The 72,089-nt window shown below is 46.5% G+C and overlaps 1 long non-coding RNA gene across 1 annotated transcript; it reads right to left on the bottom strand.

Annotated features, from left to right (window-relative positions):
* Window positions 1-22,365: 22,365 nt before the first annotated feature.
* Window positions 22,366-32,444, bottom strand: LOC148161670 (uncharacterized). The gene is made up of 3 exons (XR_015767413.1): window positions 32,315-32,444; window positions 30,588-30,668; window positions 22,366-23,471 (listed from the first exon to the last, which is right to left on the bottom strand). It is a non-coding gene; the product is annotated as an uncharacterized LOC148161670 (long non-coding RNA).
* Window positions 32,445-72,089: the final 39,645 nt, after the last annotated feature.

The following is a 72,089-nucleotide window of genomic DNA, read 5'->3' on the forward strand; positions in this document are numbered from 1 at the left end:
ATTTATGTAATTGTACAAGATAATTACTTTACCAGTAAGGATGAGTAAAGGGATGTAAAGAGGTACTGATTCTTCACTTTACTAACACTGATAAAATATCAACACCAGAATACTGTGATGAATCACATATGTATAATGTCATATCTAGAACTACCACTAAATAACATCTATACAAAGACATACAGTGGAGAAACACCATAGGTAAATCAAAATGGAATTCCAAAAATTGTTCAAGTAACCCACAGAAAAACAGGAAAAAGAAAACAAAGAAACAACGCAGCAATCAAAAAGGAAAATGGCAGATATAAGCCCTAACTTGTCAATCATTACACTGAACATAAATGCTCTAAATATATCAATCATAAGACAGAGATTGGCACAGGCTCAGGTCTTGATCCTGGAGTCCCGGGATCGGGTCCCGCATCGGGCTCCCTGTTTGGCGGGGAGTCTGCTTCTCCCTCTGACCCTCTCTCCTCTCATGCTGTCTCTCTATCTCATTCTCTCTCTCAAATAAATAATTCTTTAAAAAAAAACAAAAACAAAACATAAGCCAACCATATGCTGACTACAACAAACTTACCTTAAATATAAGCAGGTGGAAAGTAAAAGGATGGAAAATTATATGCCAGGTAAACATTAGTCAAAATAAAGCATGAGTGGCTATATAAATGTCAGAAAAAGGAAAGCCCAGAGCAAAAATATTACTAGAGACAGATGGAAATTATAAAATAATAAAAGCATCAGTCCATCAAAACAGAGCAATCCCAAACATGTCTGCACCAAATGACAGACTGGCAAAACAGTAAAGTAAAAATTGATAAAACCAAAAGGAAAAATAGACAAATGCACAATTACAGTTAGAGACTTCAACGACCCACCCTCAACCAAGAAAACAACTAGAACATAAACTAGCAAAGATAACAGGATCTTATCAACATTTCAGAACATTTCACCCAACGACAGCACAATACACCTTCTTTTGGGCCCTGAAATTCTTACCAATACAGACCATATTCTTGGTCACAAGACAAACCACCAAAATTAAATGAAGTAACACGAAGCATGTTCTTTAACCACAAAGAAATCATGCTAGAAATTAGTAACAGAAAAATAACAGCAAATTTTCCATACACATTCCTAAGTAATCCATGAGACAGAGGGGAAGTCTCAAAGTAAAACAAAATGCCAAAATTTGTGGGACACCGATAAATCAGTGCTGAGAGGGAAATTGACAGCACAAAATCCTTATGTTAAAAAAAGAGGAAAAGTCTCCAATCAATAATCTAAACTCCCACCATAAGAAACAAGAATGAGAAGATAAAAAATAAAACCTAAAGAAGCAATCAAAAAGAAGGAAAAGTAAAGCACAGAAATTAATAAAAGTGAAAACAGACAACTACAAAAAAAATAAGAAAAATAAAGGATAGCTCTTTGAAAAAACTCAAACCTCTAGTAAGACTAACCAACAAAGGAGTGAAGGCACAAACCACCAATATCTGAATGAAACAACATCAAAAAGATAGTAAGAGAATAGATGATGAACAACACTACACACATAAATATGGCAACTTTCCTGAAAAGGACCGATTCCTCAAAGGGCACAATCACAACTCACCCCAAACAAAATAGCTCATTTGAATAGCCTAGTTAACTATTAAAGAAACTGAGTTCGTAAAGTGAAACACCCAAAAAAGAAATCTCTTAGGTCCAGACGGTTTCACTGGGAATTCTACCAAACATTTAAAGAAGAGAGCAACTCTATTCGAAGTCTTCCAGAAAGCAGGAGAGAAGGGAACACTTTCCAAGTCATCTCATGAGGCCAGGCATCAGGGCTAAAATCTGACAGTCACTGCCGTTCCATTCATGGAAAAGAGACATCTACAGTCAAGTGCAATCTGTGCTCTGAGGGGGAACAGGGGCCTGTAGGAGCCAGCAGGGGCATCTAACTCTATCCTGGCTGGGGTTGAGATAATGGAAGGCTTCAAAAGAAAAGTAATTTTCGATGCTGACAGAGTCAGAAATATAGCCACTGAAATATGGAGATTTTAAATGCCAGAAGAAACAGCTAGAAGAATCCAAAATAAGTGCCTTGGGGGTGAGAGGCTGGGGTAAGGAGGAAGCAATAAGCGGAGTACAGAGCCACAGTATATTCTCATTAGCCTTTTACCATATGTTATTATGATAAAATACAACCAACCTTCACAAAATAACGTAAAAGCACAACTTCCAGTTTAAGATCCATCTCTCCCTGCTCCTCTTCCCTAAGCCCAACTATAAGCTTGGAAATAAAGCAAGAGCCAAACAAAGGAGAGCTCTGGAAGGGGGCGAGAAGGCAGCAGTGAAGAGGAAGAGGGTTAGGGGGGCTTGGGACCAAGGACTGAGAAACGACACAGCGGCAGGACGTCCTACAGGCCCTCACCCAACAGCAGGAAGGAGACAGGCCTGGCATTCCCTAACTCCCAACCCAGCAAGGAAAGGCAGCCCAGAAAGATCATTCCTCCCCTGGAGGGAGCAAGAGTACACCACCACCAGCAAGAGAGATCAAAAAGTGCCGTGGGAAACGGCATCCTTCCCCATGGAACTAAGACTCCCCTGTCCCATCGAGGGACAGGGGTGCATCTGGGCGGCAGCAGTTAGAGGAACCCTGCCACAAAAACAGGTTAGAAGCCTCAGAAAGCCCCTGTGTCCCCGTGGGCCGAGACGCCCCTCTCTTCTAACCAGGAGGGAAACCAGGCAGCATCACCAAGCACAGCCCCACTTCAGAAGCAGCCAGTCCAGGAAACCGCTTCTATTCAGGGCCTGAACTCCCCTCCTCTGCCACCAGAGACCAGAGCAGCAGGAAGCACCAGCAAGAGGGATTCCAAGGGCCACAGCGGTGCTGAGGCTCCTCCCCTAACCAGACACACCAGAACAGCCAGCAGGCTCGTGCAGAGCGGGTACAATCACAACCACTGCCCATCCAACAAGGCCTTTTCATCACATGGACTGACCATTCCTTCTCTTACCAAGAGACACTGGGCCTGGGGAGATCGCCTCTTCCTTTCAGCACGATAAGCAGGGACAAGAAGGAGTCCCAGTACACCACATAAACCAAGCACACCAAAAACTGTAACACAAAATTAAACTGTCACTGGGATCACAACCCACAAATGTAGGCCAGGACCTACAAGGTAAACCTAAACAGGGCGATCACCTGCTAAAGTAAAAGATATAAACAGAACCCACATTCTCCAGACGTAAGAAACAGAATGTCCAGGATAAAATAAAAAATCATCCATCACATCAAGAACCAGAAGATTCACAGTGTGAGTTAGAAAGGATAATCAACAGACACCAAAACTCAAATTAACTCAGATACTGGAATTATGTGACAATCATTTTAAGCAGCAAACATAAACATGCTTCAACAAGCAATAACAATTCTCTTGAAACAAACAGAAATTATAAAACTGACAAACACACTAGTTCAAATGAAACACTGCTGCATGGAATCAACAGAAGAGTGAAGATGACAAAGGACAGAATTAGGGAATTTGCGAACAAAAATCAATACAATGCACACAATCTTAACACAGAAAAAAGAAACTGGGGGGGGCGGGGAACCTAAGGGAATTATGTAACACTAACAAAAGATCCAACATTTGTATCACCCCAGTACCAGCAGGAGAGAGAAGACAGTGGAAACCAGAGTCCTTGAAGAAACTCCCCAACTTTGGTGAAACAAAACCCAACAGATTAAAATCTCTTACTAAATACCAACCAAGATAAACCAAAAGAAATCCACACCAAGATACATCACAGTTAAACTTGTAAAAATGAAAAACAAATAAGACCTTGAAAGCAGTCAGAGAGAAATGACACGTTACCCGCAGGGAAACGCCAACTCGCGCAGCAGTGAACTTCTCATCAGGAATCATGAAGGCAAGGTGGGCAGTAGCCAGTTTTCAAGGCTAACGAAAGAACTGTCAACCAGGAATTCTATACCCAATACATCCATCCTTCCGGAATGAAGGGGAAATAAGAACATTCTAAGGTGGAAGAAATTTCAAAAATTGGCTATAGGAAGCACTTCAAATAGAAGGGAATGGGGAAAAAAGAATCCTGGAATACAAGGAAGGAGTAACAGAAAGAGTAGAAACATGGGTACGTACATTAGACTATCCTTATAATCATGAGTTTTATAAATATTTGATGATTTAAACAAAAAGTGTAACACCATCTGATACTCAAGATAGGATATTTGAAGTGTAGGGGGAGAAGATGGGTAAAGGGACCAAAATGCAAGTAAGGTTTACACACTCTACTCCACAGACTAAAATACGAATCCCAACGCCCCATGGTGATAAGTCACATACGTATACTGCAATACCCAACAGAGCACACACTACAAAAACTACAAGAAGACCTACACTCAAAAACCCCGCAGAGATCTCCAAAAAAAGTTCAAATGACCTAAAGGAAGTCAAAAAGAGAAACAGAAGAGGAATGAGAATCAGAAGAAACAAAATAAACAAATAATAAAATAGCACCTACACTCTAATGTAGCAATAATTAACTTAAATGTAAAGGGTCTAAATACACCCATCCAGAGAATGACAGAGTGCATAACGGAAAACAAGGATCCAACAAAGAGACTCCAAATTCAACTTAGGCTGAAAGCAAACACCATGCAAACATTAATCCACAATAAAGCAGGAGGAGATTTCAGAGCAAAGAAAATTGCCAGAGACAAAGAAGAACATTACGCAAAAAAAGAAACACTCTACCAGAAGACGTAAGAATCCTAAATATGTACACACCAAATGACAGAGCCTCAAAATACCTGCAGCAAAAACTGAGATGCAAGCCGCGACGGAAACCTATTGTGAAATAAATAGCATATTTCCAAATAATGATCTCCCCAAATCAAGCACTCAGAGAATTTCTGACACAATCACTGTTACAGGTACTGTCAAGGAGGAAAAGAGAAATGGTACTTCTGGCCAAACGCTAAACACAGGCACCTCAGTAGGTTCTCCTGTAACCCTTCACCATCCTGTAGGAAAACAACAGTATTCCCCCCCATTTTACATCCCAGGAAATGGGCGTTCAGGTTAATGAGATCAAACAGCTAGTCAGTAAATGAGCCGCGATTCAATTCAGCTCTACAACATTACAACACATACTTTCTGACTCCATGTTACAGCTTCTCAAAGAGCCCAGAACCAAAGTTACTCTAAAACTCGAATCCTGAAGCAACTGGATATTGAAATTTTTTTTTCCTCTTCTGTACTAAAAGTTAGCAGCTTCTGCGGCACCTGTCCAACTCTCGATTTCAGCTCAGGTCCTGATCTCAGGTGCTGGGATCAAGGCCCGCCTAGGGCTCCACGCTCAGGGGGAGTCCGCTTGAGGTTCTCTCTCTCTCTCTGACCCTCCCCCCCCACGCACGGGCACTCTCTCAAATAAATTTTTTAAAAAGTTAATTGCTTCTACAATTCCTTAGGAATAAAATTTCGATTAACTGCAGAAGACAGTACTTCCTCTTTTTATAAGTTCCTTTTTTATAAAATATAGTATTCCTCTCTTCGGGCGAGAAACAAGTTAAGTGCGAGCTGAAACCAACTAGGCGAGGAGGCTTCCATTTTCAACGAAAGGTCTCTATGTTTTAAATGGACGACTGAAGTGGGGTCCCATTAAATAATCTAACCTTGTGAAGTTCCGTTTCTCATTGCTAAAAGCAAAACTTCTGGCCAACGAACATGATTAAGTGCACCTGGGTTTGGCACATGACCTGAACCCTTTGCGTTTGTGACAGGCCGTGCTTCTCCACTCAGGTTTGGGCTTCGTGTCTGCACGTTCACGGTCCCTACGGGAACCACGCCGAGGCTCGGACAGCAGCAGTGTCTGCGGGATGAGGGCCCCGCCCGCCCGGCTCCCGTGAGAGCGCCGCAGCCGCACGCCGGCCCCCACCTACGAGGGCGTCGATGGCCAAGGCAGCCCAGGACTGGGGCGGAGCTGGGGGTGACCCCGCCCGGCCCCGACGCTGAGTCCCGGGGCCTCTCCCAAGGGTGGACGCCCCCCCAGAGTGCAGGCGCGCGGGAGTCGGAGCACTGTGCGCGGCCTGCGAGCTGGGACAGACCCGCCGCCGGGGGCCGGGGGGCGGGGGGCCCGGACGGGGCGCGGGGGGAGGGCCGCCGCGGGGGGGAGGGAGGTCGGCGCCGTCGTTACCTGCTGGGCCGTTCGGCCCCCGGCCCAGGCCCGGCCGCGCTGTAGTAGGTCGCGCGTTTGCGGTTGGCCACGGCGGCCGCGCTGCGCACCGGGTACAGAGGGATCCGCTCCGCCATGTTCCGGCCGCCACTTTCCCGCCCCTTCTCGATTCGCTGCCTTTCCCCGCCCTCTCCGCTCAGCTCCAACCCGGCTGAGGCGCCGCCCGCGCGTCCGTGCCCGCCCCGCGAGCGCCGGAGCCCGAGAGCTTCACAGAGCGTCGGAGCCTGATGACGACAGCTTGCGGCGAAAGGAGGGCACAAAAGGCGGCGGCGTTAAGAGGCTCCGTCCCGCGTCCGGGCCCGATGACGTCAACGCCGCGGCGCGGGCGCAAGCGGAGGCGGCGACCCGCTGAGGCTCCGCCTCCCGCGCGCCGGGGCCGGATGGCGTCCCCGCGGCGCGCGGAGGGGGTGTGTCCCGGCGGCCTCGCCCCGGGCTCTGGGCGCTGGGGGCTGGGCGCGTGCGCGTGCGCGAGGGCGCGCGCCGGAGGCCGGCCCGGGGCTGTGCCCCAGGTGCGCGTGTCCGGGGACGGGGACGGCGGCGGCCGCGGCCCCCGGAGTCCTGCCTTTCCCGGTCGCCGGGGACTTCCCGGTCCCTTAACTCGCCGCCTTGTCGGGCTTCCCCTGCGCGCAGGTGTGTGCGGCGTTGTCCCGCACCTACGAATACAATTCCCGTAAGTGGCCTCCAAAGAGTGGGCCAACAGTCGAGTCCAGAGAGTGCTCAACTTCGCGCTCGTGTTATTAAAGTTTGTTACTGATTCATAGCTTGGAAGTGTGGTCTGAACTCTTTCCATGCTTTAAAATTGAGGTTTTCTTCTGATCAAAAATAAAGCCAGCTGTCCGCGATGTAATTGACCCAGGACCCACAGAGTTAGCTGTGCCTGCTCCCTTCAGTCATAATTTTTGACTGAAAAAACTTGACTTCCAATGCCTGCTGTTGGCCGGAAGCCTTACCGGGAAAGTAAACGGTGATGAACGCGTTTTGTATGTTGTATGTATAACATACTGTGTTCTTACGATAAAAAGCTAAAGAAAAGAAAATGTTATAGAGGAGCTCATGAGTTAGAGAAAATGCATTTACAGCACTGTTATGTATATTTATTGGGAAAAACCCCCGTAGAAACCCATATTATTCAGGGGCGCCTGGGTGGCTCAGTTGGTTAAGCCACTGCCTTAGGCTCAGGTCATGATCCCGGAGTCCCGGGATCGAGCCCCGCATCGAGCCCCGCATCGAGCCCCGCATCGAGCCCCGCATCGAGCCCCGCATCGAGCCCCGCATCGAGCCCCGCATCAGGCTCCCTGCTCGGCAGGGGGTCGACCTCTCTCTTTGACCCTCCCCCCTCTCATGCTCTCTCTCATTCTCTCTCTCCCTCTCTCAAAAAAAAAAAATTATTCAAGGGTCATGTGTCTTGGCAAATAGATTTTCTGTTCCAAGATGGAAATGCTAACGGAGTAGTGGTGTTCTTGGAGACCTCCTTCTAATCCACCCCAGTAGGTGGTCATTTCCTTAATGCTCCTTGAGAGTCGGTTTGGAGGCACCTTTATCATGGGGTCACTTCTCAAGAGGATACTCACTCTAAAGAGTCCCAGCGGCCCCACTTGTTCCAAGGTGCGGCCCCCTGCAGAACACCTGTCTCTCCTAGCATCCCACAGTACGTCTTCTTGGAAGTTGCCCAAACTGCTTCCTGGCCCCCTTCAGACAACCAAGGACGGTCAGAAGTACCTGCAGACAAACTGAAGTCTCTTCTACTCCAAAATCCCACCTTAATAGGATGCTTCCCAGTCCAAGGCTTTTCCCCTTCTATGTGATAAAACTTAATTTCCTTTCTAAAACCCTTGAAAGTGACATCAGAAGGGCTCCCTTGCTGCAAGTTGATGGGTAAACAGCCTTTATTAATTTTGTCTTGAGGTCGTTTTGTTTGTGATAGTTTGAGGTATTTATTTCAATGACTTTTATTTTTTACTTTGAAGATTTTAATTGGTCCTTTTTCCTATGCATCTATTCTTATTTCATTTCTGTCTTTTGTTTCTTACTTTCAATTATCTAAGGAGAAGAAAATGTTTTGACTGTTGATTTGTTAACTTTCTTAGCATTGGGTTTCTTCACATGTCCTGGAATTTAGGTTTGCGGGCAGCGGGCAGGAGATAGCGGCTCTTCCCCCTTCCCCTCCTGCTCCTCACCCTTCCCTAGTCAGTGGCCTTGCCATCGCTTCCACCTGCAGCCCAGAACGGGGTCCCACGTGGCATGTCAAGGCTTTCAATAACAGGGAGAGCATGTCAGATGCAGGGTCTGCAGGCAGTGGTATTCATTCTTGGTCTTCAGTTTGGGTCTCTGTCTTTGTACTCCTAAGCCCCCACTGTGTTCAAAAGCCCTAGGCAGCTGTCAGCAACAGGGTTTTGTTGGTTGTTTGGTTTAGTTTCCTACACCACGTAGGACAGCCTCACCCACGCCTGTGGGGTGAGCCCCTTGCCCACTCCGGTGGCCAACTTCCAGCCCCAGAAACCAGCCGACAGGAGCCACTCTCACCTCTGTTTCTGGTCCAAGAACTTTGGTGTTTTCGAGCCCTGCTGTGTCTTTTTGTTTTCTGTTTCCATAATTTATAAATCCATTATGACTATGTGTTTGAAGCAATGTGTTCAACATAAACTTCTAAATTCTAGTCTCATCTTGACTATTTTCATGTATTACCTTCTCCATTTGAAAACTTATTTTTAAAAAAGTTAATATTCTTGAGTAGTTGCTCCAACTTTCTGGTTCCAGTTTGCTATTTCGCTGCTTTTTATGTGGCTTGAATACAGGCCACTTTGTAGACACCCCTCTCAAATGACGCCGTGGCCTCCTATGTGCAAAATGAACTTGTGCTCATTCTTTTCCTTACTCCGACTCACTGCGGCAGCTGACATTCACCTCTTTCAACAGCTGACATTTGTTACACCAAGTGCTCGACCACACTCCACAGAGGACACTGTTAACACAACAGCTCAACCACACTGAAGACTTAACATTGTAACACCAGGTCCTTACATGTTTCCCTTCTGTGATAACTTTGAGACAAATCCTCTGGCTCTCCTCGATTAACTCACTCTCTCCTGGATAGTTCTCTTTCACAACCTACCCACTTTAAATAAGAACCCCTCCAGTCTTTTTTCTACATGCTGACCTCTCCTGGCTCCATTTCTGCATTGCTAATTTAGGTCAGTTTAGCCAAGATTCTTCATTCCCATTCTGTGCCCAGGTGAGGGATGGGTGTGGTGGGGATGCAAATATAACTAAGACATGGCGTCTGCCCTGCAGGAGGCTCTTCCTGGGCAGGGAGGCCAATCTGCAAACTGCTGGCTGCAACTTGGGCCACAGTGGAATGAATACGTGCGTGCTGTAAGCCTAAAGTTCCGTTAGGGTCTTTGCAGGAGCTGGATGGCCTGCTGCAGCATTCAGTTGAAGAGTTTAGTGGAGGAACTGTTTACAGATGTGTGGGTGGGAATAAAAACCAAAGCAGTTGGAGGGACTCCCGGGGACAGGTAGATGGGAAACCGTTCTCACCTCCAGGCTCAAAGAGACCGGAAGAGGAAGAGTAGTACTGGAGCCAAGGGGAGCCCAGGAGCCAGATGCCCCCCCAACCCCTACCCAGAGATGCTGAGGCTATAAAGCCGGGGTCACAGCACACTGCTCACAGGTAAAGTCTACCTGTCATCTGTTTGGTAAAGATAGTTTGTTTAGACATAACCATGCTATTTTATCAACATATCATCTATGGCCGCTTTCAAGCTATAATGGTGGAGTTGAGGAGGCCCTACAAAGCCTATGTGGCCCTTTACAGGCAAAGCTTGCAACCCCTGTTACAGAGGCCCAGGGCCTTGCTAATATCTGGGAACGGGAGGGGGGCATGCCCTGACAGCGCAGGGATGGACTGTTTCTATGGGGACAGCACTTCCCTTGAGCAGTCCCTGAAGGAATAATGAGAGAAGGCATAATAACACGTTAATGGAGGGGACTGGAGTGACAGAGAATACTTGCATAATCTTTAGGAAGGCATGGAACGAGTTTTCAAAAAAAGAACAGATGGAGGAAAGAGCAAACCAATAAGATGGTAGAGTTACACCTGAATGTCACTTCATGTACATTAAATGTAAGCCTACTAAGTACACCAATAAAAAGTCAAATTTTCAGATTGGACTACAAACCAAATCCAGATATATGCCTGAGGTCTAAGAGGCCTCATATGGAGAAGCAGAAAGTGAAAGGATAGAAGACCATGTGATCACTGGCCATAATGACGCGTCGTGAGTGTCCCTCACCTCCGCAGATGAGGACCCCGAGGAACACCATGGGTACGCAGCTGACCTGGCTCACAGCCAGAACTCGAACCCACGCTCCAAAGGCCATGTTTAGCCTCTGAACCAGAGTTGCCAGCTGAGCGAGAATAAAGAGAATACTGACCGCCCGAGCTTGGACATAAGGCGAAAGGAGGCTGGCATGTCATTTCTTCTCACGTAAGGGTACAGGCCACCCGAAGACTGGGAAAATGGACTTCGTTCAACTGACTGCTATTTAGTAGAGGTCCCCAACTTAGTGAAATTAGACATTTGCGTGAAGGTTTTTGCCGGTAGAGAAGCAAATAATTTCGGTCCGGGAAGAAAATAGAACATCAAAGGATATAGGTTATTGTCCTTTACGATATTAACCACTTTCGTGTCTAACTAAGTGACCTGATCCTAACAGCTGTGAATTCTAGGTCCTGAAAAACTCTCCGAGGCTGTCTTAAGGTCCTACTCACCCACAGTCAGCTAGCGGGCGATACAGAGCTAGAGCATCTCTAACACGAGACATTGCAGGAGGCATGGGGCAGAGTCAGCCCTGGCGGCAGCTAAGATCTAGAACCATCTGATGCACTAGAACGTACCCCCGCGTTGACTCGAGCCAGCCATGGAAGCAGCTCGAGAGCCTGAGCCAGTGCCCCCACAGACTAGAGCCCCTCTGCTCCGACCCGTGGACCCCGTCCACAGGCAAAACCCGCTCCGGCATGAGGTCCGGAGCAAAGCCAACTGCACACCAGTTCTCTCATCCGATCCAGCATCATTGCCAGAGTGAGAGCCAGCCCGAGATCGAGAGCCCCTTCTCAAGGCAGCTCAGTGCTGCTGTGGGAGGCTGTGCGGGGTTTCCTGTGAAAGTCACAGGGACAGGCGGTGGGGATCAGCACAGGGTGATCACCCTGGCAGGGTGGTGATCTTCTCTCCTCCTGCTGCTTCGGCACCATCTGCAGATGGAGGACTGGCCACTGCAGCGGGGCTGGTCACCACTGCAGGGTTGACGGGGCTCAGAAGCAGCTACAGACCCAAAGCCCGCTCCAGAGCTCGAGGCATTTCCATCTTCTGCTGCGGTGCCTTTGTCGGGAGCTCGGGAGCTGGAGCCAAGTGCGCCCCAGTGTGGGTAAGCCCCCTGCCCCTGCAGCCAGCTCCTGCCCCCGCTGCACAAACACAGGGGCGCTTGCCAACTAGCGAGCTAGAGCAGACGCTCAGACGTGCGCCACGCGAGCATTACCTCCACCCACAAAGCCAGAGCCACCGCACACAGCAGCCCCCGCAGCGACTGCGGACGACGGCCCCCCCCCGGCGGCAGCTCCCGGGCTAGAGGCCCCTCTACCTGCTCGCCTGGACCAGCTCCAGTGCAGCAGTCCTCTCTGCTGCCGGTTCCTCCACCAAATTTGGCAACAATGCCAGCCTGAGAGTTCACTGAGCCCTGGAGTGCATTCCAGAACCAGCTTGAGCCCCACCACCGGGACGGAGCCAGCTCCAGCTGCAGCTCCAGCTCAGGTCCCGGGCTGGTTCCACGGAGGAGCCGGGGGCATCCCTGGCATCGGCCGTAGCTCCGGCCCATGGCTCGAGCCACTCTGCCGAGGTCCACCTGTCACCGAACCTTTTTATTTTTTTCAAGAGAAACTTTTTTTTAGCATTTTATTTCTTAGAGAGAGGGAGGGAGCGCAGAAGCAGGGGGTGCAGCAGAGGGAGAAAGAGAGAGAGACCCCCCCGCTGAGCAGGGAGCCCGCACCAGGACTCGATCCCAGGACCCTGAGGTCCTGACCTGAGCCGAAGGCAGATGCTTTAACTGACTGAGACACCCAGGAGTCCCCACCCTTCACCCTTTTCTGTTACAGGTTTTATGATTTTTACATTTAACAGTTAACATTTAGATTCAGTAAAAGTTAAGCTTCCGTCACTTTCAGCTGTACCATTCAAGGCTACTTCCTCAGGCTCCTGCATGAGCTCAGGCTTGGGTCAGGTTGACCTGGGTTCAAAGCCACAGCGGAGCCATGTCACAGCCCTGGGACAGGCAAGCTCCTATGCGAACTCTTGGAATCCTGCCCGCGGCCATGGCGTGGGGAGGGGTAACTTGCCAGTCTGAATGCCAGGGGTCCCCGTGATGCACAAAGTGCTGCCATGGGAACCTACATTCCAGAAACAGCCCCCTGCCCAGCTCATTTCGTTGGAGATCCTCGAACCAAAAACATGTTTGCATGTTGCATCCCAAAGACCGGAGGCTACAGGCTGAGGAAAGCAAACTGTGCAAACACTCCCTCGCTGGGGATGTCGTGTCAGGGCTCCCCGACGTCTCTGTCCATTTGGCTGGAAAGACCGAAAGGAGACACCAGGAGGCCCAGGGCCAGCCACCCAGCCCCACAGGGTCTAATCGATGTATGCAGCCCCAGGTCCCCTCCCCGTGTGTGCGTGTGTGTGTGTGAACAGGGGTCATGTGGGGCGGGCCAAGCCGTTCAAGAGCAGGCTGATGAGGGGTCAGATACCCGGGGGACAGGTCATGTTCAAGGTCAAGGTTGGGTGGGTGGGACGGGGTGTGGGGGGCTGCGCGCTTCTGCCTCAGGGTTTATCCCGATGGCCCTGCGGGGATGGCTCAGTGTCCCGCGTGCAGGGCTGTGCACGCACAGGTGTGGGTCTGATCTGGGAGCAACAAGGGAATGGGGCAGGGGGACAGGGAGGTTGGCGGGGCAGGGCTGTGATGCCTCTGGGCCGGCTACCCGTCCCTGTCTTTGCAGGCCACAGATGAAATGGGGACGAGGCTGGCAGACACTTCCTCCTACTCCATGAGCTGGGGCGTGACCCCACAGGGGTCCCCAGGAGCAGGGGCTGGGGATTGTGGGGGAAGGCCTCTGAAACCACCCAGACCACTGTCCCTGGTGGTCATTGACTGGATTGTGCTCCAGGAGCCGGAGCCCATGGAGGTCAAGCCCGAGGCTGAGAAGCTTGGGGCTGGGTGCCTGTGGGTGTGTGGGGATGGGTCGGGGCTGGCCCCACAGGGAGGAGCCCCAGAGGCTGGTGAGGGTCCAGGAGAAAAGACTGGGCTCAGAGGGCCCAGCGGGTGGATGGCAGGCGGGGAGACGCCCCAGAGAGGGCTCCTTCCTGGCTGCGGCTTCTCTGGGAGGCCCTGGGCTGGGCTCTGTCTTGCAAAGGCCCATGGAGAGGAGCCATGGGCTGAGCTTTTCTTCTCCTCTCTCAGCTGCTCCACCATCTCAGGAGCTAGAGCCAGGCTCCACCTGTGTCCCTAACTCGTGTGAGGAGCCAGGTGCAGGGGCAGAATCCAAGCCAGTTTCCATGGGGCTCTGGAAACACAGGAACTGTCACTCAGCTCGGAGGCATCACAGCCCTACCCGATGTCCTCACTATCCCCCTGCCCAGCCCCCTGCTGCTCCCAGATCAGACACACACCTGTGTGTGCACAGCCCAGAGTCTCCCAGAGATGCCCCAGGTAGGAAGGAGACCTCCCTGGGACGTCTCCCGGACTGCAGTCCACCCACTGGACGCTCGGAGCCCAGTCTTTCCTCCAGGCCCCACACCAGCCTCCGGGGCTCCTCTCTGTCGGACCAGCCCTGACCCTTCCCCCCACACACTCAGGCACGCAGCCCCGGTGTTCTCACCCTCGGGCTCGGCCACTGTGGGCTCTGTGTGCTCCAGCCGGGTCAGCAGAAGGTGGGCTTGGTGCTCCAGGTCGGAACAGGGCATGTTGAGCTGCACATGGGCCACCAGCTGCTTGAGGCAGGGAACGTCTTTGGCTGACAGAAGTCCTCCGAGACTAGTCCAGCCATGTGCCCAGAACAGAGGAGATGGTCCTGGAGGTAGGTGGGCAAGAAGCAAAGTCAGTGGCCGGGCCTGCCCTTCCACACACCCCCTGGGCAGCCTTGGGGATGCTCCATGCAGAGGTCAGGCCCCCCCCAGCCCACCCACACTGGACATCCAGGCAGGGGCAGGTGTGGCCAGCAGGTGCGGGGGGCCGGCAATCTGCATGAGAGGGAGCCCTCCATCACGGGTGTGAGCACCCCTGCCTTCCTCAGGGGAGTGTGCCCCACGCCTCTATCTGTCTGTGGTCCCTCCTGTTGAACTGGAAACCCAAGGAGGGGGTGGTGTGGGTGCAGTGTCTGCTCTGTCCCAGCGCTGGGGAATCACAGAGGAACTGCAGAAGTCTGTGAGGGAAGAGGGAACCCAGCGGGTCCTGGGTTGGGGCTTGCTGCGCGGAGCCCACTGGCTCTAGCTCTGCAGGGGGAGCGAGCGCCTGCTCCGTGTCCGGGGAACACCCGCAGCTGACTGTGGAGCTGGGCCAGCTCGGATTTTGCATTGGCTCTAGCTCTGGAGTTGGTGATGGAGCCGTAGTTCCAGCGGGCTTACTCACACTGGGGCGCACTTGGCTCCAGCTCCCGGGCTCCCAAGCTCCCAGCAGTGGCACCGCAACAGAAGATCAAATGCCTCGAGCTGCGGAGCGGGCTTTGGGCCTGTAGCTGCTCCTGCATCCACGTCGACGGTATAGTGGTGACCAACCCCGCTGCAGTGGCCAGTCCGCCATCTGGAGATGGTGCCCAAGCAGTGAGGACGCACGGTCCCTGCTCGCGTGGGGCTGGCCGAAATAGAGGTCAAATGAGGACTTCACGACCCAGGGGAGTGTCTCTGATCAGGTGGGATCAGGTGCCGGGAGCAGCGGTTCAGGCCCTTGCCCCTGTCGGGCACCTCAGGACCGACCTGTATGGGGCACGAGGTGAAGGGCATGCAGGATCCTTGGGCTGAATCCCCCCGTAGCCATTACCCCCATGTAGCCGGTCCCGTCACCGCCCCGAGTTTTGTCATCCATGAAATGGGCAGGGGAGGAAAGCCCTTTGTGGGTTCAAGAGCCTTATCCAAGTGCGGAACCGGATCTAGATCATCTCTGGAGGGGGATTCAGCTCTAGCACCTGCCCCAGAGCTCGAGGCAGGTCCAACAGCGAGGCGAGCCGCAGCTCCCGAGACTGGGGCAGCTGCAGCTTCAGCTCTCGCGCCAGCTCTGGGATCAGAGCCCGGTGTGCAGCCTGAGCAGCTCCGACACCAGCTACGGAACTCGCCAGCCAAGGGCCAGCACCTTCATCATCACACCCTCGCCATCGTGCACGAGGTCAGGAGAGGGGCTGGGGACCGAGAGGGTCCCTCCTGGGCAGGTCACCCCGTGTGCTTTGGTCACTCCATTCAGAGCTCGCCCTCCCCACCCCTCCCACAGGTCACAGCCCCGGGCGTCCCCACCCCTGCTTCCCAAACAAGGCTCAAGGTGGACAAGCAGACCATGGATGTTGGAATTCGAGACTTGTACCCTAAACACTGTATACGTGTTGACCCACAAACTCCCCTTTATGGATTCTGTTGCAAATAGGGGATTATGGACACGGGTCTTCCCTTCAACAAGCTGGGATTGAGCTGCCCACAGTAGGTGATGGGTGCACCTGCAGGCTGGGATGGGTGCTGCGCACCGTCCTCCCAGACAGGGGTGCTGTCACCCTTTCCTCCAGGGGACCTCCGCTTCCTCACGTTCTCCCCAGGGCTGCTGGTCCCCAGACCAGACACCTGCCGGTCTGAGGGTGACCAGCGCTGCCTCCATAGGGTTTTTTGTTTTCCCAGAGTCCTTACCTGGTAGCTCCGCTTCTCTGATTCCCCCCGTGCCTGTCCCCACTTGGACTTGCATGCGTGTGGTCTCTCCCTGTGGAACCCAGTGACTTGGAGCATGGTTTGGACCAGAGTCCGCTGAAACCTTTCTCTGGCCTTGGGTTGTGAGCAATGCATTGCCTTTTGGGGTGTGTCTTCCAGCTTTCTGCATTTCCCTGGGTTCTGTGTGGGCCACAGGAGGAACCAGCCCTGTCCTGTCTGGGGTCAGGCTGAGGTGTCCCAGCAGGAACAGGGGTCTCAGCCCCAAGATTGTGCCCATAATTCTTAAAGTGGCCTCTCTGATTACGTCTGATCTGTAAGCCGCCCCAGGCATTTCAATATCGAATAAGGGAAATTCTGTGTCCAATAAACACAGAAGGAAACGAGTTCCCTTTGAAAATAGGGGGGCAGACACAAAGGCCCCTATTGCGTGATTCCACGTACAGGAAACACCCAGGAAAGGAACAGAGAGAGAAAGCAGCTTATGGGTCGCCAGGGGCTGGGCTCGGGGAGGAATGGGCAGGGAGGCCTTCTGGCTCAGGGTGTCCTTTGCGGAAGCAGATATTGTGCAGCAATGTTCTGTGGTGCGGTGGCACAGCATTGGGAATATAATTAATGCTGCAGACTTGTCCAACAGAAAACAATTAATTTTATTTAAAATAAATAATAAACAGCGTAGAGGATAAGGAAAGATAATATAACAGTTAATATGTACCAGAGAGAAAGAACACAGGGGGAGGGGATGAAACAATCTGGCGGGGCATCAGGGTCGGGTGATGGAAATAAGGGGAATTGTACAAGGGGCTCTCCCCACGAGGATGTGGGCTCTGGCTGTGGTTCTGGGAGCCCTGCAGGAACAGGAGGAGGGGCAGGGTCAGATGCAAGAGCAGGGCCAGATGCAAGAGCAGGGACAGGGGCCGGATCCACGGTAGGAGCTGGGTCATGGGCTAGTACAGGAGCACAGGCAGGGCCAAGGGAAGGGCCCGCGGTGCTGGAAAGCAGGGGAAAGGGCATCGGCTCTGGCAGGGGCAGGGGCAGGAACAGGGACCCAGGCAGGGGAAGGGGCATAGGCTCTTGCAGGGGCAGGGACAGGGACAGGGACCCAGGTAGGGGAAAGGGCATTGGCTCTGGCAGGGGCACGGACAGAGACACAGGTAGAGGAACGGACAGGTGCAGGGGCAGGAGGTGGGTCATGGGCAGGAATGGGTGCACATGCAGGGGCAGGGAAACGGGTAGGGAAAGGGGAAGGAGCTGGGTCAGAGGCAAGCACCGGAGCAGAGGGAGGGGCAGGGGAATGGACAGTTGCAGGGGCAGAAGCCGGGACAGGGGCAAGAACAGGAATACAGGCAGGGGCAGGGGAAGGGGCAGGATCCAGGGCAGGAGCTGGGTCAGGGGCAAGAACAGTTGCACACGTCGGGGAAGGGGCAGGTGCAGGGGCAGAAGCCGGGACAGGGGCAAGAACAGGAATAGAGCCAAGGGCAGGGGAAGGGGCAGGATCCAGCGCAGGAGCTGGGTCAGGGGCAAGAACAGGTGCACACGTCGGGGAAGGGGCAGGGGCAGGGACAGAACCCGGGTCAGGGGCAAGAATCGGAGCACAGACCGGGGCAAGGGAAGGGGCAGGCTCCAGGCCAGGGGCTGGGTCAGGATCCGGAGCAGGGGCAAGAACAGGTGCACAGGCAGGTGCTGGGGAAGTGGCAGCTGCAGGGGCACGAGTAGGGGCAAGGGAAGGGCCATCGGCTCTAGCAGGGGCACGGGCAGGGGCAGGGACATGAGTGGGGGCAAGATTTGGGTCAGAGGCGAAAACAGGGACACAGGCATGGGCAGGGGAAGGGGCAGGATTTGGGTCAGGGGCCAGAACAGGAGCACAGGCATGGGCAGGGGAAGGGGCAGGTGCAAGGGGAGGGACAGGGTCTGCAGCAATGGCACATAGAGGAACCAAGGCAGTATCTGGGTCAGGGGCAGGGACAGGGGCACTGGCAGGGGTAGGGATGGGTCAGGATCCAGGGCAGGAGCGGGGTCTGGGGAAGGAGCAGGGCCACAGTTCGGGGCAGGCACAGGGGCCCTGGCTCCGGCAGGAACAGTGGCAGGAACAGGGGCAGGCTCTCCGGGCACAGGTTGTCGAGCAGGCCCTTCCGGGTCGGTGTCAGGCTCTCCGTGGGCAGGTGCCGGGTCAACTGCCGGCTCCTGGGCTCCTGCTGAAGTCTCTGCAGGCACCACCCCTCCCTGGAGAGCTGCTGATGGAGTTGGAGGCGGCTCTAGCTCCTTAGGTCGTGAAACGTCTGTGAGAGGAGAAAAGCTCACCCCCGTGCCTGCTCTCTGTGGGTATTTGCAAGACAGAGCCCAGCCCAGAGCCTCCCAGAGAAGCCGCAGCCAGGAAGGAGCCCTCCCCGGGACGTCTCCCCGACTGCAGTCCACCCGCTGGGTGCTCTGCACACAGTCTTTCCTCCTGGCCCCACACCAGCCTCTCGGGGCTCCTCCCTGTGGGGCCGGCCCCGACCCGTCCCCACACACCCACAGGCACCCCGCCCCAGGCTTCTCAGCCTCGAGCTCGGTCTCCGTGGGCTCCATTCCTGGAGCACAATCCACTCAATGACCACCAGGGACAGTGGTCTGGGTGGTGTCGGAGGCCTTCCCCCGCAATCCCCAGCACCTGCTCCTGGGGACCCCTGTGGGGTCACGCCCCAGGTCGCGGAAACGTCACGGCTGTCCGCCAGCCTCCTCCCGATTTCATCCGTGGTCTGCAAAGACAGGGACGGGTAGCCGGCCCAGAGGCATCACAGCCCTGCCCAGCCAGCCTCCCTGTCCCCCTGCCCTGTCCCCCTCCTGCTCCCAGATCAGACACACCTGTGCGTGCCCAGCCCTGCACACGGTACAGTGACCCCCGCTCCAGGGCAATTGGGATAAACCCAGGGCAGAAGCTCGCATCCGCACACACCCCGTCCCACCCAGCCACCCTTGACTTTGAACAAGACCTGCCCACTGGGTATCTGACCCCTCATCAGCCTGCTCTTGAATGGGGTTGGCCCACCCTACATGACCCATCTTCACACACACACACACACACACACACACACACACACACACACACACACACACGGGTGGGGACCTGGGGCTGCACAGGTGGATTAGACCCTGTGGGGCTGGGTGGCCGGCTCTGGGGCTCCTGGTGTCACCTTGTGGTCTTTCCGACCAAACGGCCAGAGGCGGTGGGGAGCCCTGAAAGGACATCTTGAGACAGCATTTGCTGGGCGCGCTTTCTTCCGTCGGCAACCTCCGGATCTGGGAACACAGCACGCGAACATGTTGGTTTGACTATCTCTAAAGTAATGAGCTGGGCCGGGGGCTGTCTCTGGAATGTGGGTTCCTGGTTACCTGGGTTCCAAATTCTGATGGGCTCTGTTGTCAGGGAAGTGAGGTCACCATGGCCGGGGTCCCCTCACCCAACTTCCTCCTCAGACAAGAGCCCCACCCGCGAGGGCCCCTCCCCCAGCTGTTCAATGCTGACCCCCCCCATGCCCCATCTATACAGTGACACCCTCCCACCCCACCCCACCCACAGCCCACGCAAGGCCTGGGTGCAGCCCTTGTGTGAGGACACAGAGCTGGGTTCACCCTGGGCTCCTGCGCGTGCCCAGGGCTGTGACCCTCGACAGACCCTGTGCAGGCCCTTCTGCACTTGGGGTTTGGCCCCTCGACATGCTTCACTTAGCCGCTGAGGCAGAAATGCAGTCCTGTGCTGAGCCCTTCCTCCCAGCCTGCTGTGGCCTCGCCTGCTGTGGCCTCGGCGTGGCCGTGAGACGAGCAGGACGTGGCCGCCCTCGGTGGGAGGGGGGACAATGGCAGCAGAGCCGGCGCGAACCAGTCACGGACAGCCACCCCCCAAGGCGGGCGCAAGCTGCGGAGACCCCCGCCGCCCAGTAGGGCCAGCCTGCACCACCTGACCCCATGCTGCCCAGACGGGAAAGCTAAGTACATTCGTGTCGGTTCATAGCACAGAGATCCTGTGGGTGGTCCTTACGTGGCAGTAGCTGACTGATGCCGTTCTACTGTGTTCTCCTTGGGTGGCCCTAACCGCACCAGCGAATTGCATCGCCAGCTACATACTGGTGACTCCACGTGTCCGGCTCCCACATCTCTCTGTCCTCTGAACTCCAGCCCCTCACGTGGCATCTCCGTTTGGGGGTCCTGGGCTCCAAGCTCAGCCCCCGAGCCTGCCCGGGGCTCCCTGTCCTCAGACTGAACCTCCCTCCACAGCCTGTGCTCTCCCCCCCCTCACCCTTCCCTCCGCTTCCACCACTCTGGGGTTTTTCACAAGTGGTCTCCTCTTCCGCGGAAGCCCACCCAACTTCCCTAACTACCTCTGTGCCTCAGCTCTCTTCCGAATGTCCCTTCCTCCGAGAAGCCCTCCCTGACCCCTTCTGCTCCACCCGGCGTGAGTCAGACCTGCCGTCGTTTTGCACTCTCTGCAGACACTCTTCCACGATCTTGTGTGTTGTGTTCTGGGATCTCTCACCTGCTCAGGAAGGGCCAGACGGGCACACAGGGAGGATGGCCTGCAGAGATGGGGGCAGTTTTGGGGGACGCACCAGCCCTCGAGGAGCACCCATGGCCACCAGCAAACCCCCAGGTGCTGGGGCAGAGGAAGCGGCAGTCTCCATCCCAGCCTCAGAAGAACCAGCCCTGGCTCGTGAGCCTTCGGGTGGACGGGAGCGGCACTCCTGTGGCCTCCTCCGGCAGCCACTGTGCACCGCTGTTCAGCTCAGCACAATTCTGATGAAAACTCCTTTGTTTATTCCTCGTGCAATGAGACTTTGGGGTCTTTGTTTCCAGGTCTGGGATCACTCTTGGGTGTCGTCCAGATATTTTAGCGTCTCGTCTAAGAGCCCTCATTGTAGTGGACTCTTCTTAAATCCTCGTCGGAGACACGGGTGCGGAATGTCCTTTAATTCCCTCTGAGGTGTCCACGCTGAGCGAGCTCTTCAGCAGTCTTCTCGAGCCTGGGCTGGTGTGTGCAAGGCGGCCATCCGTCTTGGAGCACAGTGTCCTCAGCTTCTGCTTGCCACCACACCCTCCAGATGACCAGCGACCCTGTCCCACTGTGTCTGAGTCATGTTGGTGTCCCAGCTTCCCCCGTGAGCCAGCGCTGGAGGGCTGCATTTGTATTTCCCCTTCTCACCTCGGAGCCTGGGAAGGTGGGGTGGGGCTGAGGACACAGCGCAGATCAGCTGAGGCTGTGTGCAGGTGTCTCTACAGAATCTGAGCGCTTTAGAGATGTGCCACCCTGAGGTCAGCGGGGCCAAAGCCAGGGGAAATGTCATCATCTGCCTGGAGACGGGAAGGGGTGAGGGGCTGATGGAGGACCCTAAGAGTGAGCAAGAGGAGCATCGAGCCGAGGATACTGGGCTTCTGGGGGACACTGCTCCCTGATGGAGCGGAGGGGAGGTGACATTCTAAGCGGAAAGAACCTGGGTGAACTGAGTGGGGGGGGGGAGTAAGGAATAGGAATTCCAGGACTGAGCGAGGCAGGAGGGCAGGTGAGTCCACCCTCAGGGGTGCTTCCCTCCCTGAGTCTCAGCTTCCTCACCCGTGGAAGGAGGAGCACCCTAGCACCTACCGCAGGTGCCCTGCTGACTAGAAAGAAACCTCTGCCACGTGGCCGGCCATGTACTAGCTGGAGAGGAGGGGGCGATCGCGGGCATCTTGCCGGCCCTCAGAATGTCCCTTCCAGCCCCCCTGGCGGGGACACAGTGTGGCGGCCCAGCCATCCTAGGGCACAGCCCTGGTGGCACCAAGGAGCGCTCAGCCAGCTTCCAGCAGGGGGCGAAGGGGCCCCGGGGCCAAGGCGGTGAATGAGGTGCTCCACCTTGGGCGGGATGGCCAGGCTGCCAGGGCCTCCTGCTGCTCAGGGCGGGGCGCGCGGATCTATCCGGGCCCGGGTTCCGTCCGGACGTTGGGCTGGCCGAGCAGGGGACCCGGCGTGGGGCGCGGGACTGGGGACCCAGGCTGGTGCTCACGGGCAGGTCCCGGAAACCCCGTCTCTCCACCCGGCGGGGTCCTCAGGCCCCCAGAGATTTCCTCTCTGGACCCTGGTTCTCGCTCCCCTCGCTCCATCGGGCGTTGGGGAGTCGGGTCCCCCGGAGCCGTCCCAGTCCGACCCTGGGAAGCCGCGGCGCAAGGTCGCAAGGTCGCGGAGGGGCTGGGGTGCAGGCAGCGCCAAGAGTACGCGAGGAGGTCTCCGCGGGACCCGGGGCCATGGCTGAACTGCCCCAGAGTCAGGCCGCTGAGGGGCGGTCCCCGGGTCCCCTGGCAGGAGGGGCCGCGGCAGGGACGACGAACAGCGCGCCCGAGGGCCTGCAGGGGGCGCCCCCATCCGCAGGGTGCAACGGGAGGTCCGGAGCTTCCTGGGACCGGTGTGCTGGGAGCCGGGAGACCGGGAAGCCGCGGGCGCCCCTGGGGTCAGCGGTCCTGGTCCCGCAGAGTTCCCCGGTCCTGCCAACGCCCCCTGTGCACCCGCTTCGGGCTCTCTCTGCACTGGGGTGCTCGGGGCTGGGCGAAGGGCTGTGCGGCCTGGCCTGGGGTGGGGAGCCGGCGAGCGGGCGCAGTGGGGGCCGCCCCCAGGACTCAACCCTGGGCGCAGAACACGGGAGAACGCGGGCTCAGGTGGGGACAGCCCTCCTGTGGCCCAGGCGCAGGGGCCCCGGGGCTCGCGGTGCGCTAACTTCCAGACTGTGTGCACCTGCGTCCTAGGGCAGGCAAGTGTTTGGGGGGTTAAGGTAGAACAGAGGCGTCACCGAGGTTGGGGGAGGAGGCCGCGGCCTGGAGTCTCTGGAAAGAGCTGTTGTGGGATGTGTGCTCAGGCTCGCTGTCCCCCAAATCACTCCCGAGTCGTCCCTGCTTACTGTCAGCCCGGGCTCTGCTCCTGTCACTGACCTTCAGGAAAGCCGGGTGGTGAGTGTGCTTCTCATTTCACTGGTGCAAAACTGGCTTAGGGAGATCAGGGTCGCCCTCCCGGGTCATAAGGCAGGAAGGGCCAGACCGGAGCCTGGGATCCAGGTCTCTTCAGCAGCAGCCCGTCCTTCCTGGTTCTGCTCTCAGCCTCCTTTATCATAGTTTGTTCCTTTTTTCCTTGAAAGATTCTTTCACAGCATTGATACAATAAACCACACACGAAGCGTGCAGCTTAGTAAGTTGTGACCCATGTAGACACCTGCGGATCCGGCGCTCCTGTCAAGGCAACGACGCACGTGTCCCCCCACGGGCTGTCCCTCAGGCCTCTGGTACTTGCTGTGGAACACAAAGGCAAAAGAAATAGAGAAAAGAAAAATCAAACTTCCTTACAGTTCACAGCCCATCGACACGTCCTTGAGACAGGCATCGTGACCTTCCCCTGGGAGTTTAACTGCCCCAATGTTCACACTTGCTGGAGGCAGAAGACAGCCTTAGTTTGACATTAGCCTGACCTCCAGGATCCTGTAAAAATCCCCTTGGAAACTTCCTTTATCTCTGCGCCCCCACAATATGTGTTAGCCATCATCCCCCAAGCATATGACCGTTGATATACCTCTGGAGAGTCTCACGACTGAGGTTTTACTGGGCGGGAGTAAGTGACGTTTTCCTAACCGCAGCTAGCCCCTCGGGGTCCTGGAAACCTTGCTTCCAAATTCCTTGGAGACTTAGCAGTATCCATTACACCCCCTAACTTGAAAGTATAGGATCAGTGTCTCCTCATGACCCCAGTGCAGCTCTTTCTACCCTCGGGTCCTACCCCCGTGCTTTAATAAAACTACCCTTTTTGAGCTAAACACATCTCAAGAATTCTTTCTTGATCGTTTTCCCCCGGACCCCATTTCCCAGCGTACTCTGCTGTCTAGGTTGACCTCAGGCTACGGGGACCAGTGCTCTACCTGCTCTGGGACTCTTGAGGAGCAGGGGCTCTGTCCTTGGTCTCCATACACTGTGGTTCCAGCAACATCTAGCCCATGACTGACCCCATGCAGACCTGAACATAGAGTTCAGGGCTTTTGAGAAACCTGGCAAACAGTCCCCATTCTCAGATTCCCTACATCCCTTCATCTGTTTATTTATTCATTCCACCGATATTTTTAAAGATTTGATAAGTACCAGGAGGCCTGGTGCTGGGTGGACACCAGGTGAGGAGGTGACCTGAGAGATATGAATGGGGAGCTACATTAGTTTTTCTTTTATTGTTTGTGCTTTTGGTATCCTACGTAAGAAATCAGGTTCACTCAACAGGTTCTCACTCTGGATGAGGGCTGTTTATGGCTGAAGCCGGGAACAGCCATGGCCGAGTGGATCTGCACTGAAAGCTCCTCGGCACCTCGGCTGCTCCTGGAGAACACACACCATGGATCACAAAGAGGGTACGGGGTTGCGGCTCCTTGGCGATCTGAGAAGAGTCTCAGAATCTCAGAGATCGTCGTCTATCAAGCCTTGGTGCTCAAAAATATGACAGAACACCCAGGCCAGATGTGAGGAGACAAGGGGCAGTATGATTTCCGAGAGGCTGTGCATTTTGACTGGGGGATGGACCCACCGTGAGCTAGTTCAATACTGGAGTCCATCAGGCTACATTCTACATGAAAAAAGACGCAGGCAAAAGTGCTCCAGGCAAACAAAACATAAATGCATAAGTAACTGATTTACTTTGACAAGAGTAATTCCACACTAATAATTAACATAAAAGAGTTTTCATTTCTGGTCTGATTATTTTCAGACCTCTTATGACCTTAGCCATTTCCCACCCAACGGCCTTCCCCAAGTGCTGCTGCGTGATTCCCGTTGGTGGATCTTCCTAACTCCATCAGAGGTCAGCACTTGTGGCTGACCTCCCGGGAGCTTCGGTCTCCTCCTCCAGTCTGGCCTCCTGGGCCAGACACAGCCCAGCTGTGGATGCTCCCTGGGACTACTCATCCCCATAATCAGATCTCTGGTAGCACTTCCCTTTAACTACACATACTTCCACAAGGTCTATAAAATAAAGACTGGTCAAATTTTGCTTATCAAAATGTTTTTCTCCACTGTTTTTATCTAAATGTGGTAAAACTTGCTGACATGGCACCAACTACTTTGGGGAAAGCAGAACAGACTAAATCAAACGACTGACCAAAACCAACGACCAAGAAAGTAAACAGTCAACAAAGGCAAGTCTTTTATCCAGCAAAGTCATCAAAGGACAAATAACCCCACGGTACCTGCCTGTTCTACCTCAAGCCTTCCTTCCCACACTCTAAGTGGGTTCTACTGAGTTCCAAGCAGGGACGGGGCGGTGTGTGTGGAGCCCTGAGGTTCTGGGTCGGGCAGGAAGGTGTCCTCAAAGAGCCAGGGTGGGGGCACGTGGAAATGCAGTCCTGAAGGACTCCCAGAGATGCACTCTACACTCCTCTGTGTCCTTCAGCATCTCTCAGAGCCTTGATACTTGACTGATGATTAACTGTCCTTACAAAACAATGCTCTCAAGAAAACAGCAAGGTGAGACACATATTCCTCCCAAAGGATAATCATATAACTTACATGAAGAGCATTTTAAACTATAGAAGAAGCTGCTGTGAATTGCCTGAAGTGAGTGTTGGTCATCAGATTTCCCTTAAACAATGATCCACCGCAGGTAAGCTAATTTTTCTTCAATTTCCTTTCAAAATAAGTATGACATGATGGTAGGAAATGGCACCATAATGACTAGAATTTAAATGAATTAATTCTTCCCAGACTATTGTTAAGTACCTATAATCCACGGCGGCACAGCCTATCTTCCCACCTGCCTGTCACGACGACAACAGGCCTCAGGCAGGCTTTAGCTCACGTGTCTTCCCAGAGCTCAGGGGCTCACGCTTCATCCTGGGGCCCCACTCCACGAGAATGGTCCACGTGCACAGGGCTGCGTGCACAACGTCTGCGTGAAGTGCCACGATGTCATCTGGCCTGTGTGCAAATTCACCATCTTTGTTTCCTCTCTAGATGCACAACTAGTGACGGACTGTGGGCAGGACACACGGAGTACTGGCGGGCACGCGGGCAGAGCCTCGCCTCTCAGCCAGGCCAACTCAGCACCGCCAGGCAGCTGGCCCCACGCACCGCCCAGTGTGGCCCTTGGAAGCTCTTTCAAGGCGAGATGCATCTGGGCCCGCTGGGGTCTCTGGCTGAAAGGCACCCTCTCCACGGTGAGCCCTCTGCATGAACGACTCAGGCTGCCGGCCTGGGGTGCGGCCCTGGAACCTCTGCAGTCTGGCCCACAGCTGGAACAGGAGAACCGCTCACGGCAGCCAACCACCATCATTCTTGTTCTCATGTCATGATGAAGCATCTACTTCTCATTTGGTCTCATTTCTTTCAAATCCAAGCAAAAACACTGTTACAGAATAGCTGACTTGGAGGCTGCAGATCTTTCCCCCTTTTGAAATCCAATCATTGGAACAGCTTTCTCCAACAGGAGGTCATGTCGGCTCCTGGCCCCTCAGCCACTGGTCACACACATCACCATCTCAACAGCGGAGGAAGAAGACAGAAGTGAATTTCACAGCCTGTCCACACGGAGCTCGTGAGTGGGGTAGGGGCAGAAGAGTGACTCAGGACCGGTCAGGACGGTCAGGGGCAGGCTGCGCCCACAACTACTACGGAGCTGGCTCTGGCCTGGCCGATTCCATGAGTGAAGAGTAAGATCTGGACTTTGGCAAGCATCTTCAAAGCGACACCCCATCACTCCGAACACACATGGGAGTGTATGGAGTTGGAATAAAAAGGGCGGGGCCGACGTGTTCAGGGTCATCCTGCACTATGGTCTTGCACATCAGCAGCCCAAACTGACAAGTCACTGTGCTTTCTTTTCCAGTGTTTCTGTGAGCCTCTGCACCTACACATCAGGGACCCACCATCTGCCTCCCTCACACAGACAGGAAATAGCTTCCCCAGGGCCCTGAGGCGGCCTCAGCACCTGACCAACAGCAGTGAAGTCTTGTGCTACAAGTCACCAAGTTTCTCATTTAAAAAACTATCAGCTGGCCAAACAGGGTAAATAATTTTTCTTAGAGGGGTGGGGCAGAGAGAGAGAGTGTTAAACGGGACAACCTGAGATCATGACCTGAGCCAAAATCAAGAGGCGGTCGCTTGACTGACTGAGCCCCCCAGGCGCCCCAAGACAGGGTAAATTCTTGAGACGACAGTGCTCAACATCTGACTGGGATCTGTAATTAAAATGCAAAGTATGCATTTAATATTTTTAATGGGAAACCAATTTGGGAATAAAAGGCTTCACTGCAACTATATTTTTATATGGCAATAAATAGAAAATGAAATTTTAAGAAGGTAACAAATGAAACAGCATCAACAAAATCTAACTACCTAAAAATAAATCAAACAAAAGGTGTACAAAACTCTACAGAGAACTACTGGGTATTTACCACAAAGATACAAATGTAGGGATCCGAAGGGGTACGTGCACCCCAATGTTTATAGCAGCAATGTCCACAATAGCCAAACTGTGGAAAGAGCCAAGACGTCCATCGACAGATGAATGGATAAAGAAGATGTGGTATATATACACAATGGAATATTATGCAGCCATCAAAAGGAATGAGATCTTGCCATTTGCAATGACGTGGATGGAACTGGAGGGTGTTATGCTGAGTGAACTAAGGCAATCAGAGAGGGTGCCTGGGTGGCTCAGTTGGTTAAGCGACTGCCTTCGGCTCAGGTCATGATCCTGGAGGCCTGGGATCAAGTCCCGCGTCGGGCTCCCTGCTCAGCAGGGAGTCTGCTTCTCCCTCGGACCCTCTTCCCTCTTGTGCTCTCTATCTCTCATTCTCTCTCTCTCAAATAAATAAATAAAATCTTCAAAAAAAAAAAAGAAAAGAAACTTATAAGTTAATCAGAGAAAGACATGTATCATATGATCTCACTGACATGAGGAATTCTTAATCTCAGGAAACAAACTGAGGGTTGCTGGAGTGGTGGGGGGTGGGAGGGATGGGGTGGCTGGGTGATAATTGGGGAGGGTATGTGCTACGGTGAGCGCTGTGAATTGTGCAAGACTGTTGAATCACAGATCTGTACTTCTGAAATAAATAATGCAATATATGTTAAGAAAAAAAAAAGAAGAAGATAGCAGGAGGGGAAGAATGAAGGGGAGTAAGTTGGAGGGGGAGACAAACCATGAGAGACGATGGACTCTGAAAAACAAACTGAGGGTTCTAGAGGGGAGGGGGGTGCGGGGATGGGTTAGCCTGGTGGTGGGTACTAAAGAGGGCACGTTCTGCGTGGAGCACTGGGTGTTATGCACAAACAATGAATCATGGAACACTACATCAAAAACTAATGATGTAATGTATGGTGATTAACATAACAATAAAAAATTTAAAAAAAAAACTCTACAGAGAACTACAAAGCTGCCATCAGATCCAAATCCTGAGAGAAAATCCTTGTGCCCTCTCCTGGCTCTGGAGGTGACTGTGCCATGTGGGGTACTTTTCCTCACTACAGAAACTGGAGCTCACAGTGTTTTCTTTCTCCCCTGTGTGCTGCGTGCACGAGCTACAGGCAGCCCGAGCTCCCTGCACCTGACCCGTACGGTTTGGGGACACAGTGGGACGGGAGCAAATTCAGGTGACTGCCTTCATCCCAAGCAAACCGGAAGTCTAGAGGACTCTTTTACGTACACCAATATTACAATCTCTCTTCTAAGCTGAAAATCCTTAAATGGCTTCTTCCTTCTTCTGACAAGACCTTCAGGAAGGAGCCTGGCTACCCTTCCCCCACATCTGCACGCTCACTCACATACAGTCTCACACGCTCGGCCATGCACACAGGTCACGCACTGTCCCATGCTCAGTCACGCACTGTGTGAACTGCGCTTTGCAGCTTGGTTGTGTTCAGCCAAACTCTCGCTCCCTCGCACTGATTTCAGGGGGATTCCACACATTGTCTAGCAGACATTTCCAACTCTTACCAAGTGATAAGCAATATAAATCTGTGAAACAGAAAGGAAGTAAGCAAATATTATTCCAAAATATTAATAGTGGCTAAGTTAATAACTTTTTTTTTAATTTTATCCATTTTTTTGACAGAAGAAAGATTTGAGAGCGCACAAGCAGGGGGAGTGGCAGAGGCAGAAGGAGAAGCTGAGCAGGGAGCCTGATGTGAGGCTCAATCCCAGGACCCTGGGATCATGGCCTGAGCCAAAAGCAGACACTCAACTGACTGAGCCACCCAGGCGCCCCCTAAGTTAATAACTCTTATCGTACTAAGGAAGCTCTTTGGAAAGGCTTTTTCTCAAATAATGCTAAATTGTCTTTAATTAGGAGATGCTTTCTTCATAAATATTTTTACAAAAACACATAAAGATCTCGGTATTCTCTCCAGACCTCATTATGCACTGCCTCGTCTCCCTCATCTGTTTCCATGAACACCTTGAACATACTGTTACCGAAGCACTCGTAAAAATAAAGTTACAAAGCAATGGCCAATGACTATCTCCTCCACAGGCATCCTCATTTTTACATCCCCATAATTTCCTCATTACCTGGCATTAGCAAGTGCTTTCTCAAATGATGACAACTGCTCACTAATCCTGGTACGTGAACAAGAGGGAAACGAAGCAGACTATACCAACAGAAATCTGCAGCAATTAAAAGTAAACTATAGACATATACTAAAACCCCTTAAGGATTATATATATATTTTTAAAAGATTTTATTTATTTATTTGACAGAGAGAGACACAGCGAGAGAGGGAACATAAGCAGGGGGAGTGGGAGAGGGAGAAGCAGGCCTCCTGCTGAGCGGGGAGCCCGATGTGGGGCTCGATCCCAGGACCCTGGGACCGTGACCTGAGCCGAAGGCAGACGCTTAACGACTGAGCCATCCAGGTGCCCCCACAAACCCCTTAAGTATTATGAAGCATTTATAATATCAGCTGTTAAAATCAAAAGTTACTGAGTCCTCCAAATCTGATTGGGGAGTCACTGGGGAGAAGGGACTTCAAGCTATAGCAAAACACCATGATCGTGCAAAGAATCCAATGAAGCACACACGTGTACATGAGCAGATGCACAGCCATCCAGTCAATACAAACCAGGAAACAATGTGGGTATCACAGTCTATTAAATCCTATCCAAACTCACACTGAACTAGTGAAAGTACTTCATCTTACTGGCTCGTAATATTTTCAGGGAGAAGGACTTTCTCCAGAGTAAATATGCTAAACAAAAACACTGGACTGAGTATATCCCACAGAGACTGGATGTGGGAAAATTTAAGAACTTGAAACATTCTCTAGGCTTTCCCTTTTCAGTTCAAAGCTTCTGTTCTCATTTATTCAAATTTAAGGTTTGCTGTTTTTAACTTATATACACAATGAATATATTTGTATTTAACACAAGATTTAACTTACCCTGGTAAATGTGCCTTCAAAACTATGAATATCCAGTTGTGGCTTCTGGGCATACACATAAGCACTGACTGAAAAAAGGTCCTGGAATACAGAATATCTGAATTCATTACATTATAATTAGACAAAATTACTTGGAAATTTTTCATTCACCAACTAATATTTTTCATATGTTATGTACCAAAAGTGATGGTCGGTTTTCCTATACTTTGTGTGCCAACACTAGGTTAGGATGGAGGATAACTAAGGGAAATAATTTTTAAGCTCAACAGAGGTGTGGCAATTTCTCTTGGTTCTAAAAGACTACTACTTAATGATAGGTGTATGTCGAGCACTTGGGAGTTGCTCAAAAGCTCCATGTCGCCTGGGGCTGTCCCAGATTCCAAGTTTAAAGGTGGAAATATACTTCGTGGAGTTCTGTCATACTGTGTATGAGTACTCAGGAGTTACATGGGTACCCAAGAATTTAGTGGGATTTAAATAATCCTCACAATTCTGCATAAGTTCTATAAAACAATTTAGCAAATTCCTAAATTTACTTGCATGTTTTTCTAACAGCTACTGCATTTGCCATAAACAGGTGACTTCCTTGAAGCTATGAACATACTGCATTTCTCCCATGTGCCTGAAGCACATCCCCACGATCTATATTTATAAAATTGTATGGGAAGGCTTTAACTATTCACACATCACAGCAACTTTCCCAGAACTAGCTCTGAAGTAGAAAAAAGTCGTTTAGATTACCCGACTCACAGGCAACAGGTAAATGCTTAAACAGTAAGTCTCTGGACATGACACTGAAGCACCTTATTTTAAGGCAATTTATAAAAGTACATCTGTTGATTTATAAATTTTAGTTTTTAAAACTCTATATAATTTTATTAAAATAATGTTATAATAGGTGAAAATGTATTGATAACAAATTTTACTTTTTTAATGGTGCATGATTATGTTTACCAGGAGATCACAAACAATTTATAGTACCAAAAAGTTCCTTGCCTGTATGGACTTTAACCACCAACACCCACACAGGATTCTGACTGTACTGCCTACTAGACAGCCCAAGGGCGAGTGACTTCCCATTTCTTCTGTGTGGTGATCCCACACATCCTAACGTGACCGGCGTGTAACTGACATTAGGAGACAAAACTCCAAAGCACACAGGTAGGAAGCATACCTGAGTTCACAGAGGGAGGATGCAAATGATCATGTGGATGTAGAGTGACCTACTGAATTTGTTATAATCTAAATATGCTCCTGTATTTTTCAAACTGATTCATGTGGACACAAGTAATATTCTTAGTGGGTGAGTTACATCCACCAATGGAGATGATACTGGAGCCTTTCAGAGTAAACTATCAGAAGTCTTTGAGTTCTTGGGATTTCAGTTGTTTTAAAATATATATATCTATTCTTAATTGGCTATCAGAAAGCTGGACAAGTACAATGCTATACGGAAGTTTCAGAAATCTGTCCTTATTACAGGCCTGAAATTTAAACAAGACCCACATCAGCTAGGAGGGAAAGAACCCCAGCCCGCTGTGTCCCCATGCTCCTCGCCACGGCTGCTGCCTGCCTGCCCTCAGGACCCTGAAGCCACAGTGCCCTGGCCCATTCGCTGCCCGCATTTCCAGTCTCCCTGCTGCCCTCTGAAGGAAGACTAGGATTCCTTTTCCGTTTCGTTAATAATCTACGCGTTAACAACGGGCATCACGTACACCTGAAGATACCTGAAGGCATTTGGGGTCTGTTGAGTCCAGGGTTCCAGATGATGGGACTTCCAGGCCATGCTGTGAGAGCTGTGCTAAGACGCAGCATCAGCCCTGCTCCAAGGAGGGCTTCAAGATACCTGAAGGTACTCAACTGGAAAGTGAAAAGAGACTTCTAAGTTTAAGGTAAATTCTGTAATACAAATGCAGGTTTGATACAACAATCTAGTGACTACTGAAAAACCTATGGAAAAAGAGAAAACGAGCCACTCACACAAGAACTCGTCAGACTCAAGCTCACTGCACAGCAAGGTAAAAGCCGTGGATGGAGGGCCAAGCTGGTGTCTGAACAGGGTGGGCTTCCCAATGTGTCCTGAGAACGAGGCACCCCCCTCCCCCATCTCCACCGTCCCCTCAAGCCCTCCTTGGAGCAGGGCTGATGCTGCGTCTTAGCACAGCTCTCCCAGCATGGCCTGGAAGTCCCATCATCTGGAACCCTGGACTCAACAGACCCCAAATGCCTGCACTTGACTCTGAGCTGGACCCTACGTGGTCTGCCAGGGCTGTTTCAAGCATGGCACGATCAGCGCCAAGCTGAATCGAGGAACAGGCTCGCAAACAGAGCTGGGACCTGCAACAGGTGCAAGAATTCACAAGCCCTGGAGGGAAATGAACCATTAAAACAACCCGGATGCTGGCTGGGCCATCTGGTTTCCCTGAGCTGCCCACGATCAAGGGCCCATGCTCTGATGGGCCATCTAAAATCAAGATGCTAGGGGCACCAACTTGTGACCCCTGCCCAAAGCTGCAAGAGGGAGGTCCATCCCATGCTGGTGACCCTCCACAGCCCCATCTGTCTCGGGAGTGTCTGGCTGCTGTTAACTTGTGCTTGGCATTCCAGATCAGTTGCAGTTTGCAACAGTGGACCACGAGCCTGAACCCACTTCCCTCACCTCCCCCTGTATGCACCTGAGAGTAAGGTAGTTTGATTAGTCAGTGCCGCTGCCCCAGAAAGTACATGATCTCTGTGGGCCATTCCCCAGATAAATGATGGGGACAAAAGCGGTGGTGGGGTATGTAAAGCCATTTTGAAATGGTCTGAAGATTCAGATTTCCTCTTGACCAACTCCTAAACATGATGTGTCTTCAGGATTAAGTTGTATGAAAGTATTTTCCTGTATGGGGAACCTGGGTGGCTCAGTCTCTTAAGAGTCTGACTCTTGATTTTGGCTCAGGTCATGATCTCAGGGTCATGAGCCTGCTTAAGATTCTCTCTCCTTCTCCCTCTGCCCCTCTGCCTCCACCCCCCCCCCACACTATCTCTCTTTCTCTAAAGAAAAAAATAATTTCATGTAAAAAATGCTTTGTGCTTCTTCTTCTTTTTTTTTAAGATTTATTTGAGAGAGAGCAGGAGAAAGAGCGAGCGGGGGTGGGGGGAGAGGCAGAGAAAGAATCTCAAGTGGACTCACCGCCAAGCACGGAGCCTCAATCTCATGACCCTGAGGTCCCTCGATCCCTCAATCTCATGATGTGAGCCAAAACCAAGAGTCAGACACTCAACCAAATGAGCCACCCAGGCTCCCCAAATGTTTTGTGCTTCTTGCATAAAACCCTTTCAGCTGAAAGTCTGGGAAGACAACATGAAGACCCCTGGTGGCACAACACTGGGGAGGAGCAGAGAAAGAGGGCACTTTTGCTTCTCACAACTGTCGGCAGGCTCTCCAGTCCAGCAGGAAACCCTCCTGCTGCCAGTGATTGGCATCTGAGATCCAAAGGGGCTGCCAGGCCTACAGCACGTCTGGCAGCTGGGATTTCTCACTTGGACATGGTGGTAAAAGGTGAACGGTACTGTTTTAACGGGCTCTGGCCAGGGCCTATACGAGGCAGACCTGGCAGCAGGCATGCAGACTGGTCTCACCCGGCTGCGTGAGGTCCCAGAACAATACTGCTAGCACTTCTCCTGTGAAGACACCTTGGCTGAGGCAGTAGGCTGTGCAGAAAAAGGAACGCAGACTTGAGAAAGGCCTGCTCACAAGCAAGGCTGGCCCTTGGGTGAGGTCTAGAGATGTGGATTTCAGGAGCATTCCCACCATTCCCAGATAAGAAAGACTCACTGTGCCTGAATGATTTATTCAAGCAGCGTGGTTTATACCGAACATAGGCTTCCTTCTGGGAGTCTGGCACCTTGACATGTGCCAGACAGAGGAATGCCTCCATGAGTCTCTCCTGTGTTTCCTTGGTAGGCACCATCTCACTTGTGTTCTCGTAACGAGCTGCTGGGGGTGTGCAGCGCGTCCTGTGAGGGTCCACTGGGAGGCGCTCCGGAACCGTGCGCCATGCTTCCTCCAGATTCACCCCAGGGCCTTTCACTCGGCTGTCTGTGCCCTGTGTCCCGTTGCTAAAATCAATCATGGTCATGAGGAGGACTATGTGCTGAGTCCTGGGGGATTCTCCCAGGTAATCATTAAAACTGGGGGTGGTCTTGAAGGTCCCCCAAAACAGAGAGTTTACCATTTTTATAGTTCTCATTTTCATTTTTTGTTATTTGTTATATTGTGGGTTTGCCTCAGAATAAATGTTTTAGCGTGGCTTCCGCACTTAGAAAAATCACACACTTGAAGGCATGAAGACTCAGAGGCCAAAGATGGGGGTAACCACAGCGGCTGAGGAGCGACGGGGGACGTGGAGACCTGAGGTGGGAGAGTGCCTCGGAGGGGCCCTAACTCTGGCATCCTCTCACCCCGACCCCACATGACCCACATGCGGGGCGGCTTTCCAGCAGTCCAGCTGAAAGAAGTGAACAAAGACCCCCAATTGCAGGGAAGCTAGAGCTCAGAGTTCGACTTCAGCCCAGTGAACTACCAAGTAGAACAAAACCAAATTCAAAACACAGTACCCTTTAGAAGACCATAAGGCAATCCAGAGTGTCTATAATGTATCATTAGAAATGCTGAAGACACCATCCAAACAAACTTCTAGACGTATGAAGACATAAGAACACAAGATCCATATTCAGGAAAGAATTCCATCAATAAAGACGAATTCTGAGATGAGCAGATATCAGAATTAAGAGATGAGATTTTCAAAGCAATTTCAACATCTCAAAGAATTAAAGGAAAATCTTCTCCTAAAGCAATGGGAAACCACAGTACAGAAAAAAATATATATTTAAGGAAAAAGAACCAAATGGAAATTCTAGCGTTAAAAAAATACAATATCTGAAGTAAACTTATTGGACGAACTTAACAGGAGATCGGAGATGAAAGAACGTTTGTATCCTTTGGGTAAATACCTAGTAGTGCAATTGCTGGGTCGTAGGGTAGATCTATTTTCAGTTTTTGAGGAAACTCCATACTGTTTTCCAGAGTGGCTATACCAGCTTGCATTCCCACCAGCAGTGTAAGAGGGTTCCCTTTTTGGAGAAGGAAGGTCTTGGTGGGAACGCTGAAGGGTAGCACTGACTTTGAATAGTAGGAAAGAGGATATGGAGTAAGTAAAGGGGCTGGCCCTTGGAATTGGGGATTGGAGAGGGGAGGAAACCCAGGCTGTAGCCAAGAGCTCTTCAGGGAATGAAGTGGGGGGATGTCTGGAAGGGTGGGGTGGGGCCCCAAAGTCAAGCTCCTGAATGCCAAGTTAAGGAGTTTAATTTAATTCTACAGTTAGTGAGAATAACTGCATTGCAGTACATTTAGCAGGGGAGAAAAACTGTTTTGGGAAGATTTATGTTTTAGAGGGATGCAAAAAAGAGTGTGTTAGATAGGTGCCAGAGAAAACTGGGATCCCTATCTCTAGCTTGGTTGGGGCTTACTTCCACAGTAGCGGTTGGAGGATGCCCAGGGGTGGTAAGAAGGGACCAGCCCTGATGCACAAGCACTTTTCAAAGTAGCTTCATAGCTTCTGCTGTCCTTCTGGCCAAAGCAAGTCACCTGTTCAGGCCCAGATTCAAGGGGGTGGAAAATAAGCACCATTTCTCCTCTCCCTTCCCTTCTTCCCTTCCATTTCCTTCCCTTTCTTTCTTTCTTTCTTTTTTCTTTCTTTCTTTCCTTCCTTCCTTCCTCCCTCCCTCCCTTCCTTTTAAAAAGAGTTTATTTATTTGACAGAGAGAGACAGCTAGAGAGGGAACACAAGCGGGGGGAATGGAAGAGGGAGAAGAAGGCTTCCTGCTGATGCAGGGCTCTATCTCAGGACCCTGGGATCATGACCTGAGCCGAACGCAGATGCTCAATGACTGAGCCACCCAGGTGCCCCAACACCACTTCTTGATGGAAGGAGGGGCAACACGGCAAGGCAAACAGGAGGCGTATAGGGAGGGGTGAGGTTCTGGCCATTTTTGAAGCCTCCTACCCTGGGCTAAGGGATGAAGAAAACATAAAGTTCTACATGCTTGGAGGTTGGGTTAGAAAGAGCAGAAATACATGCACCCACTTTGTGGAATGCGCCTAAATACCTTACATCTTAAAATCTGATCTGCTTACCCTCTGATCTGGAGAGATTAACCCAGAAGTTATGCAGAGCATTTTGGACAAGTATTTAACCCAGCTCTCAGAATCCGGGTGTCTCGAAAAACAGACTCAGATACTTTGTCTTTCCCTGGTTCTTTTGGATTCTGAGACATTTTAAAAATAAAAGTGAACACTGCATTTAAGCAGTTGGAAGCATTCCTGGTTTCTAATCAGCCTATGGCTGCAGGGGCACTCCCTCAGAACAAACCTCATGTTCTGAGTCCTCCCACTACCAACCGTTTACAGCCTACTGCATCATAAGCACAGTATATGGGGTTGACAGGATTTTTGGAGACCTTAAAAACATTTTTTTTTGAGTCATGAAAACATTTTTAATTCAAAATTGCAAAAGATACTGAAAAATCTAAATGCACATATATCATTAAAATAATTTGAAAGCAATTTCTAGGTATTTTTACTTCCTTAGAATTTTCGATTAGAGATGCCCCCCAAAATCACACAGCCAATAGCAATTTAAATGACTTCTTTATAGTCAAATAAATCCAAAAGGAAAATGATAAATATTCCTTCAAACTTTTTTCATGGCAAGAATCCAAAAAATCCAAAAAAGATACTGAACGTACCATGGGGATGAATGACTGTGTTCGGTAGGTCTGGAGGTCCCTAATATCAACGTCTGCTGAGGGTCTCCGGGGGGTCGTAAAACACCCCGGGGGCAGGGAGGCGACTCTACCGAGTTGGCAAGGGCCTCACATTCAGGGCTATCTACGCTTCCCGAGCGGGCAAACCCGTTAGCAGAGCCACAGAAGCCAGGGTTCCAGGGGTCCGCCCAAAACGTGTCCGAAGCCAGTCCTTCCTGGCCTTTGACCCGCTTTGGCCGAGCCCAAGTTTTCGTGGGAGACCGGCTTGACCCTGCGCAGTGCTCTGCCGGCGGGGCCGGGCGCCGGGCCACGATGATTCCCTTCTGCCGGGAACAACTGCACCGAGACTGTGGCCGGCCGCCCACCTGCCACTGCGACAGAGGGAAGAACCCGTTCCAGCAAACCGACCCGCGCCCCGTCCCCACCGGGCCGGGTACTGCTCCTGACAGCCTGGCTCCGGCCTCCACTTCCTGGGGGCGTGGCCCCGCCTCCTCTCCCCAGTAGGCCACGCCCCTCGGCGGCTCCCGTTCGCAGACGTCACGGCGCGCTTCTCTGACGCAAAAGCGTCTTCCTCTGACGTCAGGTCCCGCCCCAGCCCCGCCCCGCGCCCGCCCTCCGCAGCTAGAGCGGCTTCGCCTGAGGCGGCGGCTGGGGCGGCAGCTGAGGCGGCTGAGGCGGCTGAGGCGGTCGAGGGGGCCGAGGCGGCGGCGGCGGGGGTCGCGGTAGCCGACCCTGCGGACGGCGGCCCGCTGTCAGTCCGCTCCCGTCCCGGACCGGCGGGCGATGGTGCGGCGGAGCGCGCGGATGCGGGCGGCGCGGCGGCAGGCATGAGGGAGGATGGAGGGGCAGGACGAGGTGTCGGCGCGGGAACAGCACTTCCAGAGCCAAGTGCGGGAGACCACGGTGAGTCGGCCCGCGCCCGTCGCCCCTCCCGCCCCTTCCCCCGCCGCGCCCGGCGCCCCCCGCCCTCGGTGCGGGGTGCCCCCTGCCCCTGAGCCCCCGCCTCCTCCACGGGCCCCCCGCGCCGGAGCTCCGGGGGGCGCAGCGCCGTGCCGTCGGGCGGGCGGACCTCCCGGCGGGGAGCACCTGCGTGGTCCCCTCGGCGCCCTTCTCGGAGCGCGCGTCGGGACCCGGGGGCGGCCCCGGCCCGGCCGCGGCGCGGGCTGTGCGGACGGCCGAGCGCCGTTGGTTCAGCCCTGCGGGTTTGCGTGGGGAGCCCGGCGGCGCGGGCGGCGGCGCGGGGGCTCCCTGTTCCGTCGCTGCGGCGCCGCCGGGACGTCCGCTGTGGTTGCCTTCCGCCGCGCGGCGCGGAGTGTGCTCGGCTCTGTGTCTCGTACCGGCCCGGGGCCCGTTGTACGTGTTCGCGTCCCCTCGCCCAGCGGCCGGCCCGCCCGTCAGCCCCGCGCTCGCCCGCGGCCCTCGCCGCGGCTGGGAAAGCTCTGCCGTGGCGTTGCCTCCTTCGGGCCCTTCTGGACCCTGCAGCCGGGGGACCGCCGCAGTCGTAGCTTGCGGTAGAGAGCGCTCTGAGCGAGTGGCCGTGTGGCTGTAGCCGCTCTCCGCCCTCGCGACGGGCGCTCCGGCAGTCCCCGGCCTGGGCTGCAGCGCGTCGTGTTTTCTGGTGCCCGGCCGTGTGCGCCTCTGGTCGGGGCTGTGCCTCGGAGGGGGACCCCTGCCTGCCGGTTCCCGGGTGCGCGGCCGCGGTGCCCTCCCGCAGCTCCGCGCCGGGCCCGCTGGCTGCTCTTTACCGACGCTCAGCACGTTCTTCTAATGTAAGCCATTGCAGTAAGCGTCTCATATTTACTGCACAAAAACTGTGTTCGCACTTCCCTGACGATTAATGAATTTGAGTACCTTTTCATATACTTACGGTCATTTGCCACTCTTGTGAAGCATCTTCAAGTCTTGTCCCCATTTTTGAATTAGTCCTTTAATCTCTTAAATATTGATTTGCAACTTTTATGTTTTCCGAATAGGATAGTTTGGTCGAATATATGTATTGCAATTTTTTTTCCATTTTGTGGATGCTTTCACACTCAGTGATATATCTTCTGATGAGAAATTCTTAATTTTCATATAGTTCACTTTAACAGAAATTGTTTTCTGGTCAGTTCTTTCTGTGTCTTGTTTAAGAAATCTTTGCCTATTCCAAAATTATGAAGATATTCTCTGTGTTTTCTTTAAATGCTTTATTGATCCTCTCCACCCATTTAGATCTGCAGTTCATCTGGAATTTATTTTTTGTGTATGTTTTGAGGTAGGAGTCTTTTTGTTTCCCCCCACCTGGATGTCCAGTTGCTTTAGCACCATTTAGGACCTTTGTCATGACTTAGGTAACTATAATCGTGGGGTTTAATTTTGTAATCCATGCTGTTCCATTGAGCTATTTGTTTTCGGCTTTACTTTTTAATTAATTAGATATTCTGTCATTTGGATTGAGAAAAAGACTCATGTTATAGTAGCCAGGAGCTTTATTACCTTTGCCACTCTGAAAACGACTTAGTTTTGGCACTGATTTTAAAGTTCCTTAGTTCTGCCCCTTGTCACCCCAGCTTCCTCTGAGCCAGCACCTCTGGGTGGTGAACGTACTTCACCCTCTACAGAAGCTGTGCAGAAGTGAGCACGTTCACTGGGTTTCCCGTCTTTGGCATTCTTTTCTCAAATCATTCATATTTAGAGTGAACATAGATACTTGAGTTTTTTCTAGGACATGCTGCCAATTCTTAGTTAACTCTTTTTTGGTTTTGCCATGTAATGCTGTAAGTTTTACCTTTCTGATACAGTATACATCGCATGTGGTTAACATTTTTAAGTGTACAATTCAGTGGCATTACGTACAGTCACATCTTGTGCAACCGTCACCACTGCACATCTCTAGAACTTTGCTGTTATTCCAAGCTGAAACTGTCCCCATGAGTCATTAACTTACCATTCCTTTCTTCTTCCGGCTTTTGGTAACCACCATTCTACTTATGTCTCTATGAATCTGACTATTCCAGTTATCATATAAGTGGACTCGTACAGTATTTGTCCTCTCATGTCTGGCTTATTTCAATCAGCATAAGGTTTTCAGGTTTCATGCATCTCGTAGCATGTGTCCGAATTTTTTTCCTTTTTGACATTGGATGATATTCACTTGTATGGACATAACCCTATTTTGTTTACCCATGCATTCATCACTGGACATTTGGGTTGTTTCCTGGCCTTTGTAAATAGTGCTGCTATGAACACAGGTGTACAAATACAAATACCTCTTGGAAATCTTGCTTTCAGTTCTTTTAGGTATGTGTATACCGAGAAGTGGAATTGTGGCATCATATAAAAAAATTCTACGTTTAATTTTTTTGGGAAAAATTGCTGCAGTGGCTGTACCATTTCACAGTCCCACCAGCAGCGCTCCAGGATTCCAGTTTCTCCACTAACACGTGTTGTTTTAAAATATAATTGTTATCCTAACGGGTGTGCAGTGGTATCTCATTGTGGCTTTTATTTGCATTTCCCTGATGGTTAGTGATGTTGAGCACTGTTTTATGTTCTTCCTGGCCATTTGTATATCTTCTTTGGAGAAATATCTATTTGAATCCTTTGCCTGTTTTGAATTGGGTTGTTTTGTTGTTGACTTTCAGGAGTTCTTTATATATTCTGGATATTAATCCCTTATTAAATATCAATTTGCAAATATTTTCTCCCATTCTGTGGGTTGCCTTTTACTCTATTGATGATGTTCTTTGATGCACCGCAGTTGTTAATTTTGATGAAGTTCATTTTATACATCTTTTTTTTCTTTTTTTGCCTGTGTTTTTGGTGTTATATTAAAGAAATCATCACCAAATCTAATGTCATAAAGATTTCTATCTATGTTTTCTTCTTAAGAGTTTTAACTCTTACATTTGGGGTCTTTGATCCATTTTGAGTTAATTTTTGTATATTGTGTAGTGTTTAACTTATAAATACTCATGTAATAATCCTTTTTTGTCTTTAGTATTATGAATATCTGAGTTCTCTTGTCAATTACTTCAATGATTACGTAGCTAAAATCTATTAACCAGGTGGCAATGATCTATTTTCTTTCTTCCTGTTGCTGGCTTTTTTTTTCCTTTTTATTTTGAACTTCAGGTGCACAGAATTGGATTAATTATAATCCTTGGTTCATACACAAATTTTTCATTGGTTCATGTGTGACCTGCTTTTGATTAACCTATTTTTAAATAGTATGCACACATGAACTGTTACCCAGGATACTAAACCACTGACTCGAGCTTGTTAAGTATCCAGCAGGAGAACTGAAATATGGACAGTAATTTATATGTTCCTGTTCTTTATATCTGCCATAGTTGCACAGCATCACTTGTCTTTTGGTCCATCTCTTCTTTAAGTAGGCTCCACACCTAGCATGGAGCCCAGCAGGGGGCTTGAACTCACAACCCTGCGATCAAAACCTGAGCTGAGATCAAGAGCTGGTCGCTTAACTGACTGAGCCTCCCAGGCACCCCAGTACTCTATTCTTCAAGTGCATTTACTTAGATGGTACGTTCCAAATGGTTTTCTTATGTTGCCACTTTCACTGATATAGCTGTTACTTTAAAATGGTCACAGATTAATACATAACAGTACCAAAATAGCCTCATAATCCCTTCATTAAATTAATAATAAATAACATTTATTGAGTGCTTACTAGGTATCTCATTTGAGTTTCACAACAAGCATATGAAGTAGGTATTTCGCAGCATGTAGCCAAGGCGGCATAGTCAGCGTGTGATGGAACGAGAGTTTGAATCCAGGCAGGCTGATTTCATAGCCTGTACTATATTTACAGTCTTATAAAGTTTAAATCTCCACCATAACAGGGTTATGTCGGATCCAGCTAGATTGGTTACATAAAATGCTTGTTGTAAGGCTAATGAAAGGACCAAGGAGAACTGGTGCAACTAGCTGGCAGGGAATTTTGGGGTCTAGCTGCACAATTTAAATTCTTCCTTATTCTGGCTATGGTTTAAGCTCCCTAACTTGGTGTAGTATTTTTGGTGCAGTTCTGGGGTTCACTAGGACTTTTACAACAGGGGAGATTTTAGGACCCTCTAATTTTCTTGGCTTCCTTTTGGCCACATAGAGTGGGGATATACTGGAGATGCCAGGAATCATGCTCTCTCTACTGCTTCCCTAGGTCAGTTTACCTGCCTTTTTCTACCAGGGTCTTGCCTTCATCTCCATGGCTCACTCCATGTACTGCAGATAAAAACTTTAGCCCTTCCCTCTTGAGAATAGAGGTCGGGCAGAAGATGGGAGCCAATCATCAGTCTTGTATCTAAATTTGAAATGCAGGTGTCTGGAGGTCTGTAAGTTTTTTCTGAGCTTTGTCACTGCTCTCCAGCCAAAGACCACCAGGAATATACCGGTAGTTGGACAAGTTGGGTTGATTGCATGTTGCAGTAAGGGAAAATGCACACCATTGGGAATTGTGGGGTGTTTCAATAAGAGAGCATTTGAAAGGAACTTTTAAAAATAGGATTTGGGCTTGTGTGGGGTGATTTGGAAAGAGTTCAAAGAAATGGGGCTTTGATTTGTATTGGATGCTGTTAGGAAGCAGAGATAATTCTATGATTGAGTATCTTAATCTTATATAGAAGGAAAGAAGACTGGGTGGGTTGAACTTAAAACTTATTGTTAATAAGAAGCAAGTCATTCATGTAAGCCATGGTGGGGAGATATTTAGTCATTTTTATGATTTGGATGGTATTCATGTTTTTGGCTTTGTTCAGGCATGATTACAGAGTGATGTTTATTCTTTGTCCATTATGGTCACAGAGTGCCCTTCTCTGATGTTGATGTTCTCTGAAGTTGTTTATTTTCAAGAGGAGAATCATCAAGACCTAGCTGTGAGTGCCTCACTCTGAGCTGCTAGCCAGTTTGTAGCAACAAGGCCTAGCTGATAGTAGCAGGGCTTCCAGATGTCAGGGGCTGCTTTTCTCTTTCTCAGTGTGTTCCGTAAAGTCTTACAGTTGAACGGCATAGTAGATACAAATCCAATAGCTGACATATATTGACTTTATAACATAGGTGAGCAAAAAGGAACGGGATAGAGGTATAGAGGATTCTTTGTATTTGATTTTGCTAAACTGGATTAAATGAACTTCTGGGAGGTGGCACAGTAGCCCATGAAGATGTTCGTGTGGGAATCTCTGGAACCTGTATGTTATCATAAATGGCAGAAGGGCTTTGCAGCTGTGATTGTGTTAAGGGAGAGATGGTCCTAGGTTATCTGGGTGAATGCAGTGTAATCGCAAGGGTCCTTTAAGAGGGAGGTGGGAGAGTCAGAGTCAGAGAAGGAGATGTGACAACAAGCGGAGGGTGGAGTGAAGCACTCTGCAGGTAAGGAAATTGAATAGCCTCTAGAAGCTGGAAAAGTCAAGAAAATGGATTCTCCCTAGAGTCCACATCACGGAAGGAACTAGCCTTGCTGACATCTTGATTTTAGCCAGTGATACCCATGTTGGATTTGTGACCTTTAGAACTATGAGGTAATAAATTTATGTTAGGTGCTCAGTTGCGGTAGTTGGTTACAGCAGCCACTCAGAATCCTTTATCAGGAGGCTTTGACCTTCACCGCTCTCCTTGTGAGTATACTTCACTTCTCTCTAGTTTTTTACTTGGGGTTGAAGGAGACTGAGGCATTTCTGATTGCGTGTAAGATTTTTTTTTTCTTTTTATTCTTTCCATCTTAAGTGATAGTTGGAAGTACATTTCCTGAGAGGTATAGGCATCCAAAGAATGCCGTATCATTTCAGGACGATTTCTAGTGTTAGTTTTCCTTTTGTTTCCAAGCTAATTTTATACAGTAGGATAGAATATACTCTGAGAGCTGTATGCTTTTGTTTTATTCTGCACTGTATTTGTAGAAGGTAATTGTAGATATTTACTCATGATATGGTTTTGAAGATTATATACAAATATAGTAATATAGGTTAATTTTCTGAAAACCTTGGTGGTAAGATAATTCAAAGAACTTAAGACATCATAAGAAAAAACACACATGAGGTGATAAAGTTCAGAATTTATCTTTGAAAGCCCTTGTAAATGTTTTAACACTTAAGATGAAACAGTTCAGAAAGGGTACACAATAAAGACAATAAATTCTAATTTTACAGTTAATATCTGTTATCTGTTGTATGTTAGAATTTTCAGAATCCCCTTCCCTAGAATTTCAGTGGGATCCTTGTGATGCATTTTGGATTGTTTTGAATAATATGCATTATGAGAAGTATTTCCTTATGTCTGTTCTTTCATCCAGATGTCTTTCTGATTTTTGGCTCAGAGTTGTTGACTCCTGGGACCCAACTCCTCACTATCATTCCACTGGCACAGAAGAACTTGTGTGCTGGAGGTGGGGGATGCTTTGGGTGACTTTTCCCGATTGCTGCGTGGAGAACCCTAGCTCTGTGTCAGAGCACTTGTTATCTTTTATGTTCCTGTTTTTCTCCTGCCCCCACAGATGGTAGTGCGGTCCCTCTGCAGCTCGGATTTGCCTTCCCGAGGTGACATTGTAAAAACTACTTCTCTGTCATCCCACTTTACTTGTCTTTCCCTTGCTGACCCATCGCCACCAGGAGTGACTTGAAATTTGGTGGTGCCAGAAATTTTTTTTTTTTAAAAAGCTTTGTATAATTAAATTTGCATGGACTTCAAATTGTGTGAGGGGAACTTGAAGTTGGAGAGGGAATAAAATATCATTTTCTTTTCTTTGTGGGTCTTTTTGTGGCAGTACTCATAATAAAACTTGTGTTTCAGTTGTGTAGGCCATAGATTCTCTAGATAGAATTGTTAAAGTATTCTGATACTTAATATCAGTTTTTCACATGTCTTCGGGGCTTAGGCTTCAGGAACATTCCACATATCCTTTAATGAATTAATTTTTTTTAGAGAGAGAAGGAGAGAGTGGGGGGGGAGGGGCAGAGGCAGAGGAAAAGAATCTTAAGCAGGCTCCCAGCACAGAGCCTGATACAGGGCTTGATCTCATGACCCTGATATCATGACCTTACCCGAAACCAAGAGTCAGATGCTTAACCGATTGAGCCACCTAGGTGCCACCTGCCCCACATAGTCTTTAAAGTACAGTTTTTGGCCTTTAGAAGTCATTCATCTAACAGTATTTTAATTTTTCTCAAATCTGTGTATTTTTCAAAGAGCACCATAACTAAATATGGAATTTGACAAAAAGCTGGCCATCCAGGACTGCAAGCAGGATTGTTTCACTAGCATGCTAATTCATGATTCTATAGTGATTCTATGGGATTCATGGATGAGTTTATTGATGTTGTATATTTGAATATCAGATATATTATTGAGGCCTATACCGTTGTTATTCATAGTGTAATACTTTCTTTCAAAACTCCAAATTTTAACTTATTGAGAGCCTGAGCTTCTCTTTATTGCACAACAGTGCTGAAAGCTGAACAAGGAGGTAGATTTGTTGGGTTTGGATTGGGGCAGTGTAGGTTCCAGTCATATATTTGCTATTTACTAGCTGTGTGCTACTGGGTGAGTTCCTTAATCTCTTGGAACCTTAATGTTTCTTTTCTTGTCTGTGAAAATAGGAATTATAACACCTACCTTAGGGATGCCTGGGTGGCTCAGTTGGTTAAGCATCTGCTGTTGGCTCAGATCATGATCCCAGGGTCCTGGGATCGAGTCCTGCATTGGGCTCCCTGCTCAGTGGGGAGCCTGCTGCTCCCCCTGCTTGTGTGCTCTCTCTCTTTCTGACAAATAAATAAAATCTTTTTTTTGATTTTTTAAAATTAATTCAGAGTGATAGAAACATTGCAAAAATAGCACGGTGAATCCTCATATACTCTTTTTTTTTATCATGTTAATCACCATACATCACATCATTAGCTTTTGATGTAGTGTTCCATGACTCATTGTTTGTGCATAACACCCAGTGCTCCACGCAGAACGTGCCCTCTTTAATACCCATCACCAGGCTAACCATCCCCCCACCCCCCTCCCCTCTAGAACCCTCAGTTTCTTTCTCAGAGTCCATAGTTTCTCATGGTTTGTCTCCCCCTCCAATTCCCCCCCTTCATTTTTCCCTTCCTGCTATCTTCTTTTTTTTAACATATAATGTATTATATGTATAATATAATGTATTATTTGTTTCAGAGGTACAGGTCTGTGATTCAACAGTCTTAGACAATTCACAGCATTCACCATAGCACGTACCCTCCCCCACTGTCTTTCACCCAGCCACCCCATCCCTCCCACCCCCCACCACTCCAGCAACACTCAGTTTGTTTCCTGAGATTAAGAATTCCTCATATCAGTGAGGTCATATGATACATGTCTTTCTCTGATTGACTTATTTCGCTCAACATAATACTCTCCAGTTCCATCCACGTTGTTGCAAATGGCAAGATTTCATTCCTTTTGATGGCTGTATAATATTCCATTGTGTATATACACCATATCTTCTTTATCCATTCATCTGTCAGTGGACATCTTGGCTCTTTCCATAGTTTGGCTATTGTGGACATTGCTGCTATAAATATCGGGGTGCACATACACCTTCGGATCCCTCCATTTGTATCTTTGGGGTAAATACCCAGTAGTGCAATTGCTGGGTCGTAGGGTAGCTCTATTTTCAACTTTTTGAGGAACCTCTATACTGTTTTCCAGAGTGGTTGCACCAGCTTGCATTCCCACCAACAGTGTAGGAGGGTTCTCCTTTCTCCACATCCTGCCAACATCAGTTGTTTCCGGAATTGTTAATTTTAGCCATTCTATGAGGTGTGAGGTGGTATCTCATTGAGGTTTTGATTTGGATTTCCCTGATGCCGAGCGATGTTGAGCACTTTTTCTTGTGTCTATTGGTCATTTGGATGTCTTCTTTGGAAAAATGTCTGTTCATGTCTTCTGCCCATTTCTTGATTGAATCATTGTTCTTTGTGTGTTGAGTTTGGTAAGTTCTTTATAGATTTTGGATACTAGCCCTTTATCTGATATGTCATTTGCAAATATCTTCTCCCATTCTGTCGGTTGTCTTTTGGTTTTGTTGACTCTTTCTTTTGCCGTGCAGAAGCTTTTTATCTTGATGAAGTCCCAATAGTTCATTTTTGCCCTTGCTTCCCTTGCCTTTGGCGGTGTTTCTAGGAAGAAGTTGCTGCAGCTGAGGTCGAAGAGGTTGCTGCCTGTGTTCTCCTTTAGGATTTTGATGGAATCCTGTCTCACATTTGGGTCTTTCAGCCATTTGGAGTATTACTCATGTAATAATCCTTTTTTGTCTTTAGTATTATGAATATCTGAGCCGAAGGCAGTCGCCTAACCAACTGAGCCACCCAGGCGCCCATTACTTAAATATTTTTTAAAAAGAACAGGAAGGGGCACCTGGGTGGCTCAGTTGGTTGAGCAACTGCCTTCGGCTCAGGTCATGATCCTGGAGTCCCGGGATCGAGTCCCACATCGGGCTCCCAGCTCAGCGGGGAGTCTGCTTCTCCCTCTGACCCTCTTCCCTCTCGTGCTTTCTATCTCTCGTTCTCTCTCTCTCAAATAAATAAAATCTTAAAAAAAAAAACAGGAAGGATTATACTAAATGTGGAATTTCATATTTTTACTTTCTTCCTTATACTTCTTTGAATACATTAGATTTTTTAAAAAAATTTTATTTTTAGGTAATCTCCATACCCACTGTGGGGCTTGAACTTACAACCCTGAGATGAAGAGTTGCGTGTTCTACCCACTGAGCCAGCCAAGTGCCCCTGAATTGATTGAATTTTTAATAAGGATTTTTATTTATGTAATTGGGAAAAAAATAACACTATTTTCAATATGAACAAAATAAAATGGATTCTAATAACCATGCTGGAAAGCAATATGATGGAGTATTTATACACTATGATTCAATAACCTTATTCCTGGGAATTTATATTGCATTTATGTAAAAATGTGACTTGTATGCATTAAAATTTTCTTTGTCTCATTATCTTAAACCATGAAAAACTAAAGAGAACCGTTCATCTATTGTTAATTAGTTTTTTTTTTTTTACTACTTATGATGATGTTAATAATCACAATAATGTAATAGCAGCTACTAGAGAATTTAGGAGCAGGAAGACATCTGTCAGCTACACCTTTGGGAATAAACTGGTAAGACAAGAAGTAAAGATTTAAATCCTTAGCGGGTTACCCAAGAGAATAACAAAGAGTAATAATATAATAAATGCCAGAGGAGGAAGTGGAAGACAGGTAGTAGTGGTAATAGTCATTGATTGGCGTAAATCCTCAGTATCAGAAAGCTAATCGGTAAATTCTGAACTTCTGTATTGGGTAGTCAGTATATATTGTTAATGTCAGTAAACTGAAACATTTCCTAGTATTACGGAAATGGCTTAGGAAAACAACAGATTGCCTATGGAGGAGAGTTGGATGGAAGTTTTTTTTTTTTAATACTTTTTCTCCTGAGAGAGAGTTTGTGTGAGCAGGGGGAGGGGCAGAGGGAGAGTGAGAGAGAGGATCTCAAGTAGACTCCACGCTGAATGCGGAGCCTGATGTGGGGCTTGATCTCACAACCCCAAGATGATGACCTGAGCAGAAACGAAGAGTCGGCCACTTAACCAACCGAGGCACCGAGGCGCCCCTGGCAGTCTTTCCTTGAGGTCTGTATATCACATGCATGTATATCTCTGACACAACAATTTATATATATATATGTTATTGTTATGTTAATCACATACATTACATCATTAGTTCTTGATGTAGGGTTCCATGATTCATTGTTTGTGCATAACACCCAGTGCTCCATGCAGAACGTGCCCTCCTTAATACCCATCACCAGGCTAACCCATCCCCCCACCCCCCTCCCCTCTAGAACCCTCGGTTTGTTTTTCAGAGTCCATCGTCTCTCATGGTTCGTCTCCCCCTCCGACTTACTCCCCTTCATTCTTCCCCTCCTGCTATCTTCTTCTTTTTCTTTTTTCTTAACATATCTTGCATTATTTGTTTCAGAAGTACAGATCTGTGATTCAAGAGTCTTGCACAATGACAGAACAATTTTTAAGTCATTCCTTAGAGATTTAGCTTCCATTCCTTCACTTGAAAATTTACATTATTTGAAAAAATTAAAACCAAGTAATATAATTTTTACATTATTTCTTTTTTCCACATTTAGCATTCATTTCTTAGACCACTGGTTCTCAACTGGGTCCCCTCCCCACCCCCCCAGAAAACATGTAGTAGTGTAACAACTTGAGGGGTGGATTATGTGTTGGCATCTAGTGGGTAGAGGACCAAGATGATACTAAACTCCTACATTGCAAGGACCCTCACAGCAACAAGGAATTATTTGGCCTAAAATGTTAAGAGTGCCAGGGTGGAGGAACTCTCTTTTAGACTAACTGCCAAAAAATACATAAGCACAGAAATAATTACATAATCAACACAATTTGAATAGCCTCTTACAAGTAATGCTTGTTTTCTATTATAAGTTGCCTTAGTAGGAAATGCTTATATTAATTTAATTGGAACATTGTAATAACTGAATTCCTTTCTCTTTAAAAAAAATAGGCACATTAAGAGATTAAAGGATAGATCATTCCAAACTACTTAGTATTAAAATGGGGGAGAAAGCACTTTCCATTATGATCTTACACCTTGTGTTTTTTTAAAAAATGATTAAAATAATGTTTACTCTGCCAACCAGAAACTTATATTTAAAATTAAAAGTAAAACAGAATAAGTTAGAAAGAAGCCCTGGCATAACTCATCTGGATTAAGTCTATGCAGAGACTGCATATCAGAGGAAGATCCCAAGCAGCTGCCAAATGATGAATCCAAGAGAGTTCTCCAAGAGAATAAGTATTTTTAAAACAGTATTTTACATCATATACACCATACACAAAAAATAATTTCCAAGTAAATCAAAGACCTAAAGCTAAGAGCTAAAACAATAAAACATATAGGTGACTTCTGGTTTCCAGTCCAATTTGAAAAGAGCTTGGAGTCATCATTCCCAAACTCCCAATAGTGAGAAAAGCTGAAGAACTGGAAAATCAGCAGCTCTTCTTAGATTCGTCAGAGAATTGAGATCATAGGGCACATTGCTGCCTTGAAAACTGGAAAGAGAGGTGGGTACCTAGAATCATAGCTTACCCAGAACAAAAGCCTATATAGCAGAAGCCTGCTAAGTAGCTAGTACTGGTAGGAACACTTAAGCTGTAATTAATTAATTGATGGAGGTTTAGTGTGGACTAACCAGAGTTTGAACCTCCAGAGGTCTAGTCTTCATAGGGGGTGCTTCTACACTTTAATGAGTTTTACTTCTAAGAGCTCTATTGGGTTCTCAGGTAAAAAAAAAAAAAAAAAGTCCCCTAGTGCTTCTGGCAGGGGGGAGGGAAAGTAACCATTCTGGACAATAACCAGAACATTTTGTTCACCTTGACAAAAGGCCTGCTCTCGAGGGAAATTGTTTTTACCAGAACCACCCCTTTCTACCATATCAGTCAGGCTTCTGTATAATAACAGGGGATTACAGCTAAAAGAACTGCAAGGCTCAGACTCTCTTTAAGAGGAAGTCTATAGAAAACCAGAGGCAACAGGGGAGACAAAACCAAGCACCCTAGAGGACATTCTAGCCTCTGGCTCCTACAGCTTCATCAAACAGTAAACAGCCCAGCTCACAGCCAGATAAACATAAACCTCACTGAAGACCTATTTACCCTAGTTCCTCTTACCCTCTATATAATGTCTTTTTTTTCTTTAAATTTTGTTATGTTAATCACCATACATTACATCTTAGTTTTGTTATGTTAATCACCATATATTACATCATTAGTTTTTGATGTAGTGTTCCATGATTCATTGTTTGCATATAACACCCAGTGCTCCACACAGAATGTGCCCTCTTTAATACCCATCACCAGGCTAACCCATTCCCCCACCTCCCTCCCCTCTAGAACCCCCAATTTGTTTTTCAGAGTCCATCATCTCTCATGGTTCGTCTCCCCCGATTTACTCCCCTTCATTCTTCCCCTCCTGCTATCTTCTTTTTTTTTTCTTAACATATATTGCATTATTTGTTTCAGAGGTACAGATCTGTGATTCAACAGTCTTGCACAATTCACAGCGCTCACCATAGAACGTACCCTCCCCAATGCCTATCACCCAGCCACCCCACCCCTCCCACCCCCCACCACTCCAGCAACCCTCAGTTTGTTTCCTGAGATTAAGAATTCCTCATATCAGTGAGGTCATATGATACATGTCTTTCTCTGATTGACTTATTTCACTCAGCATAACAACCTCCGGTTCCATCCACGTCGTTGCAAATGGCAAGATCTCATTCCTTTTGATGGCTGCATAATATTCCATCGTGTATATATACCACATCTTCTTTATCCATTCATCTGTCGATGGACATCTTGGCTCTTTCCACAGATTGGCTATTGTGGACATTGCTGCTATACACATCGGGGTGCACGTACCCCTTCGGATCCCTCCATTTGTAGCCTTGGGGTAAATACCCAGTAGTGCAATTGCTGGATCGTATGGTAGCTCCATTTTCAACATTTTTAGGAACCTCCACACTGTTTTCCAGGGTGGTTGCACCAGCTTGCATTCCCACCAACAGTGTAGGAGTGTTCCCCTTTCTCCGCATCCCCTCCAACATCTGTCGTTTCCTGACTTGTTAATTTTAGCCATTCTGACTGGTGTGAGGTGGTATCTCATGGAGGTTTTGATTTGGATTTCCCTGATGCTGAGCGATGTTGAGCACTTTTTCATGTGTCTGTTGGCCATTTGGATGTCTTCTTTGGAAAAATGTCTGTTCATGTCTTCTGCCCATTTCTTGATTGGATTATTTGTTCTTTGGGTGTTGAGTTTGATGAGTTCTTTATAGATTTTGGATACTAGCCCTTTATCTGATATGTCATTTGCAAATATTTTCTCCCATTCTGTCGGTTGTCTTTTGGTTTTGTGGACTGTTTCTTTTGCTGTGCAAAAGCTTTTTATCCTGATGAAATCCCAATAGTTCATTTTTGCCCTTACTTCCCTTGCCTTTGGCGATGTTGCTAGGAAGAAGCTGAGGTCGAAGAGGTTGCTACCTGTGTTCTCCTTTAGGATATTGATGGACTCCTGTCTCACATTTAGGTCTTTCAACCATTTGGAGTCTATTTTTGTGTGTGGTGTAAGGAAATGGTCCAGTTTCATTCTTCTGCATGCAGCTGTCCAATTTTCCCAACACCATTTGTTGAAGAGACTGTCTTTTTTCCATTGGACATTCTTTCCTGCTTTGTCCAAGATGAGTTGACCATAGAGTTGAGGGTCCATTTCTGGGCTCTCGATTCTGTTCCATTGATCTATGTGTCTGTTTTTGTGCCAGGACCATACTGTCTTGATGATGACAGCTTTGTAATAGAGCTGGAAGTCCGGAATTGTGATGCCGCCAGCTTTGCTTTTCTTTTTCAATATTCCTCTGGCTGTTCGGGGTCTCTTCTGGTTCCATACAAATTTTAGGATTATTTGTTCCATTTCTTTGAAAAAAGTGGATGGTATTTTGATGGGGATTGCATTGAATGTGTAGATTGCTCTAGGTAGCATTGACATCTTCACAACATTTGTTCTTCCAATCCATGAGCATGGAACGTTTTTCCATTTCTTTGTGTCTTCTTCAATTTCTTTCATGAGTATTTTATAGTTTTCTGAGTACAGATCCTTTGCCTCTTTGGTTAAATTTATTCCTGGGTATCTTATGGTTTTGGGTGCAATTGTAAATGGGATCGACTCCTTGATTTGTCTCTCTTCTGTCTTGTTGGTGTATAGGAATGCCACTGATCTCTGTGCATTGATTTTATATCCTGCCACTTTCCTGAATTCCTGTATGCGTTCTAGCAGTGTTGGGGTGGAGTCTTTTGGGTTTTCCACATACAGTATCATATCATCTGCAAAGAGTGAGAGTTTGACTTCCTCTTTGCTGTTTTGGATGCCTTTGATTTTGTTGTCTGATTGCCGTGTTTAGGACTTCTAGTAATATGTTGAAAAGCAGTGGTGATAGTGGACATCCCTGCCACGTTCCTGACCTTAGGGGGAAAGCTCTCAGTTTTTCCCCATTGAGAATGATATTCTCTGTAGGTTTTTCATAGATGGCTTTTATGATATTGAGGTATGTACCCTTTATCCCTATACTCTGAAGAGTTTTGATCGAGAAGGGATGCTGTACTTTGTGAAATACTTTCTCTGCATCTATTGAGAGGATCAAATGATTCTTGTTCTTTCTTTTGTTAATATGTTATATCACATTGATTGGTTTGTGGATGTTGAACCAGCCTTGCAGCCCAGGGATAAATCCCTCTTGGTCATGGTGAATAATCCTTTTAATGTACTGTTGGATCCTATTGGCTAGTATTTTGGTGAGAATTTTTGCATCTGTGTTCATCAAGGATATTGGTCTGTAATTCTCCTTTTTGATGGGGTCTTTGGTTTTGGGATCAAGGTAATGGTGGTCACATAAAATGGGTTTGGAAGTTTTCCTTCCATTTCTATTTTTTGGAACAGTTTCAGGAGAATAGGTATTAATTCTTCTTTAAATGTTTGGTAAATTCCCCTGGGAAGCCATCTGGCCCTGGGCTTTTGTTTGTTGGGAGATATTTGATGACTACTTCAATTTCTGTAGTGGTTATATGTCTGTTCAGGTTTTCTATTTCTTCCTGGTTCAGTTTTGGTAGTTGATACATCTCTAGGAATGCATCCATTTCTTCCAGGTTATCTAATTTGCTGTCGTATAGTTGCTCATAATATGTTCTTATAATTGTTTGTATTTCTTTGGTGTTGGTTGTGATCTCTCCTCTTTCATTCATGATTTTGTTGATTTGGGTCATTTCTCTTTTCTTTTGGATAAGTCTGGCCTGGGGTTTATCAATCTTGTTAATTCTTTCAAAGAACCAGCTCCTAGTTTCGTTGATGTGTTCTACTGTTCTTTTGGTTTCTATTTCATTGATTTCTGCTCTGATCTTTATTATTTCTCTTCTCCTGCTGGGTTTAGGCTTTATTTGCTGTTTTTTCCCTAGCTCCTCTAGTATAATGTCTTTTTTAAAAAAGAGTTTATTTATTTATTTGGCAGTTAGAGAAAGTACAAGCAGGGGGAGCACCAGAGGGAGAGGGAGAAGCAGGCTCCCCGCTGAGCTGGTAGCCCGATGTGGGGCTCGATCCCAGAACCCTGGGATCTTACCTGAGCCAAAGGCACATGCTTAACTGACTGAGTCACCCAGGTGCCCCTATAATGCCTTGACTTTTAATGAAAAAATTTAAGAACCAAAAGGCAAAATATACAGTTGAAAGATACAAAGCAAGCATCAGAAGCAGATTTAGATATGACAGAGACTTGGGGTTTATAAAGCCCGAATTTGAAATAACTAATTAATATGCCAAGGGTGGTAATGGAAATAGTGTACAATATGCAAGAACAGATGGATAATGTAAGCAAAGAGATGGAAACTTTAAGAACGAAGGAATGGTAGAAATCAAATAAAGTGTAATAGAATGAGAAACAGATAATCTGAGTAGGCCTGTATCTTTTAAAGAAATTGAATCAGCAATTGACCTTCCAAACAGTCCTAGATGGTTTCACCAGTGAATTCTACCAAATGGTTAAGGAAGATGTGATACCAATTCTCTGTAATCTCGAACAGAAAATAGAAGCAGAGCGAACACTTCTAGCTCATTCTAGGATGCCAGCATTACCTTAATACTAAAATTGGACAAAAACATTGCAATAAAGGAAAACTACAGACCAGTATCTGTTGTGAGCATAAATGCACAGTTCTGCAAGAAAATATTAGCAAACTAAATCCAGTAGCGTATCAAAAGAATTATTATACACCACGACAAGTGGGATTTATTCCAAGTATGCAAGCCTGGTTCTACATTCCGAAATCACTTGGTGTAATCCATCACATCAACAGACTCAAGAAGAAATAGCATATAATCCTATTAATATCCTATCGGAGAGAGCATTTGACAAAATCCAATACCCATTTATGATAAAAGCTCTCAATAAACCAAGAATAGAGGGGAACTTCCTCAACTTGATAAAGAACATCCACAAAATATCTACAGCTAATATCACACTAATGAAGAAACCAAAAGCTTTCCAACTAAGATCAGAAACAAGGCAAGGATGTCCCCTTTTATCACTGCTTTTTTGTGGAAGTCCTAGCTAATGCAGTGAGAAAAGGAAAGGAACTGATAGGTTTACAAATTGGGGAGAGAAAAAGCAAACTGTCTTCATTCAGAGATGACATGATAGTCTAGGTAGACAATCCCAGGAAGTTAATAACAACAATAGAACTCCTGGGACTAATAGATTATAGCAAGACATTAAGATACAACGTTAATACACAAAAGTCCGTTGCTGTCCTGTATACCGGGATGAAAAATTGGAATTTGAAATTAAAAATAAACCATTAACATTAGCATGAAGAAAAAAGTGCTTAGGTATAAAGCTAACAAAACATGTACCTGATCTATATGAGGAAAACTACTCTGATTTAAAAAAATCAAAGAAGATAATTAGTGGAGAGCTGTTCCTCTCCTGGAAGGAAGACTTAGTATCGTTCAGAGGTCGTACTTAACTGGTTATTGTGTGGGTAAACTTGGTAGGAAATAGTTGTAAAGCAGTTTCATTTTCTCCCACTGCTGCTTGCAAGGATCCTTTGTTGGATCTCTGTTCCCTTCCTTTGGTGACAACTTTGGCTCATCTAATAGTTTTATGGTCACTCTCACATATTGAAAAATCAAGTCCAGTCGATTTTAAACTTCTGTCTTTCATCCTATTCAAAGTGTCTCCCCTTTGCCGTGACTGGGCCTCATGGAGGTTAAGGAACCAGAAGTGGGAAGGATTGTAATTTACTCTGTTTATTTTAAAATTATTTATCTAGGCACTCAGGAAGATTCAAGAGATGTATAAGGTAGTTCCTGTTTGTATTAGTACCTTTAATGTGCCTAAACTATATATAATAAGAATTTTAGGAGACACATTTTATTTACATGAAACATTTAATGGAAATCAGCGGTTGTGCTGAAATACTGTGAACTAGGAGTATTGTGAGGGTTCAGAAGAGGGGGGCTTTGTGGGTAGAATAGCTGTGCTTGGGATGTAGAACACGAAGGACAAAGTGAGTGACAGCTGGCTCTGGTGGCAGCTTCTCTCAGGTAAAGCTGTCTTTCGTTTACGTTTTGCTGGAGTCTGGGTCTCAGAAGCTTTTATCATAAATGGGTATTGGATTTTGTCAAATGCTCTGGGTCTCTAAAAGTTCTTTTAGAGAACTTTTGGCTGGTGACATACAATGTAAGATTAGACAGAATCTGAAAAATCTCAATAAGTAATAAAGTGTAATATTGTAGATGACATTACTGAATTTGACATTTACTGTGATAATCTTGAAAAACAGAATATTTACTCCTTGTTAAAGGTCTCTGTTAGATGTTTATGAGGAAATACTGTTTTACCTTTATTGAAGCACAAGTTGATGGACACAGGGCAATTTATTATGATGGTGCCGATAACAGAAAAGTGGATATCAGCTTGTGTTTCAAAGTCATGTTAATTGTTTGGGAGATAGAATATTGCTAATTTTGTTTTCTTATCTCTTTAAAAGGTGGTTTGTTGCAGTTATAAACAATGAACATATGCAAATGTATCTGAAAGGAATGCTTGCAGCTGCTAGCAACAAAATATTCACTGTGTTTTTAATTACATAGTGTTTTATTTTTCTTGTAAAAAGTCTGGAAGAACGATGTATTGGTACATGCTATAGCATGGATGAACCTTGAAAACATTATGCTAAGGAAAGAAGACAGACACAAAAAGGCGCATATTATGTTTTCATTTATATGAAATATCCGGAATAGGCAAATCCATAGAAACAGAAAGCAGTAGTTGTGAGGGGCTAGGACATTGGGGTGGCAGGACATGGATTTATAGGTATATAGCATTGAGTATGATAAAGCCATTTATTTACTGGAGCAATATTATTACTTTAAAAAAATTCATTTTTATTATTATGTATTTGGTTTGCATTTGCTTTTTCTTTGATGGTGAGTTGAAGACTCCCAACTAAAGTAGTGGTTTACATTTTCCCTTTCATACTCAGTTTTGAAAAATTATCTTGGTGTTTTTGGTACATGAGGATTCTTTCTTCATTGTGGGTGATACTGTTGTTCATAAAGTACCCTATTTTGTCTTCACACCTTATTAAAAAAAAAAACGACAGCTTCTTTGTTAGTATCTGCCTGGTTTGTCTCTGTTTATCCTTTTGTTTTCAATCTTTTTGAGTCACTTTATTTTATTTCATTTTTTAAAAAGATTTTTTGAGAGGAAGACTGAGAGCGAGAGCAAGGAAGAGAGGGAGAAGCAGTCTTCCCGCGGAGCAGGGAGCCCGGTGCGGGGCTCCACCCCAGAAGTCTGGGGTCAGGGACCTGAGCTGAAGGCAGGCGCTCAACCAGCTGAGCCACCCAAGCGCATGAGTCACTTTATTTTAGATATGTCTGTATCTGTGAGAGTTTTCTTTTAATCATTTGTCTCATTTACAATTTTGGTTTTAGTGTTTCATCTTTAATCTGTTGTATTATTATTTTCATAATGTTGGTGTCTTCCTGTCTTTTACTACATAGTCTGGATTTTTCTTTGTTTTATTGTTGTTTTCCTGGCTCTTAGGGTAACTTGAAGAATTTTAATTTTATTTTGGTGGTTAGCTTGTAATGTTAAAGGATACTTAACGTCTCTATTTTTTGATTTAGTGACCTTAAAATAAAGCAGTGTCTATTGGCTCTCAGCTGTGGTATGAGATTATTGGCTCAATTATAGTTTCCTCATTTCTCTGCCAAGATTTTGTCAGAAATGTGTTCACGGTAACAGTCCTTGAGCGTCTTTGCACCCATGACTCTTTTATGATACTCATTCCTTCTGGTTACCCTAAAATAGTTGAAGCCTATCGGCCTTGAGTGAAAAGCTACTAGGTAGTACCATTTGATTATAATGTACCAGTTTGAATTTAGGTTCAAATCTTATACCTGGAATTTAAGAATTTTAGCTTTTAACATTGTATTTTGAAAGCATTATTAGATTATTTGTGACCGGGTAATTCAGTTCCCAAATGCCTAGCCCTTTTTTTAATTAAAAAATTATAATTTAAGTATAGTTAACATACAATGTTATATTAGTTTTAGGTGTACAACCTATTGATTCAACAATTTTGTACATTACCCAGTGCTCACGACAATAAATGTAGTCACCATTTGTCACCGTATAACATTTTTACAATATTATTGACTATATTTCCTATGCTGTACTTTTCATCTCAGTGACTGACTTACTTTATAACTGGAAGTTTGTACCTCTTAATGCCCTTTATCTGTTTCACCCATCCTCCTACCCACCTTCCCTCTGGCAACCACCAGTTTATTTTCTGTATTTAAGAGTCCATTTTGTTTGGTTGTTTGCTTTTCATTTTTTTTAGATTCCACACGTAAGTGAAATCATATGGTATTTTGTCTTTCTTTGTCTGACTTATTTCACTCAGCATAATACCCTTAGGTCCATCCATGTTGTTGCAAATGGCAAGATATCATTCTCTTTTATGGCTGAGTAATACTCTATTTTATTTATATATATGTGCCACATATTCTTTACTCATTCATCTATTGGTAGACACTTGGGTTGTCTCTGTATCTTGGCTGTTGTAGAAAATGCTGCAATACACATGAGTATATACATCTTTTCAAATTAATGTTTTTGTTTTCTTTGGGTAAATACCTCGTAGTGCAAATATTGGATCATATGGTATTTCTTTTTTTAATGTTTTGAGGATCGTCTATACTGTTTCACAGAGTGGCTGCACTGATTTGCATTCCCACTAACAGTGCACAAGGGGTCCTCTTTCTCCACATCTTCACCAACACTTGTTATTTTTTGTCTTTTTGATACTAACCATTCTGACTGGTGTGAGGTCGTATTTATTTGTTTGTTTGTTTTTGGTGTAAGGTGGTTCTGATTTGCATTTCCCTGATGTTGCACATCTTTTCACAGAGGCTTATCTGTATGTGTTTTTTGGAAAAATGTCTATTCAGGTCCTCTGCCCATTTTTAAATTGGAGTGTTTGTTTTTTTGGTATTGAGTTGTGTAAGTTCTTTATGTATTTTGGATATTTGCTCCAAATATCTTCTCCCAGTCATTAAGTTGACTGTTTGTTTTGTGGATGGTTTTCTTTGCTGTGCAAAAAGCTTTTTGTTTCGGTGTAGTCCCAATGGTTTATTTTTACTTTTGTATCTCTTGCTTCAGGAGACATATCCACAACTATGTTGCTAAGGTGATTTCCAAGAGGTTACTAGCTCTGTTTGCTTCTGGAGTTTTATGATTTCAGGTCTCATATTTAGGTCTTTGATCTGTTTTGAATTTATTTTGGGGTATGTTGTAAGAAAATGGTCCAGTTTCATTCTTGTGCATGTAGCTGTCCAGTTTTCCCAGCACCATTTATTGAGAAGACTGTCTTTTCCCCATTGTATATTCTTGCCTCCTTTGTTGTAGATTAATTAACCATATAGATATGGGTTTGTTTCTGGTCTCTCTGTCCTGTTCTGTTGACCCGTGTTTCTTGTTTTTGTGCCAGTACTGTACTATTTTGATTACTTTAGCTTTGTAGTATATTTTTAAATCTGGGATTGTGATACCTCCAGTTTTGTTCTTCTTTCTCAAGATTGCTTTGGTTATTCAAGGTCTTTTGTGGTTCTCTACAAATTTTAGGATTATTTGTTCTAGTTCTGGGAAAAATGCTATTGGTATTTTGGTAGGGATTGCAGTGCATCTGTAGATAGCTTTAGTATGGACATTTTAATAATATTCTTCCAGTCCATGAGCATGGTGTATCTTTCTGTTTGTTTGTGTCATCTTTATTTCATGAATGTCTTATAGTTTTCAGAATATGGGTGTTTTACCTTTTTGATGAGTTTATTCCTAGGTATTTTATTATTTTTGGTACAATCGTAAATGGGATTGATACTTTCATTTCTCTTTCTGCTACTTTGTTATCAGTGTATAGAAATGCAAGTTTTCTGAATATTAATTTTGTGTCCTGCAACTTTACTGAATTCAGTATCAGTTCTAATAGTTTTTTGGTGGAGTCTCTAGTGTTTTCTGTATATTGTGTCATGTCATCTGCAAACAGTAGTAGTTTTACTTCTTCCTTAGCAATTTTTTTTTTTTTAAATGTAGGCTCCATGCCTAGCATGGAGTCCAATGTGGGGCTTGAACTCACGACCCTGAGATCAAGACCTGATCTGAGATCAAGAGCTGGACACTTATCGAGTGAGCCACCCAGGCACCCCACTTCCTCAGCAATATATGTCTTTTATTTCTTTTTCTTGCCTGATTGCTGCAGCTAGGACTTCTAGTACTTTGTTGAATAAAAGTGGTGAGAGTGAACATCCTTGCCTTGTTCCTGATCATAGAGAAAAAGCTTTCAGTTTTACATCATTGAGTATGAGGTTAACTGTAGATTTTTCATATATGACCTTTATTATGTTGAGGTATTACTCCCTCTAAACTCACTTTGTTGAGTGTTTTTATCATGAATGGATGTTGTCAGTTGCTTTTTCTGCATCTACGAAATGATCATATGGTTTTTATCCTGCGTCTTGTTAGTATGATGTATCACATTGATTGGTTTGTGACTATTGAACCATGTTTGAATCCCTGGAATAAATCCCACTTGATTGTGGTGAATGATTTTTTTCATGTATTGTTGGATTGGGTTTGCTAGTATTTTGTTGAAGAGTTTTTGCCTCTGTGTTCAGCAGAGATATCAGCTTGTTTTTTTTTCCCCTCAGGTTTTTGTCTGGTTTTGGTATCAGGGTAATGCTGGTCTTATAAGATGAATTTGGAAGTTTTTCTCCATCTTCTATCTTTTTGGAATAGTTTGAGAAGAATAGGTATTAACCATTCTTTAAATGTTTGGTAGATTCACCTGTGAAGCCATCAGGTCCTGGACTTTTGTTTGTTGGTGGTTTTTCATTACCCATTCAATTTTATTACTAGAAATCGGTCTGTTCAAATTTTCTATTTCTTCTTGTTTCAGTTTTGGAAGAGTGTATGTTTCTAGGATAGCCATCCTTGATCATCATCAGGACTAAAGCCATGTGGCCCCCGAGAGGGCTGAATTTTCTGCTGTCTAGTTTAGCTGGCATAGAAGACATGCAACTGGTATTGTTTCTGCTTGAGTTTCAGTAACCTTGCTCTTCCTCCCTGACCAGAAGGGAAGAGCTCAGTCTTCTTAGAGAACCATGAGAGCCTGTTCCTCTCCCTTTTTATCAGCTGTGTCTTACTCACTGTTAATGGCGAGGAGCTGTAATGACTTTCTTCTTCTTTTTTTTTTTTTAAGATTTTATTTATTTATTAGAGAGAGAGAGAGCATAAGCAGGGGGAGTGGCAGAGGGAGAGGGAGAAGCTGACTCCCCACTGAGCAGGGAGCCCCATGCGGGGCTAGATCCCAGGACCCTGGGATCATGACCTGAGCCAAAGGCAGGTGCGGAACCAGCTAAGCCACCCAGGGTGCCCCGCCTTTCTCCTTTTTTGGTTAGGAATTTCCTTTTGTTCCCACCAGATATAGGGACAATAAAAGGCATCACAACAGCTTGCTTTCATTTCACTCATCTCTGGGTTGCTTTCTGTTGAAGATGCACTCATTTAGGGGAGGCATTTGCTCCTAGTCTCACTTTTGGAACTAGAAAAATAGTCTAACCCATTCTGTGAGTTTTCTAATCCGTTATAGTTGTATTTTTATTTTCCTAATGTGTGGCTTTTATATTTAAATTAGTAATACTTATATTTGTTTTTATAATTGTTAGCCTTATTTCCATTCTTAAATGAATCGCTTTCCATTAGTCTTTTCATTTTATGCCATGCATTTTGGTTTCTTAATTTCATTTTGTTCATTACCTCTCATGCCTTCTCATCTTCTGCTTCTGCATGAACTTTCTGGAATTCCTGACACTTTTGTTCTCTAAATTCAAATACTAAGTTTAAAAATCTATAAACATTCTTTAATCATAACCTTTTCTTCTTCCACGTTCCTTGGTCTCCTGCAGTTCTTCTGGGAGCCTCAGTTGATAGACATCTCCACTTATCCATCACTGTGTACTTGGTTTCCTTTTCCCCCCCCCAATCTACTTAGGATTTATGGCCATTCATTTCACTCTTTTTTTTTTTTAAAGATTTTATTTATGTTTTAGAGAGAGCGTGCAAGAGAGCGAGCACAAGCTGTGTGGGGGAGGGGCAGAGGGAGAGGGAGAAGCAGACTCCCTTATGAACAGGGAGCCTGACGCAGGGATCAATCCCAGCGTATTGCAACCTGAGCCTAAGGGAAACACCCAACCGATTGAGCCACCCAGGTGCCCTTTACTTACTTTTGCTAATACCCTAATCCAGTGGTTTTCACACTGTTGTCCAGGGATTTCTGGGGTTGATGGTTAAAACCCTGGGAGCAGATTAGGTTACCTGTGAAGAGTTTGTGGATTGAGAACAGATTTCTGGCTCAGCCCTGAAATCATGGAGAAGAAAAATAGTGTGCTGTGTTTTGTTTTGTTTGTTTTAGAAGAATAATGTTTAAAGACTGGCAGGAAAAGGGAAGCTAGTGATGGAAAATGGGTGAATAATCAGAGAAGGAGGATGATTGCTGGAATAGGAGGGGCTGCTCAGAGATCAGGTGAAATTGTGAGAGTGGAATTCGGATGCTGGGTCTTGACTGACCACTGCCAGAGCACTTGGAGTTGGTCAGTGGACATGAAGTCAGATCTGTGACTGGAGGAGTGAGTGAGCGGTACCTAGCACAAGTCTGCCAGTGTAGGCTGTACAGGGGAGGAGAGAATAGGGTCGTTGTTAGAATCCTCAAAGCTCTGCTTGGTGTACCTGCAGCTTCCCCAGCACCTAAGAGCTAGGCCGTCGTGTTGTAGAGCAGCAGTAGGCCTCCTGCCTGGCTCGGAGGTTCAGCTTGGGCTTGCCTGGAGCTGTGAAGTCCATTTCATCTTGCCGTGGCTCTCAGGATTCCCTCATATTCTCTACTCCATTTACGGTGTCCTCCTCCTGTGTGCATTCTGTCTCCATGTGTAACTCTTATTTGAGGAACTTGGCTTCTATTTTACTAAGAAAATAGAAACCATCTAAAGGGAATGTTTTTGTGCTTTTACCACGCATCTGTTGACCTAGCTGCAGTGGAACTCAAATGTTCTGTCCTCTGCTCCTCCTCCTTCTGACTAGGGATACATTTATTTCTAGCTCCTCACCTTGAATGCATTGCTTTAGCACTTCTCCTTTTTCTTTCTTGCATCAATAATTTTTCTCTCTACCTGATTATTATTGCAATGTGTAACTTTTCTCATCTTAAAAAAAAAAAAGCCCTCTTCATAGTTCCCATCCCATTTCTTTTGCTTCCCTTTACCTTAAAATTCCTGGAAAGAACTGTCTATGTACATTTTATTTTCAGTGCTTCTTCTGTCTTAATTTACTTCAGTCAGGGTTTTACGTTCACTGCTTCAGAAAAACAGCTCTGGTCAAGGTCACCGATGACCTCCATGTTGCTAAATCCAGTTGTCAATTCTCAGTGCTCATCTAACTTGGCCTGTCAGCAGCATTTGACACAGCTGATAATTCCCTTTTCCTACATGAACTTTCTTCATTTGACTTTTGGGACATCACAGTCTGTTGTTTGCCTCCTACCTGCTGACTGCTGCTTATCAGTTAGCTCTTCCTGGTTCCTTCTGTCAAGTTGACTTCTAAATATTTGAGAGCTCCGGGGCTTGGTTCTCCGACTTCTCTGGTTGTACTCACTCCCTGGGGTGGAAATCTCATCTGGTCTCAGGGCTTTAGCTATCTATCTGCTTATGTCCCCCCTGCTCCTCAGCTTAGAAAAAAATTCTAGCCAGGCTCCTTTCCTTGGACTGTACAGATTTGTATATCCAACAGCTCATCCACCCTCTCCACCTGAGTGAATAATAAGTATTTCACATTCATCAGTGTAAACTGTACTTTTTATTTCCAGCACAAATTAACTTTACTCATAATCTTTCCTGACTCAGGAAATGGCCACTCTCTCTTTCCAGTTTCTTCGGCCAAGCCTTAATGCCTGCAAGCCCTCTCAAGTCTGTTTTCAAAACATACCTAGAACTTAATAATTTTTGATATTTCTACTACACAGGTCCAAGTGACCTGTCTTCTGGATGATTGCAGGGCACTCCTAACTGGTCTCTCTGCTTCTGACCTGTCCCTTCTAAGTTACTTTCCACATTGTACCTAGAGTGAGCCTTTTGCCCTCTGTCAGATCCTGTCACCCTTCTGCTCAGAGTCTCGTTGCATGGATTCCTGTCTCACTCAGGGTAAAAACCAACTCTTCACTGTTTGTGAGAACTGACGCTTAGTACGAACTCCTGTATGACCTCATCTCTTACTTCTCTCTTGCTGTTTGAACACACCAGAGCTTTTCCTGTCTCAGACCCTTGGTGTGACTGTTCTCTGTCCCTTGAGTACCCTCCCTCCAGATTTCTGCATGTCTTGCTCTCTCTTCTCCCATAAGTCCTTCCTCAGATGTCACCTTATTAGTGAAGTGTGCCCCCTCACCTGAGCTCGCACTCCCTGTTCCCGTAATCCTGCACCAATTGTCATTTGCCCCGTTGCCTGTTTATTGATGGGCTGTTTTCTTAGTGGAGTGTAAGCTCAGTGAGGGTGGGAGTTTTGTTTTGTTCACTGCTGTGTTCTCAGTTCTGAAAAGAATGCCTGGTGTACAGTAAGCTCATGACAAGTAATTGTTGAATGAATTGAATTTCATTTAGCTTCTGTAATAAATATTAATTGCCTTGGTCATTCGATCCCTCTGACTTTAACCTTGTAAGTCACGGAGATTCTGCCCAGTTACCCTGTTTCTAGTGCTCTTGCAGCCCTACTCAGACTTCACTATTCCATTATAAACAGTCTCCCCCGACACTCAACATCTTCTTTTTTTTTTTTTTAAAGATTTATTTATTTATTTTGAGAGAGTGAGAATGAGAGAGAGAGAGAGAGTACATGAAATGGGGGAGGGTTAGAGGGAGAAGCAGGCTCCTCGCTGAGCAGGGAGCCCAATGTGGGACTCGATCCCGGGACTCCAGGATCATGACCTGAGCCGAAGGCAGTCACTTAACCGACTGAGCCACCCAGGCGCCCTCAACATCTTCTTAGGAGACCCCCTCCGTTTACATTTCTTCACCAATAACTGGTTTCCTTTTTTGACCCATTTCCCCTACTCATAGGATTTTGGGAGGAAGTAGTGATGGTGCTAACATTCTCTTATCCATCTGGAGTTCTTAGTGGGCTCCCAGCAGTAGGCCAGTTTGATGCTTTTGACTCTTGGCTCCTTTTTGGTCACTGTCATTATGGTCCGTTGTCACTTTCCCACTCCACTGGTATTGGAAGAACATGAGGCTCGTGGTCTTCCTGTCCACTCTTAGTTTGTCATTTCCTAGATGACATTTCACAGTGGCTGTTCACACCTAGATCTAAGGTCCTTTTTAGTCATGTGGCCAACAGTCCTTAAGAAATCTATGCATAGGGGTGCTCCCTAGACTATCGTCACTTTGAATTGTTTCATTTGAGAGTCTTCACATTATTTTTACCCTGGTTCATAGCTCTAGTGAGACTGTATTTCTGCACACTTGGTCTTTGACAGGGACGAGGTCTCCCGTTCTTTGACCCACCCTCTTTTACCTATCGTTCCCATGAAATTAAATGGAATTTAATTTGAATTTAATATTTAAGAAGTTTCTCATTCAACTGCTGTTTATTTTGATATGTGGTTTATTTATTGAATGATTATTCCCCCCACATTGATTTGTGATGCTTTCTATATGTAGAACCAAATTATATAAATTTTGTGTAGTAGATGTTTCATTTGTCTGTCAAGTTTTGGTGCCATCACACTCTTTAAATGTTACTGAAGCTTTATAGTGTGTTTGATATTTGGAAGGGATAGTAGCGTCTCATTGACTTTGGTTTTCAGAATTGTTGGTGTTGGTCTTGCTCTTTACACTTCCATATGATTTTGAAAACAATTCGGTTAAGTTATGAAAAGAAAGATCTTCCTTGGGCTTTTTCTTCTGCAATGATATTAAACACTGGGCTATTTGAGTTATTAGTTCATATAAGTTAGTATTTTATCAAAACTTTATATTAGCAAAATATCTAAAAATTTTTACTTTTTTAATAGATGAAATCCTTCTTGCATATAAATACCAAAGATGTATCTTCTATAATTTATTAAAAAAATATGCCACAAATGTAAATGAACTGTTAATTTTTTTTTCCAGATATGTTTCCTTCTTTTTGCCATTCTCTACATTGTTTCCTACTTCATCATCACAAGATACAAGAGAAAATCAGGCAAGTAGAAACATTGTAGTTAAAACTTAGATCATCATGTCCGCTGGTCTGTGGTATTTGGGCTGTATACTGTGCCTGTCAGTGTGGTAGTATATATATTCAGTATGGCCATGATTGAAGGACACGATAGCCTGGTACTAAGAGTAAACAGTAACCTTCAGGGAATCTGACTGCTTGCAGGGTCGTCATTCTCAGACCTGAGCCCTCGTTTACTACCGTTCTTATGTCCAACCAAGAACAGTGTGGGGCTGCTCAGTATCTGGGAAATTCTAGAGTTTATAAGGATATATGAGTTCTTGTGACTGGCTCTGAGTTTGAACATGCATACCCTATCCCATCTTTTCTCTGACTACTAGACTATCTTTTCTTTCTCTAAAGTAATACAGAATGTAGAGTCTCCATGATACCATTTAGTATCAATTTAGGATTCAATCGTATATTATTCTTTTTATTATTTCATATATATCGTGTCTACCAGAGGGACCACTAAATCTTTGTTCTTTTTTTATTTAAAAAATTATTTTTATTTTTTATTCATATTTTTTATTATTATGTTATGTTAATCACCATCCATTACATCATCAGTTTTTGATGTAGTGTTCCATGATTCATTGTGTGCGTTTAACACCGAGTGCTCCATGCAGAACGTGCCCTCTTTAATACCCATCACCAGGCTCACCCGTCCCCCCACCCCCTCCCCTCTAGAACCTCAGTTTGTTTCTCAGAGTCCATCGTCTCTCATGGTTCGTCTCCCCCTCTGAATCCCCCCCTTCATTTTTCCCTTCCTATGATCTTCTTTTTTTTTTTAACATATATTGCATTATTTGTTTCAGAGGTACAGGTCTGTGATTCAACAGTCTTGCACAATTCACAGCGCTCACCATAGCACATACCCTCCCCGATGTCTTTCACCCAGCCACCCCCTCCCTCCCACCCCCCACCACTCCAGCATTGTTATTATTTTTAAAGATTTTATATTTTTGAGAGAGAGAGGGAGCGAATGTGCATGTGCACGAGCAGGGGGAGGAGCAGAGGGACAGGGAGGGGGACAAGCAGACTTCCTGCTGAGCAGGGAGCCTGGTGTGGGGCTTGATCCCAGGACCCTGAGATCATGACCTGAGCTGAAGGCAGACACTTAACTGACTGAGCCACCCAGGCACCTGTTCTTTTTTTTTTTTTTAAGATTTTATTTATTTGTAGAGAGAGGGAGAGAGAGTGAGTACAAGCAGGGGGAGCGGCAGGCAGAGGGAGAAGCAGGCTCCCCACTGAGCAGGGAGCCTGATGTGAGACTTGATCCCAGGACCCTGGGATCGTGATCTGAGCTGAAGGCACATTCTTAACTGACTGAGCCACCCATGCATCCCATCCCCTATTCTTTTTTTAAAAATGAACTTTGTGCTAATTCATTCACAGATTTTTGTGCCAGGGTTTTGTAAGGACCTAAACAGTTGCCTTACTGCCCTCTGTTAAATCTCAGCTATATTCTATAAATCACAGGATTTTCTACCTGTGATGCTGGGCTAATAGTAGGTACCATATGAATACTTAAGGATTCCATATAATAGGGACTCTTTATGTCATAATATTAAACTTGTTAGACTTTTGAAAGCAGTCAGTAAATGCTTGCTCTCTAGTGTTTTAGTTTGGCTCTATGATTACACTAAAATACTTCCTAGAATCTATAATCTCTCAAAAATTTGAAGACCTGCAGATTCAACACAGTATCTTAGCTATTTTTAAAGTTGTTTTGGCATCAGGTTTTAATGATTATGGACATAGAAGGTGGGGGGAGAATTAATGAATATAAATGCATCATTTTAGGGGAAATTAGGGGATGATGAGCAGGAAAATTGGAGATTTATTAGATGATTTAGATGATTTTTAAGTATTTATTTATTTTGAGAGAGAGTGAGCAGGGGTGGGGGGCAGAGACAGAGGAGGAGAGAGAGCCCCAAGCAGACTCCCCTGACCCCTTCAGTCAGCCCGGAGCCTGACGCAGGGCCTGATCCATGATCCCGAGACATGACCCCAGTGGAAATCAAGACCTGGATACTCAACTGACTGAGCCACCTGGGCACCCTTATCAGATGATTTTTAAAGTAATGGCAGGGAGAGGTGATGAATACCCTGGACTTTAGTAGAGTGTAGGGAGAAGAATTGAAATTTATATGAAGCTATTAAAACGTTCTTCAGTAGTGGATGGTTAATTGGGGGTGTGTACAACAGTATAAAAATTGTGACTGTTATTTTATGGTCCTTTTGGTTGTAAAGCTATTTTGGGCAGCCCATAATTAAGAATGGAGATTGGAGTAAGAGAATGGCTCAAATAAACCATTGACACGGAAGCAGGTGGACACTCATAATTACAGAGACTTAGAGAGAGAGCCTTTGAGGACAACCCCAGTTAGGTATTGAGGAGAAGGAGGGGCCAGGGGGTGCTGTGCAATATTCTTGTAATTGGATCAGACTTTCTTTAGCTGGTAAATTTATGTGGGAGGACAGAGAGAAGGCGAGCAGCCATGAGGGAGACGTAGAGGAGGTGAGCGAGCATTGGGGCAGAGGGTATCTGCTACTTGTAAGAGATACAGAACTTGATACTTTCCACTCTATAACTTGCACAATAATTATGAAGTATTGAGGCAGTGGTATCTAAATGGTTTAGACTGGTCGAAGAGAATCTTCCTTAGTACCATTAATAATGACAAACTCAAATCATAGAAAACTACATGAGTTTTAAGATTCTGACTTCTAATTTTATAGTAAAGATTTTTGTTGGATACTATCAACGAAAACATTTCATTCATTAGCAATTATAATTTTACTTATATTGTATGACAGTAAACTTGATAGTGGTCCTAAGGTTCTACTGAGTTTTATTTTCTTGAGCAATAAATATTTGGAAAATTTCAATTTACATATGGTAGTTTTGTTAATCAGGATTTTGGTTAATCACAACACTCTTACCTAACTACATTCTATCTTACGTGATTTAATGAGATTTAAATTTGGATCCATGTTGAAATAAATACAGTGCATTTTGAAAATCAGTTCTTTTCAAAATAATTAAGTTTCTATTTTTGTTTAATTTCCTAATAAATTAATGAAACATTTTATTGAAGATAAAAAAATTAATACCTTAACCATTTTTACAGATGAACAAGAAGACGAAGATGCCATAGTCAACAGGATTTCGTATGTATTTTAAAATTCATTTGTTCTGTTTCAAATTTTGATGTCATAAATTCTTCAAATTTAATTCACACCTTTGGGCATAAATGTGGAAAAAATTCACCTGAAGTATTACAATGCTTTTATCGATATTAACCCTATCCTTAGAAACACATAGAGACAGATACCCAGTTGACTCTTGAACACCGTGGGGGTGAGGGACGCTGGCCCTGTGCAGTTGGAAATTGTGTATAATTTTTGACTTATCCAGAACTTAACTACTAATAGCTTACTATTGACTGGAAGTCTTACTGATGACATAAACAGCTGATTAACACATATTTTATATGTTATATGTATTATATACTGTATTCTCCCAATAAAGTAGCTAGAGAAAAGAAAACTATTAAGAAAATCATAAGGGAGAGAAAATACATTTATATTACTGTACTATATTTATTAAAAAAATTCACTTGTAAGTGGGCCTGTGCATTTCTAAGCCATATTGTTCAAGGATCAACTGTACATGGAAAAATGAGGATTGATTGTCTCCTGTTAAAATTTGCTTGTTTGAGGAGCTGACAATTTTACCTTCAGAGGTTTTAACCAGGAAGTGGGCTTATGGTTGGGGAAGTTGCTGGGCCATAAGAAAGAAAACTCTTGGCTGTTTAATGGTCTGCTGAGAAGGCTGTGACAGTCTTGGAATAGGGAACAGACATCTCTTCTAGTTAATCGAACATCTACCTGCTGTGAGCAGGGAGACGGACTCAGATGGTTCTTTAGGTTCCCGATAGCTCTTTTTCTGCTTATATATGCTGATATATGATTGATGTACCCTTTAATTTTTTTTTTGAGGTATCAAACCAGATGGGAAGCAGTGAGTTTCTTTCTATCATATTTTGCTTGACTAAAATTTGAAATCACACAGATGTAACTACATTGGAGAGATTATTATTCCAGGATTCTTTGGATTCTTGAAAAATTTTTGGCGTAGTCCTGAATTTAGACAAAAGTTAGAAATATAACAAAAAAGAGCCTTTTTGCCCCAGAACTGTTTGAGAAGTTGCTGACCTGGTTCTCCATTTCCTCAGGATACTTTTTTATATAATGCCTGTAAACAGTGCATTCTCCTGTGTAGCTACCATACAAACATCAAGATAATGAAACTGATGCTGTACCACTCCTGCCCCATTCAGATTTACCAGTTGTCCCGTTCATGTCCTTTGTTGCAAAAAGATCCCACTCAGAATCACACACTGCTTGTAGTTGTCATGTCCCTTTAGTTGCCTTCAGACTGAAACCCTTCAGTATTTTCTTGACTTCCCTTACCTTGATACTTCTGAAGATGACAGGCCAGTTATTTGGATTTGTTTCTTTGCGATTAGTATCAGATTATTCATCTTTTGCCTGGGGTGGGGAGGAGGTGAGGGAAAGGGAGAAAGGCTGCCCGCACTTACGCACACATTCACGGATACTCTCATGTCCCCGGGGATATTATTCAGCCATAAAAAGGAATAAGGTACTGACACATACTACAGCATGTAGGAACCTTGAAAACATCATGCTAAGTGAAAGAAGCCAGACATGAAAGGCCATGTAGTGTAGGATTCCATTTATGAGAAATATCCAGAATAGGTAAACCCATCAGTGTCATATTGATGGTTACCAGGGACTGAGGGGAGGGCAAAATGGGGAGCAGCTGCTTAATGAATACAAGGTTTTATTTTGGGGTGATGGAATGTTCTGGAACTAGAAAGTGGTGGTGTTTGCACAACAGACCAGAACACATCACTTAGACGTTACCTTGCAGTGTATTCTGTGAAACGGTGGCTGTGCCTCGTTTCCTTGTGAGGAGGCTCAGGAGCCCTGACCTCCCCTTCTGCTTTCATCAGTTCTGCTGCCATCGCTGTTGTGGTGGGTCTGAGGGTTCTCCTGGCAGGTGGCTCCTGCATCACGTGCCTGGAGCTGGCATCCCTTTCCTGCAGACCGACGGGTGTACTTACAATAAAGACAGGAGAGGGCGCGGGGCGGCGGGGGGGGGGGGGGGGCACCTGAGAGAATCAGGGCTGGTCCGTTCCCCCCCACCTTGC

The sequence above is a fragment of the Eumetopias jubatus genome, unplaced genomic scaffold, assembly GCF_037043125.1.
Source record: "Eumetopias jubatus isolate StellerSeaLion01/CBP00866 unplaced genomic scaffold, mEumJub1_p1.0 scaffold_94, whole genome shotgun sequence".
Classification (NCBI taxonomy): domain Eukaryota; kingdom Metazoa; phylum Chordata; class Mammalia; order Carnivora; family Otariidae; genus Eumetopias; species Eumetopias jubatus.